At 35.2% G+C, this 56,909-nt stretch overlaps 2 protein-coding genes across 4 annotated transcripts; both read left to right on the top strand.

Moving 5' to 3' along the window:
* The first annotated feature begins 1,854 nt into the window (after nt 1–1,854).
* Nucleotides 1,855–17,020, top strand: LOC125476718 (probable ubiquitin-like-specific protease 2B). Of its 3 annotated transcripts, none has more exons than XM_048583139.1 (16): nt 1,855–2,138; nt 3,458–3,791; nt 3,893–3,980; nt 4,088–4,137; nt 5,746–5,940; nt 6,028–6,103; nt 6,779–6,884; nt 8,116–8,175; nt 8,766–8,897; nt 10,214–10,414; nt 10,505–10,560; nt 10,639–10,732; nt 11,431–11,521; nt 12,311–12,430; nt 13,984–14,409; nt 15,345–17,020. In XM_048583139.1, the coding sequence occupies exons 2-16, from the start codon at nt 3,609–3,611 to the stop codon at nt 16,524–16,526; spliced, it is 3,060 nt and encodes a 1,019-aa protein (XP_048439096.1). In that variant the 5' UTR covers nt 1,855–2,138; nt 3,458–3,608; the 3' UTR covers nt 16,527–17,020. The 3 variants fall into 3 exon arrangements, with proteins under 3 accessions (XP_048439096.1, XP_048439097.1, XP_048439098.1); XM_048583140.1 differs by having other exon boundaries at nt 1,856–2,138; nt 8,119–8,175; XM_048583141.1 differs by lacking the exons at nt 1,855–2,138; nt 3,458–3,791; nt 3,893–3,980; nt 4,088–4,137 and having other exon boundaries at nt 5,811–5,940; nt 6,009–6,103.
* Nucleotides 17,021–44,949: 27,929 nt separating this feature from the next.
* LOC103936588 (MADS-box protein AGL24-like) lies at nt 44,950–47,964 on the top strand. Its single transcript, XM_048583352.1, has 7 exons — nt 44,950–44,963; nt 45,889–45,963; nt 46,630–46,692; nt 46,792–46,891; nt 47,345–47,386; nt 47,554–47,595; nt 47,773–47,964. Exons 1-7 carry the CDS (start codon nt 44,950–44,952, stop codon nt 47,950–47,952), a joined length of 516 nt encoding a protein of 171 aa, XP_048439309.1. The 3' UTR covers nt 47,953–47,964.
* Nucleotides 47,965–56,909: the final 8,945 nt, after the last annotated feature.

The following is a 56,909-nucleotide window of genomic DNA, read 5'->3' as shown; positions in this document are numbered from 1 at the left end:
TGATCGCACGATGTACGATGAGTGGATACGATTCATGGATCCCCAGGACCCTCACCAAAAGGATCATGTTGGGATTAAGTGCGTGTGAATTTTTTTTTATTTTTTTGACAAAGGATAGAAATGTATTAATAATCAAATACGAATGGAAACATTTGCATCTTCTACTAGAACATTAAACAAAAATTTAGGTCCTAATTCATCCCAACCAAAACTCCCGCCATACTTGAGAACGTGTGCCGCCACCATATGGGCTGCATGATTGCATTGTCGAGGGGTAAATATAAACTTCGCTGATTGGAATTACTACATCATATTCCAAATATCAACTAAATAGACCTTCATCAACACATCAGCTTGAATCTCCTTATTTAACATTTGAACCAAACCTTTTGAATCAAACTCCACCACCAATGCCTCCCCGGACGCATGAAATCCCCTTAAAACACACATCTCCAGACCCTGTCTTATGGTTGCCGCCTCAACCGTATTTGACGACAAGAAATACTCCCCACCATTTCCTCCCTTCATCTTTGGAAATCCTGCAAAGTCATGCAAGACCCAACCCACGCCACCTGCCTTTGTTTCCTTCTGCCATGCCGCATCAGTATTTAATTTAAACCTGCCAAATTCAGGTTTCCTCCATCCCTTTGCACTGACCTCAACCTGGGAAACATCCTTCACCGTTTCCTGCCGTCCACTTCTAGCCCCCTCCCCATGCTCCATGTCCATTGCCGCTTGAAACTCGGATACTTGATGTAACCACAACTCAACTGCAATACGAGGCATGATATGATCAATGAAGGTCTTGTTTTTAAAATTGAAGAAGAGAGAGAATGTGCGAGTCGGGAGAGAGGGAGCGGTTTGCTTTTTATTTTTTAAAATTAGAGATGATAAAATCACATGTAAGTAAGGCTTAAACAAAAAGCGGTTTGTTTTATGAAATTACATTATTATTTTTAATTTTTTTGTTGGGATAGAAGACAAAAATGTCTAGGGTCATTAATATGTAATTTAGATTATCAATATAATGGGCATGTTTAGGGGTGGTCCGGGTCGGGATCCCGAACCGAAACTCCCAAGAATTCCAAACCAAAATATTTCGGGATAGATTTTATATCCTGAAACCGAACCAAACACTCAAGATTCCGAATTTCGGGTTGCTCGAATTTTTTGGGGATTTTGGGGTCACTTCGGAATTGAACCTTGAAGCCCAAAGTGTTGGGCTTTTTAAATTTTTTGGATTTTTAAATTTTTTATACACTCAGCCCTACCTGTTTCACTAATTGCATAGCCTACTCCACACAATAAACAATAAGCTCAAGTTTATATCAAAGTTCATACCAAAAATTGTACAAAACCAATTACACAGCCCACCTGTTTCTAAGTTCATATCAAAGTTCATAATCTCATAAATTCATACGAAGCAAAACGTTAAGCTTATGTTCAAGCCACCAATGTTCACAGTCGTCTATCAAACTACTTAATTAAAAGTGTATACAACCAAAATGGAATAAGTTACTTTTGAGATTTATATCTATCTGCTACACAAATCTCAAAAATTAAATTCATTTGACGTGGTGGCATCACCATCACTTGATGGTGATGAGTAAAAAATATTCATTTATTTTAATTTTGGGTAATAATAAGGAGACTACAATTTTAAAATAAATTTTATAAATTAAATGATGTTGATAATGATTAAATTATTAATTAAGTATTCATTGGTGTTCTTATTCTTCATTGATAAGAAATCATTTTTCATAAAAAGTCTTGACCAACCCTGAAAATCCAAAAAGAAAAACGAAAAGAGAAGGAAGTTGTCCCTGATTGGTTAACTACAAATTTAAAGCAACACGCTTCATCGTGGAAAAACCCCCTCGTCTTCAGACTCTGCTTTCTCTCTCCGATTTGACCCAGTTTCACAACCCCGTCTATGCTCACTCGCTGAGTCAATTTGACTCGCCCGAGTTTGCACTCCAAACCCGTTACCTTCGCGATGAAGACTAGCGGCCTCGAAGTCTTCGACTTCAGCGAGGAGGACGAGCACTCGGAATCGGTCCAGGGGAAGTATTTGGGGAAGCTCAAAAACCCTAGCCTCGATGCCAATCGGATTTTCAAGTACGATTTTCTCCAGAATGGTACGTTTGCTTTCCGTAATGTCTAAAATTAGTAAGCTACATTTCTGTGTCTGGTTGCCGAGAATCCGTGGGAAAATAATCTGGTGTGAAATGAATGAAGTTCAATAATTTTGTCTGAATTTTTATGTTAATGCTTCGAATTACAACTATGGAACTTGCTGCTATGATAATCCATCGTTTGGAAATTGTTACTTAGTAAGGTTTGAGCCACGATGGAAATTTGACCTGTTTGGATTCGATCTTTGTCGATAGGCTAATAGTTTTGTAGCATTAAGAAGTGTTTTTTTTGAGTTTCTGGTTAATTATTCTCACAGGTTTATTTGTGCTAAAATGTTGGGATATGTATACAATTTACTATCTCATACTTAAAATCATCTTCATATGAATGTTGAAAATTTTGATAATATGGTGGTTGATTTCTGAGTTAACCGCATTGTTTAATCTGTAAGTTAAGGTTGATCATATCGTAGAAAGGGGTAGAGATTGTTTGGCGAAGTTGGATGTATGTTTGAAAGAACTAGGTAATTACAGATGGATCTCCCTGTAATCCTAGTATCATATATGGTAACGTTTGAGAGTTAGGGCTGGCTTGGCATTGCTGAAATTATTTTAAAAACAGCTTTTTAAAAATCTGGGGCTAAAATTGTGTTTGGTAAATGAAAAAAAAAAAAAAGTGCTTTTTGTCAAAATCAAACAGCAGAAAGGAAAAGCAGCTCTACCCCTGCTTCTGAAAACAGCTTTCTATTGCACAGCACAGCAACCCAAACTAGCTTAGTAATCAGTTTGCATGCAATAGGCTATTTACGGTTGTGTACTTTCATAATGTGGTAAGTAAGTAACATTGTTGTCAGGTCCGTCTGTATGTCAAATCTGCATTCCAGTCCCTTGTTTACAATGGTTTCTCACGTTTTTTGTAAATGCTGATTTATGTGTTGATTCTTCGAGTTTTGCTTGATGTAATAATCAAGCCACTAATCTTCTGACATCTGTCAGTCAACACTCCCCCTCAATCTCAACTGGGGAATCCCAGTTTGAGATTGGAAGAGTGTTTAGAAAATACGGGACTACTGAACCCCTTTTGAACAAAATGTCTGCAACTTGTCATCAGTTGGATTGTAGTGCACATTTGTATCTCCCTAAAGCACCGTTTAACGAACAAAGTGGTTGTCAGTAGCAAGATGTTTACCCTGAGTCTTGTTGATATGCTGTTGTCAGTGTTTATTTTTCTTTTTCTCTGTTAGCTGAAAACTAAAGATGGTTGATCTATATCATCAGTGTCTTTGTTTAAACTATGCTAATTCATCTAAATATTTTTCTAGTTGCCCAGGGAGCCAAACTTCAAACAAAAGATATCAGCAGCATCCCTTGCGTAAATGATGATTCAGTTGACCGTGATCATTGTTGTGATAATGCTATTCACATTCCCCCGTGGGAACAATTGAAGAGAGCCTTGCTACCGAGAAAGAGTATATGGAATTGGATGCTGCACCACAATTCAAATGTTTGAGTCATGAACAACAATCTGATTCCAAATTAGATAGTCATGGATCCAGAAGTTTTGTTTCTGAGCCAGAGAGAAGAGGTTCAAATGCTACGTCATCATCGTCTTGGGAAAGCCAGTTACACTTTGCCCTTGCAGTGCCTCCGTCCAGTGTATGTCAACTGTCATTTATCTGCTGAAGTATATCCTTAAAGGAGAGATTAACAATCAAAATTATGCTTTCTAAATTTTGTTGTTGTGTTCTTTTTTTCAGAATGAGCCAACTGATATGATTTTAGATGCTGATGAAAGCACGAGTGACTCTCCGTCAAGTCCTGCTTCTGAAATTGAAGATGATGACGGTATTTCCTTGTTAATTGGAGGATTGCTAATCCTTAGTTTGTGCCTTCCTTAGGCATTTCTGTCATGCACCAAGGTGTTCTTACTATCATATGTTGTTCACTTTCAGATTCTTTGGATACTTATAAATCGTATCATTGCTCTGGTGATTTGGAAGTGGTAATCTCTTTTCTCTTTTATTAGTGGTCCAATACATGTGTGATTGCTTCTGACATAACTACATATTTGGGGTTGTAAAAACAGAAAAATAGAGAAGTATTTTATTTTTGTTGATGTTTAAAGAAAATAATTGTCAAGAAAGAAAGTGGGGTTGTCTGTGTGATTTTCTAAATAGTGTAATGGGTAGTTTAGGTGGGTATTGGGTACTTTTTATTTTCATGTCACAAATACAAAGAATAATTTTGTGAGGTAACACAGAAGTAAGACTGAAGTATGCACCGTCAAAACATGTTTTGGTGACACTATCTATGCTTTGAATAAGTGTATGCAACAAAATAAATAAGAAAAAACAAAATAGGCCTAATCAGATAAATGGTCCCTGTGGTCATAAGGTATTCGAAAGATAGCCCCTATGGTAAAAAAATTCGGATGTAAACCCTGTGGTCTAAGTCTGTTAGGATTTATACCCAAAATTAAAACTTCCGTCATTCCTCCGTTAGTAGCACGTGAGTCTCATATGTGAGGATAAGATGGTCATGTCATAGTTAGTAGCATGCCAATAGCTTACCTAAAACCTCATGACGTTCCCAATTCTAAAGCACAAACAAAATTCCCAAATCTTGCTGCCACTGGGACTTCAGGTTTTGGGATTTCAACCAATCCCACTTCCATTTTGACAGAACCCATTGCCGCATTCTCAGAGTTTGGTTCTCTGTCAGCGTTGGATTTGGTCTAACCTCTCCGTCTCCCTCCTCCTTATATGGGAGCTCAGTAGAATTCTTAATCTCTTCCATGGAGACTTCTTCGTCAACTTGGCAGCAGGATTTTTTGTTCTTTCTTAGTCCTTACCTTTTATACATTTGGTGCTTCTTGGGTTTTTGGTTTTTGATTATTTTGATTGCAAGCAGTTTGAGCATTATCCTACCAAATGTGCAGAAGCATTAGAAATACTGCAGATTTTAATCAGTCAAATTTTGGGAAAAATCAAATCCTCCGCATAGAACTGCAACAAAGTTCACAAAGTGTTCATTGCAAAAACAGTAGAAAGGAGATTGAAAGAGTTAATTTGTTTGCAAAATTGAATGCTGATTTGTATTTGGGGATTGTGCCATGAGCAAGATGAGAAAGATGAGATTGGGAACCAAGGAGACAGAGGAGAAAGAGCGAGAGAGAGAAGAGGAAAAGATTGAGAGAAGCGGCGACCATTGATGGTACTAGAGTTCACGTTATTGATCAGTAAAAGATGTAGGGGTGTAGTTTATCAGCAATGCTAGGATGCTTTTTTTGTTAGTCGACATGAAAATACAATTCTATCAACATTTAACAGAAACTTTACTTCTAGGCTAAATTTGCTAACGGTGTTGACCACAGGGGTTTAATTCCTAATTTTTTTACCACAGGGGTCATCACGCAAGTATCCTATGACCACGAGGATGATTAATCCAATTTGGCCAAAAAAATATCTTCTTCATGTGCACAATGTTACTTGCCTTCTAAATAAGTGTTATGTACCATTTTTATTTTTGGTGCAGATTTTTTAATACTTTGTTAATCCACTATTAGAAGGTTTTTTTAGCTGTGACTTTTATACTGTTGCATAATTTGCAGGATAATACAAATATGACGGTTGTTCTTTATCCTGATTATGTTATATATCGGGATAGTTATTGTACAGAACCTCGGTTGACCTTTTCTCCCAGTTGCTTCAAAGTCAGTGGTTCAACATCTGAATGCCCTGGAACCTTTAGTTCTGAATGGGAAGTCGATGATCTTATTGATGTAGAGTGTCAGTGGTTTCAAAAAGTGAGTCCTGAAACTCTCCTATTGGATGTCACCATTTACCATTTATACTCTGTATTGAATACGTACAGTTTATTGTACTGCATTCAGGTTGAATTTGTCATGATAAAACTTCGTGTTGTAGCAAAGGATGCCACTGAAGATGATAGTGCACCCAATACTTCTGGTCAGTGCACTTTTACTAACAAGCTTTTTTCTCTTTGTTGGTTTTTGCATTCATTTGGTGGGATTAGTGCTGCAAGTGTATTTTTAGGGGACTTCTCTTTCATGAAATTCTACCAGATTTTTTACGTGTAGATTATTTAACTTGCTGTTCACTTGTTGAAACTAATGTGATCCTTCTGAAAAAGTTTGGTCAATTTTCACTCTGGTTCTATACAAGCTCTCAGATCTCATTCTATGATGTTTAAGCTATGAAGTGAGGACACTGATAAATAGGGTTTAGGGTTACATGTTGTGTATACATTATATAGTCTTATGGCGAGGACACAATGTAAGCATACTATATGTGACTTTAAAAATATTTGTGACTTAAGTGTTATAATTAAGATGGACTAGTACTTTGTAATCCAAGTATTAATGATGCACCTTCAAGTACTGCAGATTAGTTTTAGCAAGTAGTATGTATCATATGGGAAAATGTGCTTCTTTGTAATTCAGAAAAGAAAAGAAAGTTCTTGATTTTTAGTCTTGTTCTTGAACACAGTGTGGTTTAAATTCTGTCCAAACTTGTTAGTGTTGTGTCTTAATAGTTTTATTTTCTTTTTGGGACTTGAAGCTCTTAAGCTGAGTGTGGCTCCTCTCTTTTTTTGACATTATCTGCTATCAAAACTTCTCCTAGGCATTGAAGAGTTGAAGATTGCAATTGTTGAACCCAACTGGTTCAAGCAACAGGAAAGGATAATGTCTTTGAATGCGAAATATATCAATTCATGGGTTTTGCATGAGTAAGTTTGTTTATGTTGCATTGGCTAATACAATAATATAATTCATATTTCTTTATGTTCTAAGCTTTATGCCAAGTAGCTACGTAATTTGATGGCGTATACTCTGATAATACCGGTTCTTTTTTCATCTACTTACGTGGTTAAGACTAATTGTATTTGAATTGAACTTTGGAAATGACAGCATGTTTCTTTTTGGTAACATGTTTCCTTTTTCTCTTTTGTGTAGAAAGGCAATATTTGATAATTTTGTAAAAGGAACAGGATATTCTGCTGATTTTTACTTGAGATAGACGAGGATATTATGTGTTTAGTAGTCTTAGTTTCAGGCTTTCCGTTCTGCACAGATGTTTGATTACTGTACCTTAATACGTTCAATATGCTTTTAATAGTCTTAACTAGATTTAAAGTTCCATATTTTCTCTTTACTCTCAGTTTATACCAACATTGACAAAAGTATAGCCACCAACATACTCAAATTGGAGACAGCTTATCTAAAACAATATCCAAGATATGGTCAATGTAATATGATTTAAGATTTACGCTTTGTCAGTACAATGAAATTCAATTTCATCAAGATCATAAATTTCTATTTTTGTGTTTTCAAAGGGTTAGTGTTAAGATGAAATGAACTAAATGGCAATTTTGGGATTACAATGGAAGATTTAAGGGGATACATACTTCAGTAGCAAAATGGATTGCTGTGAGAGCCATCTGATGTCCACTCTTGAATTTAGAACTTCTAAGTAATAGTGTGAAGTGAACCATCTAGCTTGTGGTTTTATTATAAGAATTTATACTGAAAGAAACTCTGTAAACATTAAATCTTAAGGCTCTTGGTTTATAACTATGTTTTATTACACTAGTGCTGAGTTTGTATGCATTTAATTTATACGGTATCTGTTCAACCATGCTTCTGTACAAGGATGGTGTACTTCTGTGGTGATAAGTGTTGCGTGTCTTGTTAGTGGTTTGCAAATTAGAATGGTTCAACAGTACATTTGTGGTGAAATTTTTATTTGTGCATATTCTCTCTCTCTGTCCACATATATCTAGCTTAGAAATGCAAGGTAAATTGTCTGAATTCAAATTGTATTCTTTCCTTGGTGATTTATTTGCCACAATTGTAAAATATGTACTAGTTCTTCTGTGTATTATGTATTATATTAGTTTATTTTACTTCAGTAATACTGCACAATCTTAAATTCATCTTTTTCTCCCATTTTGATACAAGTAGCGTGCACACGGAAACAGATGAGGAGGATTCACTTGGGCAGAGGCATCATTTTCCGAAGTGAGTTAAAGTGATCCTAGTTCCTTTCTATGTAACTACGGATATACAAACTAGATTGCTTTCTGTATAATTACAAGTTAAATGATGTTTCCTTAACCCTCCTTTTCCTTGCTTTGTTTTCAGATTCTTTGTTTTGTCCTTTGAGTTCTTTAATTGTTTACGGTTCTTATGCTTTCTAGTCTTTCTTTTTCTTTTCTTTTCTCACTTTTATGGTGAGTATTGAATAAAGTATTGAACCCTTTGTTCCTCGGTATCACGTAATGTGGATGTATGCTGTTTTAGCATTAGCTCATACTCGTGGCCCAAAATCCATCATTAGCTAAACCATCATTCAGTTTTGCCTCATACAGCAAACAGATGAAGGATCAATTTAAAGAGACTGAGAATCAATTTATGTGGTCCCTTTTCTTGTTACCACCTGTGGAACTATAAATATTTATGGAGTTGGACTCTGGTGGAAACTGTTTGCGTTTATGTTGCTTAGTAATATACCAAATGGTAGAATTGATTTGGTTTTTACAGTTCAGTTTCTATTTCTTTCTTGATGTTGCTTTCTAATGTATTCTAAACATATTCCAAATGTTATACAGTTTTGATGGGCCTTTTGAAGATGTTGTATATCCAAAAGGGGACTCAGATGCTGTTTCCATCAGCAAGAGAGATGTTGATCTCTTACAGCCAGAGACATTTATTAATGATACAATTATTGACTTCTATATCAAGTAAGCTTGTGTGGATACGGTCACATGCATAATTTATATTCTTTATATTAAAAACTTGCATGTTGGGGTTCTGGATATTAGTTCCATTATGGACGACATCTATTTCTGGAACTTGGTTTTGTTAGTTTTATTAATAAGAGTTTAACGCCAAAATTAAAAAAAAATGTTGGGAGGTAATATCCCTTTCCTTGGTCTCACACGAGATATGAGAACTTTGTGCGTTTGTTAAGGTAAATGGTTTTGTATAGCTATATATGTATATATTTAGTTGCTTAGTTCTTAATATTTCACAAGGAAAATATAACTACTAATAAATTCATGATTTTACTAATAATAAAGCTAATTTAGTATTTATTTGTGTTCAAGTGACTCTTGCATACCTTAATATAAACAAATGCCTATAATCACATACTAATAATCATTTCGTTGTTAGGGGTCAGCAAATAAAGCAAGTTAAGCAACTTGGCCCATTTGTTAACCTTTTTATTTTCAGGTTGAGCTACTTAGTTTTCACTTTTTTGTTAGGAATATAGGTGAAATACAATGAAAAATGGGATGAGCAAAGGTAGAGGAAGGATGGTTGGAAAAAAGTGGAACAACACAGTGAAAATCAAAAACAAAAAACTGAAAACGATTTTAGTATGTTTTCTTTTATAATTATTGCTACTTTGATCTTCATTTCTCTCTCCTCCCTTCCTCCACCCTTCATCATTCCTTAATGCCTCCATATAGATTTCCTGTATGAAGAAAATATGAATCCTAAAACTAAAAAATGACATGGGTATCAACCGAGCCCTTACCTTCAGAAATTTATCTTTACTTTGTAATTCTTTCATCTTGTTAGTCCCACACTGTATCAATCTTCTCTACCATCAATATCCTCACCATCCTCAACAAAACCCTTGGGTTTGTTTTATAGGAACTTTTAAATTGCTAGACTTTTTTACCTGACTATATAAATAAATAATATATTGCAAGTAAATTGATATATAGATCATGGGAATGGTAGATGAAAGCATTGAGAAACTCTTAATTTTGATGTTTCTGCATTTTATGAACTGTTAATGAATTTAAAGACAAGATAATTAGAGTGCATAATGTAATGATTTAAGTTCATTGAAATACTAATACTTTGAAGTTTGAAACAGCATTTCAAAATGTAATAAATTATAATTGCTATTACCAAAAGTCAATGCTAATGCCTGACAAAGCTAATGCTAATTGCTATTGCCTTTATTAGCAATTAGAATTATAATGTGATTGTAGGTTTTGAATTTGTTTTATAATTCACCTGCTAAAATGTACTCTATTGACAGGTATCTGAAGAATCAGATTCAACCTGAGAAACGTCATAGGTACCACTTTTTCAATAGTTTTTTCTTTCGGAAGCTGGCTGACCTGGACAAAGATCCATCCAGTGTTTCTGATGGCAGAGCTGCTTTTCAACGAGTTCGTAAATGGACGAGGAAAGTGGATTTATTTGAAAAGGATTACATCTTCATTCCTATAAACTTCAAGTATGATCCCTTTGACCAAACTTTTTGACTTTTGTAATATGCTCAATTTTCTGGAGTGCTGATACATGGCTTTTGTGTTTTTAATGTCAGTCTACACTGGAGTCTAATAGTCATATGCCATCTTGGTGAAGTGCCTAAACATAATGGTAACTTTTTCTTTGATTGTGCAACGCGCATCTCAACTCTTATTCATCCCGTCATTTATGTACTTTTGCTATGTTCAGGTGGAGACTCGGGAAATTTACTTAAAGTACCTTGTATTTTACACATGGATTCTATCAAAGGAAGTCATACGGGTCTGAAAAATCTAATTCAAAGGTATCTATTAGCTATTAAAATTAATTTGTTTTATTTGTTTGTGCAGATATCTTTTTTCTTCTTTGAAAAACAGGTTTTATTGAAGTTCTTCCTTTTCGGATTTCTCTAACTATTCATGTATTCTCATGCAAAGTTTGACTTCTAAGAAGTGAATAGCCAGTTGGGATTTTGGTTGAAGCTGTAAAAGTGGGTGAGATATTGGAGAATTTGGGTTAGATGCTTCCAATAAACCAAAGGAGGAAAAAGAACAAAATATGAAATTTATGTGACAGGATCTAATTTGGACAAAATATTAGCTATAAGAAAGAGTGTCATTTCAATTGTAACTTCCCTTTGACTGGTAGAATAATGACAATTTTAAATCAATTGAAATGTTTGACCTTGGACACGCACAATATCCTTTTAATACAATTCTAACCACATAATCTCTTGACTCTTGTTATTAATTATATGAAAACTTAATGACATTAGAAATAGTCTGGTTATTGTGATATAGATAACCATGGGATCAATAATACAAGCATTAAGTTAGGTTGAAGTTTCTTATTTTTTTGGGAGGATGGACAATTGTCAAGTCAGTAGATATGGGTTGTCTAGTTTTTTAATGGGATAATATTGGATTTTGTGTGTTTCTGTTTGATGGTTTGATTTTGTGTGTTTCTAAATTGTGACATCAAAATTTGATCTTGAAATGATAGTTATCTGTGGGAAGAGTGGAAAGAAAGGAAAAAGGAGACATCTGAAGAAATCTCAACAAAGTTTCACAACCTGCGGTTTGTCCCACTTGAGGTATTGCTCCAGTTTAGTGAAACAGTTTTAGAGAGGGAAAACAATAAAGAACCTGTATTAGTTGGGTATATTTGAGTTTTATGATCATATTGTTGTGTATGCTTACTACCCTTGTGGTTTCGTAGGCCACATGGAAGAATGATTTATTAGGACACTGAAGTAGAGATAATTTGATGTATCATATATAAATGCTACCAGTTCTTGTTTTATTAAAAAGTGCTACTACCTGTGTAAGTTTTTTGTCCAATGTCCTTGTTTCATTGGCACGGGATGCCAAGTGGCGGTGTACTCGTTCCATGTAAGTTGTTTTCTAAGTGAAGGGCATTACTATCTTGAAACCACCTTTTTACTTCAAAGAAAAATATATAAAGAAATTTGTGGATATTAAGATTGTCTTTTATTTTATGGGGCCGAATTATTTTGATTGCCTGGTATTAAAGTATATGCATTAAACCATTATAGGTTAGGTTCTAGATACAGTATGGTAAATTGATCATTTTTTTAACAATAAAACTTATGAAAATGTTCTTTTCCTTTTGGTCTAATTTTTTATAAATAAATATCAGATGTATGGAATTGCTAAGATGCACGTGTGCATCTTGTGATCATTTTGTCTTTGTGTTCCTGCAATAGATATATGCTCTCTTTGTTCGTGAGATAATTTTTGTCACTTTAAAGTTTTATCATTTGCTTCCTCATTTTTTGGTGTGGTTTTAGATAAAGAAGTTTTGAATAGCTTTTCCTGATGGTAACATCTTAGCTTCTGACACTGGTTCGTGATCTTATTAGCTACCGCAACAGGAAAATTCATTCGATTGTGGCCTGTTTTTACTCCACTATTTGGAGCTCTTTTTGGCAGATGCTCCTGTTCATTTCAGCCCATTCAAAATAACCAAGTTTTCCAACTTTGTAAGTGGTCTACTTGGTCTTTTGTTTTGCTTAATTTAACTAAGTCTTTTAAATTTTATTGTTTACTTTGTTGAAATTCTTGATTTGGCATGTGAATTTTATATATCTGATACTCAACCCTAACGTTTAATATTTAAAATTGTACGACCCACCACCTGTTTGTGTGCGTACTTTGTTTTTTTCCTTATTGAAAGCATAATTACAGCGTTTACAAATTAGGGTGATGCTTGTTGGAAGCCATTCTGAGGGGAAAATCAAATATTGTTCTCTTGTTCGTTTGTATTATTAATTTGTTACGTACAAATGGAGGAGTCCAATCACTAAGCAATTTAAGAGGAAACATAGCACATTCAAAGCCATGGGATGGAAATCTCATGGTTTAAAAGACAAATGACTGAGAGTCTGAGAGCACTTCCTTTCTAGTAACTGCTGGATGAAAGCCCAACTAAGATATCATACTTTAAGCCTTCATTTGCATGTTTTCCTATTAATTGGTGGATGAAAAGTCAAACATATCAACAATTACTAGGTGTATATTTGAATTCTCGAAAGTCCTTAATGCCAAGTGTTTGAATGCTTCTGCATAAATATCTGTGTTAGTATGTTGATTTACAGTTTATGCATCACGTCCGAAGGTTGTAGGATTTTCTTTTTGGGGCTTTTAGATCCAGGTCCAAAAACATAGATGGTTTTTAAGAGTGAGTCCAATTACCTAATTATATGTATTTATTTTTTTAATGCTCATTTTATATTTTCTAAAAATATTAAAAATCAATTAAAATCTTCTAATATTATGAATTTTCAACCCCAAAAAATATAATTAATATCTTATAACAAAAAAAAATATATATATATGTATATATATTGACATAAATCTATCTGCAAATCATTCTACCCTAACTCAAGTAACAAATATATGAATGTATATCATGCCTCTAAGTAAGATATGAAACTTAACTAAAAGGTAGAAAAAACATAATATATCTACAAGCAAGACACATGAATCTTACTTGATTATAAAAAAGAATCTATCATATAGGTAGATAAATATAATTAACCTGTGACATAGGTTGATTATAAAAATAAAAAATAAAATCTATAAATGGGGTTTAAAACGGGATAAAGAACAAGAAAGAACTAAAAAAAAATAAATAATCAAAGAGATAATTAGGAAGAAATTTGATTTTTATAATAAATCTTATCATTTAATAGATAATTATTGATAATAAAATAATAAGATTTAAGGAATTGGACTTATTTTAATAAATTGGACTATTCCTACTATTGGCTCAAAAAATTGGACCTATATCAAGTTTCCCCTTTCTTTTTCTTAAATAGAAGGTCTTTTGGGTTCTGTTGCCTAACAATGAATTGGGACAGAATGAGATATTACATACAAATGTTGGAACTTTAAATGGGGTTTCTGTGCTTAAAACTCGTGCACCCTTTTCCCATTATTTCTTGTTGCCTTTTAAATATGATCCTCCTGTAATTTAATTGCATGCTTTATGTTTCAAGTTTTTGTTATGTATTATCACAATTTCTGTTGCCAGCTTAATGCAAATTGGTTTCTTCCGTCCGAGGCATCTCTGAAGCGTACTCTTATTCAAAGGTTAATTTTTGAGCTCCTTGAAGATCGTTGTCGGGGAGTCTCTTCAGCGGCTTCCAGTGATGAAGACCAGGCTAAGTTTCCAGAATGTAACAATCATGAAACTGGTGTGCAGTCTTTTTCAGGAAGATGTGGTCCTGCTATAGCTTGCCAAGAAAATATGTCAAGTTCTCAAGCAGGCCTGGGGATTGAAATTACTCTGTTATCCTCAACTTCTCTAAGGAGTTCTGAGTGCGTTAAAGATGCAGGCTTTGTTATCCAGGAACTTTTTGAGCCAGGAGCCACCCCAGGCTCACTATTTGGAGAATATCAATCAATTGACCAAAAGTCATCTTTTTGCCGTCTTAATGGAGCTGTACCACTGATGGAGGTAACATTACTCATCTTGTTCTGTTTGGAACAGTATATGTTTTACTATGAGATAGTTCAGATTGAAAAGCATGAGCATGACTAGTGTTGACTTTTGAGGCTGTTTTGAAGTTCTTTTGGGTGTTGCTTTTTAGTGCATGTGTGTGTTTGGGAGAGAGGTATTCGAAAGGCCATGTTATAGGTTTTCTTTTTATCTCTTGCTTAAAAATTACTTTAAAATGATCTTCCTTTATTTATTTATTTTTATTTATTTATGAGAAATTGGAGTATGGTTTGGTATTGCTGTGCTTTGAAAAAAAACTGCTTCTGCTATGCTGTGAGAATAAGCTCATTTTTGCTACTTCACGTTTTCAGCTTTTTTTCACCCAAAACTGTGAAAATAAGCTGTTTTTAAGTGTTTACCAAACACCTGTTATGAGCTTAGCTTTTTTCGATACAGCACTTTTTATAAAATCACCTCAGTACCAAACTAGTACTTAGTCTGACACCCAATTGGAGCTTCAGTCCCCAAACTAAAAATCTGTTAGTATTGGTCCCTAAACATGTTACAAATTGGAGCAATGGTCCTTTTGGGTAAAATATTTTAAAAGGAGTTAAGGGACGGAAGTTCTAATGGAGTTACCCAAAAGGATCATTTGTCCAAGTTGTGACAAGTTCAAAAACCATTACTCACATATTTTCAATTCAAGGATCAATGCTCCAAATATCTATTATTTTAATTTTCTTTTAACCAATAAATGCTTTGAGAATCATTTCTGTCATTATTCAGAAATCCTTGATTTATGTAGACCTGTGATGCAGCCCGGTACACTCTTTTTTTTTGGGTTCTGTTATGGGCAAAGAACTGTATAGTACAAAAGGAAAACATATTATAAAGGGATACATGATTTCATTTAAGACTGCAATACTTGCACTTAACCATTTGTTTCATAACAGGAAGACACCAAAACTGGAGAGCAGTGTGCTTTTTTGCCTACGGGAGAGACTGGTTTTCAGCAAATAACTGGAATTACATCTCAAACTTGTGACATTCCGTATACATCAAGAGCTTATGGCGTTGAGACTTCCTTTGACTCGGCACAAACGGAAAATGAAAACACGGATTTATCCCCTAAACTATCTATGTGTGTCTCTGACCATGCTGAAGATATAGAGGTCATTGATGATTATCCAGTTGGGGAAGGTTTGGGTCTGAGCCAGAAAGAAAAAATGGATGTAAACCATTCTCAATCAGTGGAAAATGTCACATGTTTAACAGATTTCCTTGTTTCTGCTCCAGGCAAGATGCAAGGCGCTTCCATTATAGAAATGGAAGGTTCTCAAGATCATGATAAGGTGTATGACGGGAATGAAAATGGAGATTCTCAAGACCCTGATGGCAACGAAAGTTGTCAAGAACATGATAAGGGGCATGATGGCAACAAAAATGGAGGTTCTGAAGACCATGGTAAGATTGATGGAAAAAGTGGAGGTTCTCAAGACCATGATGTAGTGCAGGATGCCAATGAGAATATGGGTTTTCAAGACCATGATAAGGTGCATGATGGCAATGTAAATGGAGCTTCTCAAGACCATGATAAGGTGCAGGATGGCAGCGAAAGTAGAGGCTCTCATGAGCATGATAAGGAGCAGGATGGCAAAGAAAATGGAGGTTCTCGAGACCATGATAAGGAGCATGATGGCTACGAAAATGGAGGTTCTCAAGACCATGATCTGGTGCAGGATGGCGATGAAAATGGAGGCTCTCAAGACCATGATAAGGTGCAGGATGGCGACGAAAATGGGGGCTCTCAAAACCATGATAAGGTGCAGGATGGCAATGAAACTGGAGGCTCTCAAAACCATGATAAGGTGCAGGATGGCAACAAAAATGGTGCTTCTCAAGACCATGATATGGTGCAGGAAGCAGTTCCAATTCCCTCGTGCCAAGAAAATCCTGACATACAAATGGATCAAGACTCCGATATGGTAGACAACAGGACTGTCTCATGTGATGATGTTCAAATGGCCAATAGTCCGCCGCCTGATGATGTTCTGATGCCCGAATCGCTAGAGCAACGTGCTGCAAAAAGGCTGCGGCTTACACCTCCAGTTGAAGGGGATAACTGTGTCACATGAAGCCTTGTTGAAGACTGAAAGTTGTGAGGCCACCAATGCTCTTTTGGCATTTCACTAGGCGTTTGACTTGATTGATCTGGCCACATGAGGTATGTGGGATGTATTTAGAGAAGAATACTTAGATACTAGGATGCATAATCTAAAATGTTAGTGAATTTAATTCCTCACAAAAAAAGAGATTTGATAAAATCTTAAGGGTAAGAAAAAAAAACATGGAGAAGTCACGGCCTACTTGGAGTTTTGAGGTTATGTGCATACTCTACAGGAGTAGGATTCTTTTCCCTCATTTTCCCTGGCTTCGCTTGAACTAGGGCTGGGCGTGGGTTGGAGTAGTTTGGTTTTGGATGTAAATTGCGTACTAAACCGCACGCTGCGGTTTTGCCTAAATTCCAAACCACAATTGTACCGCAACAGCTTAGAACCAAGGTTGGGGTATGGTTTGCAAATGCTGTAGTTTTTAAACCTGTCAATTTATAAGAAAATTCAACATCAAATTGTAAGTCTCATAATTTTAATTTACGATCTCACAACCTCAAAATACACCGCCTCATAACTCAAATAAGTATCCAATTCCAACCTCATAACTTGATGATGAGTTCAGTAAAATGGTAAATTATAATATAATTATACAAGAAAGTTCCCCAGTTTTATACTTTATATTATTTGTTTTAATTTTTATTATACAAAATTTATTGGGCTCTAATGATCATTTTTTGATATTTAGTTGCAAGAATGAATATTTTTTTTTTTTAAGGAAAACTAATGAAAAGGGTTTGAAAAATTTTAGTTTTAATAAAAAACCGTGTTATAAGTTTTGTTTAATGATTAGTACAAGGTCTATATTAAAGTAGTCCAACTAAAAATGGACTAATTATAATAAATTATGATTTTTTGGTTTTACCCCTAATTTTTTTAGGTTGAGCTTTAGATTTTTGTCGTTAATGGAGTTCATCGTTGTTTTGTTGACCTTCTTTTTCTTTGAAACAAAAATATAGATCCTCATGCTATTTAATTTATATTTTGTATTATTTCGTTGAAACGTGATCATTGTCATTATTCATAAAGTCTTCGAGGGTCTGTTTTTTAATTTTTCTTCGTTAGTGGAGTTCATCGTTTGTTTCTCCAGAAAATAAATTTGAGATTCGCATGTTATTCAATAATAACGACCAGTCATTGTTTCTGGATTGTAAAAGTAAACTGTTTATGGATTTTAAGTAACACTGCTTTTGGAATCTAAGTTGCTGTTTATGGAATCTAAGTCACTATTTCTTGATCCAAATGAAATAGACACACTGTTCATTAAATGTAAGTTAGAAAAGAAATAGTGAAATTTATTGTATTTGGATTCAAAGCAAAATAAGCATCATGTTTCTTAAATATAATCAATTGATGCATGAAAGAAAAGAAACAATCAAAAGTTAACACATAGACTGTTTCTGGAATTTAAGTCACTATTTCTGGATTTTGGTTCTTTTCTTTCCAGATACAGTGTTTGTTTGTGCATAGAAAAAAAAAAACAAACATTGTATCTGAAGTTTTGGTTCTTTTTTTTTTTTTTTCCTATTTACAGATGCCTGATATGTATGTACATCATTGGGACCATAGGTCCTTATTGGATCTGATTGGAATAAAATACTAACACTATAAATTGTTCATGGTGCAGATAAGAGGATGAGGATGAGGACGATGATGAGGAAGATGAGGATAAGGGCACGAAAAAGGTAGACAATAGTTTTGGATGGTTTTTTTTATTAAACTTTGAGCCATTTTGGTTAAATAACATTTTAGGATGATTTTTGGTTAAATATTTGTTGACCCAAGCCCTTTTCATTAAAGCTCTCCTTTTTTTTTAATAACGACGATATATTGATACACGACGATGAAATAGCAACACTTGATAATTTAATTTTAATCAGGCGTAATATGCGACTTGTAGGTGGATGGGAATATACAGCTTGTAGCACTACTGCATCGTCTAATAACTCAACCAATTTTTTGTCTTGAAGTTTACCACATAAAACGGGCAGACTCCACCTTCTCTCACTTCTTTATTCTAGCATTGACATGTGCTATCAGATAGCTTTATATCGGTTAAATTCACGAGTTAGAGATAAGCGGATTCAAACTGTTGACATCCGCCATAGGGTAAACTACCTGCCTCCAATCAAATTCCAAATTGAAGTCCGGTCGATGACACCCGCTGCCCGACCTTTGCCAATCCCATCGTGGCTGGTGTAAGCCCTTCCTTCTTCCCTAATCCAAGCAACGACAATATAAGGTAGAGTACCGCGTAGCTGATCTATTCGAAGCTGCCACTGACATGAGAATGATGCATACTTATTTTCATATCGGAGGAGTAGCGGCCGATCTACCTTATGGCTGCTAAAAGTTAAAGTTTCTCTTGACCTAAAGCTGCCTATGTATTCGTACTTCTTGACCAAATAGAATATGCTTCTTGCCCCAGTGGTTGATAATTTAGGTCTTGTAGATACTCGCACAGCAGCAACAGAGAGCTCATAGGCCTCATTCTTCAAATCAAGAGCGACGTAATTGCACGACATAGCCTTTTAGTATAGAACAGAGACTCTTTGAGCTGACTAGGCATAGAGGAACCACACCAATCCATCCTGAACTTGGTGGTTAAACTCTACTACTGTAACGATACTGAAGGGGAGGTCCTAGCTTTTGAGGTGCTGAACGAAGTGAAGCGGGAGACTACTACACCTCTGTTAGCTTTACCTGACTTTATTATTTGAAACATAGATTTTTTGAATCGAATGACAACCGTAATGGATGTCAGCTCAATCCGAAGGAAATTATGTAGAAGCTTTACAGGATTATTATGAAGCTATGCGATTAGAAATTGATCCTTATGATTGAAGTTATATACTCTATAACATAGGCCTTACCATCGCTCCAACGGCGGATCCATAAAGCTACTATAACTATAAGACATAAGAAGTAGAAACAAGCCTACTTGGAGCATGTTCATCTTCCTCTCATACGTTCATGGACGTTCTAAAAATGGGTATTATCGGGTCGGATGAATTAAATTCAATAATAGACGCCTGTTGGCAGTCCAGCCAAAAGTCAAACCATTTGTATGTACCACCTCTATATTCCCACTTGAGACCAGCTTTATCAAATTGTCTTAGGGCTGGTTTGGTATTGCTGTGCTTTGAAAAAAAGCTGCTTCTGCTGTGCTGTGAGAATAAGCAGCTGTGAAATAAAGCAGCAGAGTGTTTGGTAAACATTTTTGTAAAAGTGCTTTTGAAAAAAAAAAAGCAGTATTAGAGTGTTTGGTAAACTTTTATGTAAAACAGATGTGAAAAAAAGCCAGTTTTTCAAAGCTAGGTTTTGCAGCTTCTTGTTTTTGGCTTTTTTTCATCCAAAACTGTGAAAAAAAGCTGAAGCTGAGTGTTTACCAAACACAAAAACAGCTCCCAGCTTTTTTTGATAGCAGCTTTTTTCAGAATCACCTCAGTACCAAACCAGGTCTTAGTTCATCACCATGCACTACCTTAAAAGTGAATATATCAACATCATCTACAAAATCACACAATCAAATGCAGCATAGGAATTAAAAATGTAGCATAGAAAATTAGAAATTAGAGATGGATTAGTGTGATTTCAATAACATATATACAAGATTAGCATAAACCCCCAATACAACATAACTTAATCAGGCGTAGTTATAGTTTAATCCACATGTGATTATTATAATTGCTCTTTGTAGTGTAGTAGCTCTGATTTTTAAGGGTATTGCTTTGTCTCTACTTCATATGAAAATATACCTTCCAAAAAGCTACATATGGCCACACATAGAACCCTACCTCACTACCCTCGTTAAACCCTTTTAACCCAACAAACAGTTAAACAAATGCACACAGACAAGCACACAGAGACCACAAGTTTATTTTATATCCTGAGATCCTATATACAACCTGAAAAGCGCTCTTAAACAACATATTGCACAATAAAATACTCATAAAAACAAACTCCAAACATACAATAATCCCTAAAACCCACGACCCCAACCAAATCACAATCCACAAGCATAGTTTAAGGTCTAAACTCACCATAATCTGGTTGAGGAGCTCCAAGTTCTCTTGGGATTGTCATTTTAAATTCTTCTCTTATTCACAGATATTCCAATCACCATACTTATAACATAATTGCAAAAAATAAGATAAGCCGAATCTATAATTCGAAAAGCATAATATTAGGGTTAATACATTATGGCGAATTTTTCATGCAATCAAGGCTAATTAGAACATTGAAGTTAAAACCGTGTTTTAAAAGGTTCCTTGATTGATGATGAAGATTGTGAAAGGATTTGTAGAAAAATCGCCTACAACTCCAGTGTTCGTTCTTCATTGTGTTGCATCACGTCCAACATAAACATTGAAACAAGGAGTAATTAAAGTAATAACAAGTAGATCAACTTAATAAAATAAAAATTTAATCATATTAAGAATGATTGAAACATAATACTCCTCTAATTGAAGATGGACAAACTCTCTTTAGCGTAGCATCAAGAGCATGTTGAAAACATGTTATAGGCTATTTTTGGGAGAAAGAGGAAAGGGAAATCGACAGAGAAAAAAATGAAAGAAAAGAAAGGCTTGCAGAATTTTGTATTAATACTCCTCATGCCTTATGATCTTTTAGATCTCATAGAATTCTTATACATAACTTACTAGGATTTATAGAATCACAATCCTAATTAAATAAGAAAAAACAAAATTCTTCTAATTTCTTTTTTTCTTTCTTATGTGGCATTTTAAAAAAGGGTAATGCTGGTAGACTAATTTGTAAACTAAATATGACATGCAAGTTGATGATTGAATTATTACTTAAGTGTTGATTCACGTGCTTATTTCTTATTGGTGACACAACATTTGGTCTGCAAATTTTGGTCTACCTATCTTGCTCTTTTAAAAATGATTCTTAACCCCTTGAGAATTGTTACTTTACTTTTATTGTAGTCCTTTTATTTTCATATTTTTTTTTTTGGAAAAAAGACATATACATGAGCATAAATGTGGATTTCAGGCTTGTCAAGTCATCATTTAACGAATTGATAAACAATAATTTGACATTGCATTGAATTTGACTTTGCGTATGAAATTGCAATGTTTATTAGATGAGATGAGTTTGTAATGTCACTCAAGCTTGGGGTTACTGTAATTAACAAAAAAAAAAAAAAGGGCTAAGCAAGAGCACCTGAGGAGCCATTGTTATTGGAAATTGTTATTAGAGTCCAAAATTCTCATTTTATACTCTAAACTTGTTATATTTAAAAAGAAAAATACACTTGTTTTCATTATTTTTTGTGTATCTTAGATTTGTGTTTTTGAGACTTAGCGATCACTTTTATTTAACAATTTGAAAAATTTGTGCAACACTTTCAGCTTATGCTTAAATAGACTTGGCAATTTCTTATACGACCCATTAACACGACACGAAAACAACCGGTTTCGGGTCAACACGATAACTAATCGGACTGTTATTGGATCACACGATAGGAACCCATTAATAACGGGTCCTTAATAGGTTTACATGAGAGTGACACGCGGGTAACCTGTTTTGACACGATAAGAAAAAAATTATTTTAATGATTTTAATTTTTTAAACTACTAAAAAAACTTACTATAAAATACAGTAGATATAGTGATACGAATATATTGTTTATTAATTATTGTATTACTATTTTATATGAATTTCAAAAATTTAAGTTTTATTTATTTATTTATTTTTATAGTATACTATAGGCAAAGAGTGAGATTAAAAAAATTATAAAACACATTAAAAATGTTAGATCCCACATTACCCAGGGGAGTGATCCTTATATGTATATTCCCATCCCTACCTAGCACGAGGCTTTTTGGGAGCTCACTGGTTTTGGAGTTCATCGAAACTCCGAAGTTAAGCGGGTAGCACGTGAGAGCACTCCCATGATGGGTGACCCACTGGGAAGTTCTCGTGTGAGTTCCTAGAAATAAAACTGTAAGGGCGTGGTCGGGGCCCAAAGTGAACAATATCGTGCTACAGTGGTGGAACGAGCCCGGGATGTGGTGGACCTCGGGCCGGTATGTGACAACATCGCCCAAGGGATGTGGTGGGGGCCTGGGTCTGGATGTGACAATTTGGTATCAAAGCCTAACCCTGGCCATGGTGTGCTGACGAGGATGTCGGGCCCCTAAGGTGGGCTGGATTGTGAGATCCCACATTGCCCAGGGAAGTGATCCTTATATGTATATTCTCATCCCTACCTAGCATGAGACTTTTTGGGAGCTCACTGGCTTTGGGTTTCATGGGAACATTGAAGTTAAGCGAGTAGTGCGTGAGAGCACTCCTATGATGAGTGACCTACTGGGAAGTTCTCGTGTGAGTTCCCAAAAACAAAACCGTGAGGGCGTGGTCAGGGCCCAAAGCAGACAATATCGTGTTGCGGTGGTGGAGTGGGTCGGGGATGTGGTGGAACTCGGGCCGGGATGTGACAAAAAAAAAACAAGTAATTTAAAAATACAAAACACATTAAAAAAATTATAATAATTAATTTATAAGTGCGAAAATTATGTAAAAAGTATGCAAATGCTCGAAATCGCATCCTCTACGCTTTGAGATGTGAACATTGTCGTTTGAATTTTTAAAACCTTACAAATCCTCATGAATAGTATTTTTAAGGGAGTTCAAACTAAATAAAATTCATAAACATTACGTATAAGTATGAAAAATGTGAAAGTAAATATAAATGTTCGTGATTGCATCCTTTACGCTTAGACGATAAGTACATGGAAATTTAGAATTTTTAAAGCCCTCCAAATCTCATGAATATTGTTTTTATTTGAGTGCAAAATTAATAATAATTATTGTAGAAGTGTGAAAAATGTAAAAGAAATATACAATTAGTTGTAATGACAAGCTTTACAACTTTCGTAAAGGGGTCAACTTTGAAATCTGACACCATAGTCTATAAACCTTAGATTTAAATTTAACCGTCCATTGTCGTTTACACTTATTCTACTCACCGAATTTTATTTTTTAGGTTTTATTTTTTGAAAAGTGATCTTATAGCTGATGTAGAAAAATGAACGGTTCGATAGTTGACATGACATTCTGATATTTACGGTTAACTAAAATGTGAGTTGATGTTATATAGAGACTAAAATGTGAGTTTATTTTCTAGAGACTTTATAAACTTCGAGCTATATTTTCACTAATGGTAAAACTCTGAACATAAATCAACGATCCAAACCGTTCATCTTCCTACATCCTCTAAGAGATCATGTTTTCAAAAAAAAAAAATCCAAAAAAAAAAAAAAATTTAGGAGAAGAATAGAGCGTAAATATAAACGATAATCAACGGTTAAATTTAGATCTATAGTTTACGGATTATGGAAAACCTTAGTGAAGACATGGTCAATATAACCCTTGAAGACAATATATTAAGCCAAAGTTCCAATACCATTTCCGTTGGTGATTGATGAAAATTGAAGGGTTTTATTGTAAAAAACGTGCAATCTCAACCTTAAAACGCAACTCTCTTTATTTTGCATATCTTTGAACATTTGTATTTTGTAGTATACAATAATGTTTTTTCATTAGACTCTTATTCTGGGGTATGTAAACTTAAAAGACAAATGATTTTTTTTTTTAATTATTTTTTTTATAAATGTTTTGAAGTAATATTTATGTGACAATATGGTATGTATATACTAATATAGTATAATGTTTTACATTTTTTTGGGTCAAATTATGTTTTTCATTTCATTATTTATTGATTTAAGGTATATTTTTTTTAATAGGTAACGGGTCGGGTCATATTACTCGTTTATTTTAATGGGTGTTACATGGCACGACCTGTTAAGCTATCAAGTATGACACAAAAGTGACACAAACACGAGAAACATGACGCGAATGCCAGGTCTACTCAAGTGGGAGGATGTTAAAATGAATACTCTAGAAGTATTTTGGCCAAATATTTGAGTTCAAATTAGTTTATAAAAGTTTTAAGTAAAGAAGATTACATAGAGATTTGAACGAAGAAACTACATATATTATGGGATAGGATCAAGGAACAAAGTTTTGATGAACATTTTTGCCTTTTTTTTTATCCTTTAGATTACATAGTGTCCAAGGTCTTCATTTAATCATTAAGTGACATAGATGCTTACGTGAATTTTAATTAACATTAAAAAAAACATAAAGAATAAAAATTAAAAAATAATTAAAATCTAAAATGAGGAATAAACCTTGCGTACAAAGGCCTGCACTGATTTGTGCAAAATATCAAGAAGTCTTTTGAGTCTTCAGTCTCATCTTTGTGTAAAAAAACCCAAAAACCTCTTTTGACTCTATCTCAAATCCACACTAAGATTTAATTGTATGAAAACATTACGAGGGAGGAAGTGAGAGTTGTTGATTTAGCATCTTTGGTAAAAAAAACCAAAAACCTCTTTTGATTCCTATCTCAAATCCACATGAGGTTGTATGAAAAAAATATGAGGGAGGAAGTGAGCGTTATTGATTTAGGTTTAGTTTTGTAAACTGAGGGAGTGTAGTTAATTTGAATTTTAAAGAATTTTAACTGACTTTTTTAAGTGAGATTTTAAATGATTTTAATAGACTCTACAATCTGATATGATTGTGGCAGATTTATGTGGATTTCTATTTATAGATTTCTATGAATTTGTATGAACTTTTTTTCATGGATTTCTTAGGATTTAATTCTCCTACAACATAAAATGATATATTTTTTTTCCCAGTGAACAATTTGAAAGGAAAATAAACATATACATACATACATATAAGAGAAAATTGTAGCAATGGTCCCTCAACTTTAATTCAATTGGAGCAATGGTCCTTCACCTTTAGTTCCTTGACCATTGGTCCAAATTCGTCAAAATGTGCAGCTATGACCACTTTCGTTAACACCGTCAATAGTTCTGTTAAATTCAATCACGTGCGTCGCACATGAGACTAATTGTAGGGGCAATTAGGAAAACAAAATATTTCTTGTGGGTTGAATTCTATCGAACGCAGAACCCATCCCCAATTGAAACTTCCTCCCATCCCCAATTAAAACTTCCTCCATGCCCATCCTCTCCTCAAATTCCCACCATGTATTGCAATAATCAGTCTTTAAAGTAGCTCCACCGGAGCTGAGAGCCCTGTGGAGAGTGGATTAAACAGTGTCTAGTTGCTTGAGCAAGAAGGTCTAGCCCAAGCTGGCTATTGAGCCGTGCGAGCCCAAGGAAGAGGCCTAGCGATAGGAGCTGGCCTGAGAGCACGTTAGCCACTTTTTATTTTTTATTTTTTTTCCATCAGGAGAGTGGGCTTCAAGTGCGCTTTGGCGCGCGTCGTCCAATAGGATTTCAGAAGCTGGGGTCGGCGACGCACTCTGAAAATGTTACCGTTGGGAGGCCACGTGGCTTCTCTTCATCCGTTGGATTTCAATGGCAACAATTTGTGGATTGTTGGATTTCCAATGGTACCAAAAATTTAAAAACCTTATTTAATTTCAACCGTTGGATTTGAGATCAACAGTCCACGTTATTCGCCTTTATATATTTAAAAAAAGAAGAAAAAACAGTTTATAATTTTGAAATATTACCGTTGTGCCACGTGGCACAATTTGGAGTGTTGGAATTCAAATTTTTTTAATCCAACGGCAGAGATTAATTATGTGAATAAAAATTAAAAAAAAATGTAAAAAATTAATAAAAATCCGAAAAATTAAAAAAAAAAATTGATTTGATTTGATTTTTCTATAAATACCTTCTCATTATCTTCTACCTTATTTCAATCTTTCAACCATATGCCAATCTTTCTCTCAAATACTTTCAACCACAACCGTAATTTCATATTTTCTCAAAGTTTCAACCACAATTTCATATTTTCTCAACTACTTTTAACCACGTTCCTATCTTTCTCTCAAAGTTTCAATCCGATTTTTTTTCCAACAAAATGACTACTAATGCAGGTACGAATTGGATGCTTATTGAAGATGTTGCATTGTGTACTAGCTGCGTTGAAGTTACTCATGATCCGATTACGGGTAATGAGATGCAGCTACGAGAAATGTAGAGTCTTATTCATACCAATTATCTTGAGAAAATGGGTGGGAAAAGAACCAAAGAATCGAAGTCCAGTTGTTGGAAAATACTTAGCCAATCGTTTGGTATGTGGAGAGACCCTTTGGCACAAGCTAGTAGTAATCTTAGAAGTGGGGAAAATTTAGCGGATCAGGTAACAATATATTATTTATCGTTTGGTATGTGGAGAGATGCTTTGGTACAAGCTAGTAGTACTCTGCGGTGTAGATAGATTCGATTGCTTCGCAAAACCTCATCAGGGACTCAAGAATTGTTGATTTCCTCATCCTCGCTATCTTATCCACTTGGTCTGCAGATGCTCCATATGCAAGTATCCGCAAGGCAGCAGGAATTTTTTGCTCAGGAAGGAGACCCATAACACCTAAAGCATCATTCTTTTGCACAAAGTAAGAATCATGGTTGCAAACAGAAATCATGATTTTGTTGAACAAATGTCGTTCTATTATAAAACGACGTCTAAAGTACGTATCAATGAATGCACTGTTATAGACAACATAATCGTCCAAGAGATCTGTACCTCGTTGTTGCCTGCTTCTATCAAAGTTTGCGGAACGGCTTGGCCTGCAGATCTGAGCCACAACTTCGATGACTTGACAGGAATGTGAGGCTCTTGCCATTCTTGCTTCGTCATCTCTCCTTCTACACTCCTCATCATCTTCCATCTTATTTTGGGCCGCTTGGAGATTGAACATTCCTTCTGATTGGTTAAACAATTCTTGCTCCTACTAATCGATTTCCCACATCATCCTTGAAGATGAAGACATTGTAAGAAGGAACGAGAAACTATGAATAATGATACAAATTTTTATTTTGGTGAAGAAGGAAGCAGAAACTATGAATAATGATAGAGATCTTGCGAAAATTGGTGTGAGATTTCTGAGGATGAATGGTGGATTATATGGAGGATTCAGAAAAGATTAGGTTGTAGATAATGCCACGTGACATGTCATCATTCGTTAAAAATATGATCGAAATCTATCCTCAAAGATTGTAAATAGATTGTGACACGAGGCGCGACGTGATTGCTTAAAAATCTTATCGGAAATCTATCCTTAATGATTCTGAAAAGGTAATGACACGTGGCACGACGACATTGGATAAAAATCTTATCGAAATCCATCACCAATAATTGTCTTTTCGGATAATGACACGTGACGCAACGAGAACGATTAAAAATCTTATCCGAAATTACAAACAAAATTATTTGGTATTATTTTATAAATAAAAAAAAATACTAATATTTTATTGCCTATTGCCAGGGTTATTCAGTGTAGGGGTGAAGATGCAAAAGACAGTAATTGTTCATTAAGGCAGTTACTATTCACTTGGTGGATTAAATAGTGAATAGCCTTGCATGGGGGCCTTAGCAACGGTGGAGTTGCTCTTAGTGAAGGAAGACAATAGCGGAAAGTAACCAATTTGGTGCAAAATATCGACGAATTTGAAGCAGGTATGACGATGTGGTATGGAAAAGCTTTACTGCACTGGTATAGAGGAGAATGCATGGAGAAGCAGGCAATTCAGTTAACCTTAAGAGCAAAATGGATGATTTGGAAGCAACTGCCGATGAGGAGAAGACATATGGTAACATCAACTAATTGAGGCCTTCTTGGTCCATGAACATAAAAAAAACAAGCACCAATATCGTCTATTTCAAAGCCTTCATGGTCTTCCCATCTTTCCAGAAGCTTGTGTCCCAGAATGTTGACCCACAAATCCATGTAAATCTGGTCTTGCTTGGTTCCCCATCCCTTTGTATCAACTTCAACCCACGAGAAACGATGTTTCCTTAATTACCCCTACAATCAGTTTCATGTGCCACGCACGTGACTGTATTTAACGGAATTATTGATGATGTTAACAAAAAAGACCATAGCTGCACATTTTGACGAGTTGAGAGACCAATGGTCATGGAAATAAAGTTGAGGGACCATTGCTCCAATTGGATTAAAGTTGAGTGACCATTACTACAATTTCTTCTACATATAAATATATATAAATACCAAATAGTGGGAGACTGATCATTTCCAATACCAGAAGATATACAATAAAACTCTCATCAAGTCCCCTACGTCCTTTTCATCAAACTTGTAACAGATGCAACACGCTCTTGCAAAATGCATCTTCTCGAATTAAGGTAGCTTTGCAAGCTAAGTTTTTGCAGAATTTAGTATTGGCTAGGTCACTCCCACTTCTATGGTTAGAAACACTATTATCCGGAACATGTAGTCGAGATGGATTCTTAGTTTTCCTATGCCTTCTAGTAGTTCTTTGGCCGGTGGCATTAGATGACTGGTTTAAGGTCTGTTCCATTCTCACTTTCCCCTGGTTCCTTTTCAGACGCAACTTTTAGAAGGTGCTCTATTATTTTCATGACTGTAACACTTCAGAGGCACCATGTGACCATTTTGATACCTCATTGACAAGCTTTTTCTCTTTTTATCCTTGCTTAACTTGCTGCTGTTTGATTGATCAAGTGCAAGTCCTAAAGCCAAGAAGAAAGCAACGTATATCAAAGTAGAATCGTTGAACAGAAGATAAAAGCTTGAAAAGAAATGCTAGGAGAGATAGGATTCTTCAGATTTGTATGGATTATCTGAGAAGTCTTTTAAAATTCTAATTGACCACATCTGGATTTAGATATATTCTTTGAAATTCTATGAAATTCTACTTTGACTACATCATGATTTCAAAATATTTTAAAATTCTAATTGACTACACATTGATTCTAAAGTCTATTAAAATCCTTTCAAATCTTAATTGATTACACCATCTTCATGAAAGAGTGAGGAACAAATACTTAAGCATGCTGATACTTGATTTATTATTATATCAAAATTTTGTACCGATCAACTAAAGAATGGCGTCGAGTTTGATAGCGTGAGTGAAAGGAATGCAAGGTGTTGCGGTTGGATGAAGCAATTTGAATTGTCTGTGTTCTGCACTTGTATCCAAGACGGCCACCATTTTTGTTTCTTCCTTATGTTTTCAGGGGTTATTATTTATTTATTTTTTTATTATTCCCTCAGATTTTATTATTTTTTTAATTTTATTATTTTATTAATTCTTAATTATAAATTTATAATCAACCTCATTTAATAATTAAAATGCTCCACATAACTCTTAATCTTATAAGATCTAAAAGCTACAGAGAGATGTAAAAATGTCAATCAAACGTTTATCCTTTTATCCTATCCCATATATTATAGTCCATTTACACTGTGGTTAACAATACTTGTGGACACAATATAGTCTATGTTTGCAGCATCAACGATATCAACAATAACAATGTCGATGATGTATTTGATTTGATTGCATTATCGACAACATGTCGGCATATAAACAATTGCAGTTAAACTATATCTATATATATATATATATATGTATGTATGTATGTATATATGTATGTATGTAATATGTATGTATGTATTAGGTTAAAGTGAAATCACGCTGACACCTAAAACTTTACAGGGGCCAAAAATTCAGCCTTAAGGGTCATGTGTCATGACAAAATGGTCAAATAAGAGATTAGCTGTCGTTACTCAGAAGCATCTGTGCATCCTATCTTAATGTCAGGAGATGAGAGTCTACTTGAAGATTGACTAGAAGAAGACGAACCTAAATCATTTTCGGATTGACTATGGTCTATGTCTTTTGAGTTCTAAGACTTGGATTAAGTGGGTTTTCTCTTTTTCAGGGATTTTCAACTGGTTGATTGTTTTCTTGACTATACATTTATTTGCATAATGACCAAATTTGCAGAATGGTTTATGGGGCTGTGATTATTATCTCATATGCCAATAAGAGATTAGGAGTTTTTAGGTTTCAACTTGCATTTTACACAATTCAAATTTCCATATGAAAAGTAAATGAAATTGCACCGATACTTTCAAGTAACCTCCTATTTTCATGGCTACAGAATATCAATCCGAAGTTCAATGTAAAGTGACCGAGAATATCACCTATCTATGGATTTGATAAAGTATAGAGTTGAGGGTAAAAAGATAAGTCTCTTTCCCCTCTCAGCCTCTCTTGTCTCTCCCTTTTTGGGTCTGCCCTACGGTGCAATCAAAATGATTTCGAATAGACATCAACCAATTTGGCGAGATGTAAGAGGTCGGGGTGGAGATATTTTTTGGGTATTGCTAACCACACCTATTTTACCTTTCACACATTATTTTTAATTTTTCGTTGTTGGATCAAATGATTTGCAGAAGAAAAATGATAAAAAATTAACAAGTGTGTAGAAGGTGAAAATGCGTGTGTGAAGCGCTATCCTATTTTTTTTTTTTGTCATTAATTTTTCACGCAAAAAGTGTTTATTAGACGAATAATTCACTTTTTAAACTGGGTAAATTGTCGTTTGACCCCCTGAACTCTTACTCTAGTTGAAATTGACCATCTAAACTATTTTTTTTGCTAAACTAACCCCCTGAACTATTTGAAATAAGCCAATTAACCCCTTGTCATTAGATTTCGTCCATTATTCTGTCAAATTCAAGGCAAATTAGTCTTTTACCATCAATTCTTACATGTCACTTATAACCACCAATAAAATTAAGCTTTTTAGCTAAAATGGTCCATGAGATTTGTATAACACATAACTTTGGTCCTTGAGATTGAAAATCAATAGAAATGGTCCCTGAGATTGTCAACCATCCATTATTTTGATCATTTCATTAAGTAGTCCCACAGCTCATACCGGAAACTGAGATTTTTAGCCGGAAGTTTAGACAATTTTCAAAGCTTCGTAACTCAATCGTTTCTTAACCAAATTTGACCCATAATATATCAAAATGAAGATAGGAAAGTGTTGAACAAGATTATGCCTATTTGGAAGCCCAATGGTTGTTGGAGATGGCTGGAAAGTAGCCTAAAAGGTGACTGGCCTGAGGAAAAACTGGAAAACTTGTTGGAAACTGGGTAAATTTTAAACGTTCATAACTTCTTCAATACTCAACAAAATTGAGTGAATCAAAAACTAAAATCATACTTCTCGACGAGAAGAAGAGAATGGTACTTTCTTGATGGCTAACTCGCTGTGATTTGGCCGGAAAATAGCCTGAAAGGTGAATGGTCTATGAGAAAACTGGAAAACTCACCGGAAACTGGGTAAACTTTAAACGTTCTTAAGTTCCTCAATACTGAACGAAAATGAGTGATTCAAAAATGAAAATCATACTTATTGACGAGACGAAGAGAGTGGTATATTTTTCCATGGCTAACCCATCGTGATTTGGTCGAAAAATAGCCTGAAAGGGGACTGGTCCGTGGGAAAACTGGAAAACTCGCCGAAATTTGCGTAAAGTTTAAACGTTCATAACTTCTTCAATACTCAACAAAATCGAGTGATTCAAAACCAAAAATCATACTTCTCAACAAGATGAAGAGAATCGTAGCTTTCTTGAGTGTTAACTCATCATTGTTTTGGCCGGAAAATTGCCCGAAAGTGGCTATCTTGGTCTCATCGAGTTAGCCAATTTTGAGCCGTTTTTCCGGAAAAACCACGGTGACCATCGAGAAAGGTACCATTCTCTTCATCTCGTTGAGAAGTATGATTTTCGGTTTTGAATCACTCGATTTCGTTGAGTATTGAAGAAGTTATAAACTTTTAAAGTTTACCAGTTTCTGGTGAGTTTCCCAATTTTCCTGTGGACCAGTCACCTTTCAAGCTATTTTTCGGCCATCTTTGGAAACCATTGGGCTTCCAAATGGTATAATATTGTTCTACGCTTTCCTATCTTCATTTTGATATATTATGGGTCGAATTTGGTTAAGAAACGATTGAGTTACGAAGCTTTGAAAATTGTCCAAACTTTCGGCAAAAAGTATGAGGTACGAGACCACTTAACCTAGTTTTTTAGCGGAAGGACCAAAATAATGGATGATGGACAATCTCAGGGACCATTTCTTTTGATTTTCAATCTCAAGGACCAAAGTTATGTGTTATGCAAATCTCAGGGACCATTTTGGCTAAAAAGTCATAAAATTATGACATGTGGACATATAATAATGTGTAATGACCATATAAAATTGTCCTTATGTAACGTTTCATTTCTTTATGTTTCTCACTATGCTATAAGTTTTTGAATTATTCCGTGTCAACGTGTCATTATTTTATTGGTGGTTATAACTGACAAGTAAGAATTAATGATGAAAAGACTAATTTGCCCTTGAATTTGACGGAATAATAAATGGAAATCTAACGACAAGGGGTTAATTGGCTAATTTTAAATAGTTCAGGGGGTTAATTTATCAAAAAAAAAAAGTTTAGGGGGGCCAATTTCAACTAGGGTAATAGTTTAGGGGTCAAACTGCATTTTACCCTTTTAAACTATGACAACTGTCTATTTAAAGGATGATTCCACTCACACGGTGTATTGGTTGCAAGAAAGTTTTTCCCTAAAGGTGAATATTGTTGCAATCATTTGATAAGATGTAAATTATGTATTTTGCTTTATTTTTTAAAATACATACTACATAATCCATAATATGAAATGGAAGAGTGAGTTAAGCCACACAATGAGCTAGCCATAATAATCTGTTTTAAATTTGCCTTTAGTCATAATCAAACCTAAGACCTCTCACTTACAAGTGAAGAGGAATCTTACTGGACAGTAATACTAAATGGTGATATTTCATATTTTTTTTTATTACAAGCGAAATTCCTATTCTGAGCTAGAAAAATAAACTACATGGAGTATTGGTTGCAAGAAAATTTTTCCCTAAAGGTGAATATTGTTGCAATCATTTGATCAGATGTAAATTATGTATTTTGCTTTATTTTTTTAAACACATACGATATAATCCATAATATGAGGTGGTAAAGTGAGTTAAGCCACACAATAAGCTAGCCATAATAATTTGTTTTAAATTTGCTTTTAGTCAGAATCAAACCTAAGACCTCTCACTTACAAGTAAAGAGGAATCTTATTGGACAGTAATACTAAGTGATGGTATTTCAATTTTTTTATTTATTACAAGCAATATTCCTATTCTGAGCTAGAAAAAGAAGAAGGGGGAAGGGATGGGGAAGGTTTGAATCCGAGATGTAGTGGGTTGATGCCGAGAGCTCTAATCACCAAGACAATTCATCACTTGCTACTATATTTCGTTTTTAGAATTTTAGTTTAGGTCAATAATATAATTCATATTTTGAGGCGAATGATCATTTCATTTTCTAGAATTAGGTAAACTGAAACAACTTTAGCTTTTGGTAAAGTCAATAGAATCAATTGTTTCTCTCCAATTAAGGTCGATACCCAATCCTAAAAAGAAAAAATGTTTTTTTTGTTCAAAATATTTTGTAACCTAAAAGAAATTGTCCCATTTATTTTTTATGGGTTTATGTTACCAAATGTGCATATACGCTTTACGAAATGTACCTACTCGAGATATTGTAGTGTACTATGTACACACTTTTTGATTGTCAATTTGTGAGTATTGTAGGTTAGGTCTTGCAGCTCAAAATTAGGATGATGCTAAAATTAGATTTGTGTTACTTATTTCATTTGGGTGTCCTATTGGGGTTTGAATTTGACTTTTTGGTTGGATTCCTTACTTGGTGAAGAGATTTTGTTAATTATCTATTGAGTAATGTTAGCTAGACTAAATTTATAGACTAAGTTTGCAAACTAAATAACGTGTCACAAATGAGAAATAAACACGTTAATCAACGCTTAATAATCAAATCCTCAACTTCCATGTTATTTAGTTTATAAAATTTAGTCTCTCTAGCATTATCCTTACCTATTTAATTAGGATTTGGATTTACTTCCAATTAGGATTCTCATTGTAACCTAAGTCCTATGCACCATAAATAGGATCTTAGCGTTAGTTTATTTTGGGTACCAACACCATTAGTATAGAGAGTTTGCTCTCTTGGTTTTGGGTGGAGGTCACCGTTTGGAGTCATAAGTGTGTGGCAAATTCATAGCTCATTAGTTTGGCAATTTGTTGAAATCAATTTCTGAGTTTGTGAGTTAGAGAGCAATTTGGGAATTTCCTCCATTTGTTCGAGTTCTCTACTCGTTTGGTTTAGTGTTTGTAATTTGTGAGATTTGGGTTGTGTAGGGGTGGGTACTTGAAATCGAAAACCGAAACAGAAACACGAATTAAATCGAACCACACTGATTTGGGTTGCGCAGGGGTGGGATTTGGGTTGCGATTTTGAAACCGATCTACAGAGTAGAAAACAGTTTGGTTTCGGTTTTGGCTTTTGAAAACCGCATTGAAACCGAAACCGCACCTTAAATTTAAATGTTATGTTTTAATGGTTGTTTGTTAGTGTCCATACATTTAATATGGACTCAACCACACTAAAATGTCATCCCTTTCGATCCTTATTCTATTTGACAATTATCACTTATCAATATAGCCGTTCAAAGAGGAAGAGTTATCCTGCATTTCTTTAGGAAACTGAAGAGTAGATTAACAAAATCCTCCCCAGCTTCTGCATAACAAACCAAGTTCTTAGATTTGATAACCATAAACGTAACAGTCGAGAGTGCAAATTAACACTTCCATTAGGATTAACATGTAATTTTATTGTGCAAATTATACATATTTTTTTGGTATTACACCATGTTAGCAATTAACATATAAAGGTGCAAAAATAGGTGACATATAGGCTTTTATGAAGCTAATCAGCCTCTGTTGTAAAATACAAATCTCCTTCGTGGCCAAGTGAAAACATGCAGACGATCTTGTTTTATTAATTCTCAGATAAATTAACACTTGCATAAGATAGGTGTAATATGTATTATGTGGAAAATGAGAACGTCTTACATGCGGATATGTGTAAATTTAAATTGCATGTAATTTTTCTTTTTTTCAAAAACCAAATTGAATCGAACCAAACGGTTTAGTTTTATTTCGGTTTTGGCTTCAAACCGCACAGAAGCACACAGCAAAAAGTTTCAGTTTTGTTTGTGGTTTCACTCAAAGCCACACCGAACCAAACCGTGCCCACCCCTAGGATTGTGAGAGTTAAACACTCTCTTATAATCTCCATTTGTTTAGTGAAATTGCTTGCCGTGCTTCACCCACGCACGTAGGCTTTTATGCCAAACCACATAAATCTCTTATGTTATTTTGAGATTGTTTGATTTAGTTTTTGCCTATGACGTTGATACTTGGTTTTGTTAGAATTCCCTTTCGTTTGTGCATAAAAGTACAACATTGTATAGACGTCTATTTTTATAGCTAAACTCTCCATTTTACAGCTCACAAAATTGGAGTAGGATTCTCTTCTCTCTTTTTTCCTTCCCTTCCCTCCCCTTCTATTTGAATGGTCACAGTTAAGCCACGTCAACATTTTATATTAATTTTTTTTATAGAAAGAGAAAGACAAAATAAAGAATGTGAGAGGAGGGGATGGAAAGAGGAGGGGAGAGAATCCTAGTCCCACAAAACTAATATCAAAACAATAAAAGTGGAGACTAAGCATGAGTGTTAGATTTGAGCTCTCCATATCAACAAACAACTCATCTTTATTCAATAAGAAAATACTCTAACCAACTATGAGATAGCGAGAATCTCCAACAATACTAGCTCAGTTTTTGTTATTAATTAAATAAATGACTCAAATATTAATGGGAACTTTAACGAAAAGTTTCCGTTACGGTTCATTTTAATGAAAAATCGTATTTTTACATTAAAAAATCAATCCTAGTACTATTCACTTTACCTTTATTTTGTCCTTATCGTTAAAACTCAAAGTTTTTAAGCCATTTTCATTAGTTTTTCTAATATTAATTTGGCTAGCCACCATTTCTAACAATACTAGCTATTTTAGCTTAAGTTAAATATTTTAATATTATTTTTTTCTAAATTTAACAACCCAAGTAGTCCTTTTTCTTGAACTCACAAACAAACAACGCAATTTATAGTTTTTATTGTTTAGCAAAAATTTAACTTTCTCTTTCCTCCTAAGTTTATGCAACGTAAGGATTATGGGTTATACGCTCAAACCTGGGCTCGTACCATGTGAGGGAATAATAAAAAAGGTGAACCAAAATCAGCCAAGTGATGACTTTGAACTTTGGCCCTAAAGAACGATTACTTTTATCTCGAACTAGCGTACTAAGTCAAGTACATTTTAGCGCAATCTCGTGCCTAAATTTGTAGCTCTTTCGCATTGAATTAACTTAGCAAATTTAGTTAGGTGTTATTCGATCTCGGGTTCGACACATATAGGGTCTTTCAAAAGAATTTCAAAGGTGTTGCCGACCCCACGTGCAAGCTACCAAAGTCTTTAATGAACTTTTTGTTTAAGGTTCACGGGGGACAGGCAAGCAATTCAGATTAGGAAGGAAGCCCTTTCTTGGTTACACGTTGCGATTATGAAAATCCTCAAACTCGAATTGGGGCAAGGTGAATGAACACATAGATTCAAAGTCATGCTGAACTTCTTATACGACACTTAGATTAATCTTCTGCAAGCGTTAACAATCATTATTGCTCAGCCAACAAGGCTATTACAACATGTCAGATTGACATTAAAAGTTGGAGGTCATTCGGGACTAGATTAATCACATTCCAATCCTTAATATGATCAATGCATCAAAGCAAGTTTCGCGGCAAGAGATTTTTCATGGGTCTTAGACCTGGTGTCATAGTAAGGTGGTGCTTCGATTAGTGCAGTGAAAATCTTTATAAACACTAAGTTTAGGGGATAACGTTTTTTTTCTACAATGTTATCAACGTGGCCTAAGGCCACTTAACCCCACAAACTTATTCATGTTTGACTCCGTTACTCATTAACTTCAAGTTGGTTTACCACAAGAATCTTTTCGGATTAAGTTATCTTCCACGAAAAGGAAGTAAATGATGAAAACTTCTAAGTATTTTAAACTAACATGATTGAAGACTTGAGTGAAATAAACTTAACAAAATATCTCCTACAACATCTATGTTCTTCCATGAATAAAGCAAAATAGGAGCATTTTGTCTTGCATCTAGCTTTTCAACTATGCATTTGAAACTCCGACCAGGGGTTTACAATATGGTTTGGAACTCCGAAAGATTAGATCTTTGGGCAAGCAAGCATGACTAGCCCGACTTAGATAGATTCGAATCAAATAAGCAATCCCAAGGTCATTATGGTATGTAGCCGAAAGGGTCATTCTGGAATGATTCACTTATGGTTCATTGGTAACTATCCACCTTTGAGCGGAAAACACTCCCACAAGCATAGTTAGGTGCATTTATGGGACCATGAATTTTGTGCCCTCGACATGTGGCATCTTAGGTGGCAAGAAAGATTGGGATTTCCATAGCCTATAACTCTCAGACTATCGGACTAGTCAGACATGTTAGTCGGATCGGACTTAGCCTTAGTCTGTTACTTCTATTGCACATCTCCCAAGTGAGAAACTCCTAATTCAAGTCAAATTACGATATCTTGGGGATTAGGCAACGTAATCATAATCCTAATAGGATTGGATATCTTACCTAGATTCTCTTCTAGATAGTCTCCCGATTCAGTTGGAATTACTTTCTCAAAATCTCTATAAATATCCTCCTGAATATTTATCTCTCTAAGTCTCTCATGGTGGACATACAACATACATTTTCTACGCCTGACATAGACTCACATATTCTCTCATACACATCGTTCGTCTATGCATAGTCATAGAAAAGTATCTCCTACATGGCTCACCTAGGCTATTCGTCAAGGATGTATTTCGATGAGCACACATCAGACATACTCATTTCTTAGAACTACACTAGTGATTTGATTCTCATTTTCTGGAGATATACAAGCAGTCTGATCATGGATTCCAACAGCCCCTGATCAATCTCATTCTTCCCTCGGTAGAGTTCATGGGCAATTATGACTAAATTACGTCTTTATATGGATGTGTGCAATTTTGGCCCCAACACAGGCCAGTGAGTGATTTTGTTTCACTTTACAGCCAAGGAAATCCTATTGTCTAAGATATTTTTGCTTCACAATTTGTACCCACCAATTGTTAGGCTTGTCAGGACTTTACAGCCATTTGCATCATTGGGAGAACAAACATTACTTTAGGCAACAGAGTTCACCTTACTATCCCTACTCTAGAAGAACTTCCTACATTCTTTGTTCAATTTACCATTTGATATACCATGGCACTTAAATAGACATGACATGGTTAGGCATTGGGCTTGCATCTGTTGTAGCCTGATTGTTATGCTAGAAAATGGTGGGCTCTTTGGCACGGCTGTTCGATACAGTCATGTCAAAATGAGTTGGTATTTTCAGTAGAGTTCTGTCGAACTAGATTGTTATTTTCGATACAGTCCTGCTAAACTAGGCTGGTACTTTCTATAGAGTTCTATCACATTGCGCTAGTATTCTTGGCACAATCACGCCGAAGTAGGGCAGTATTTTCGGTAGGATCCTACAGAACAAGGCATTGCTGTTTGGTACAGTCCTGCCAAACTGGACCGTGGTGTTCTGCTGGATTCATGTTGTGCTATTTGTTGAGCTGTTGGACTATTACATTCTTCATTTCTTTCCTTGAAGTACAATCTAACCAATGTAGATCATCCAAATCATCACTCTCCCTCGAGATTAGAGTGGGATAAAGAAGAAGCATAAACCATTTGAACTTGAAAAACGTAACATCCATTGTAACATACGTACATTGAGTGGTGAGGTGAGAACACATGAATCCTTGCTGCTGACTTCCAAGACCCAAAAAAACACATAAAAGTGTACATAGATCAAGTTCTCTGTGATGAAGTTTTTGGATGTGAACATAAACCACACAACCAAACATCTGAGATGACAAAGTATGATTAGAAACCATTGGAGCATGTTGAGTAAGCTTTTGAAGTGGTGTTCAAAAATTCTAGACCTGCGAGGCCATACAGTTCATAACATAAATTGCATATATAACTGATGCATGCCAAAAGCGTTTGGGAGTAGATGCACCAAAGCAAACAACATGTTGTCTCCAAGATATGCCGATTCTTCTTTTCTGTCACCCCATTTTGTTGTGGGGTATGATGACAAGTAGTTTTATGAACAATCTCATGATCTTGTAAGAATCGGGATAACTCAGAATTTATGTAGTCTCTACCATTGTCAGAACCCAAAATTTTAATATTACAGGAATATTGAGTTTTAACCATCTGGTGAAACATACAAAGCACATCGCTAACATCACTTTTATTTTTTAATACATACGGGTGCAATCATCACGAAAGTAACAAGCCACTTGATTCCAAAAAGTAGTACATAGGGGAAGGCCCCAAACATTAGAGTGTATTAGCGCAAACGGAAATCATTTTTATTCATACTTGAAGAGAACGAAGTACGATGACTTTTAGCTAAAACACGTACTTCACACTTCAATTCGAAGTCTTTAATACCATTAAACAAACTAGGTAACATATGCTTCGAATAACCAAAAGATGCATGCCGCAAACGATGATGCAATAACCATAAATTCTGTATGTTACCATCACACAATGCATGAACCAAATTAGCTCTTTCAAGAATCACACCATCCACATAATATAGTCCCTCTCTCTTAGTGCCACGCCCAATGATCTCTTTTGTTTGAATATCCTGAAGCAAGCAAAATAAAGGATAAATTAATACAATGCAATCCAATTGTTTAGTGACTTGTGGTACATAGACAATTAATATTAGGACAATTACAGATGCAATAAACAATGGTGTTAGGAAAGACAGGGTGTAAGGCACACGGTTCCCACTCCAACAACATGAGCAGTAGCATCATTGGCAATTGCTACACACTTTCTATGACGACGTGTCATAGATTAATAGTGTGTTTACTAACCCGTAATCGGAATGAGAATAAGAAATTCGATTCCGATTATGAATTATACCTGTGTTTACTAAAATTGGGAGGAATCAAAAGTACGTGGGGCTCACACAAAAAATGGAATCCAATTCCTGAAATTAGAGAATTTGGATTGCCAACATATACAAAGTATTTGGATTCCGGATTGCCCAAGCAATCGGAATGATAATTTTTGTCCCTTTATGCCCTCACTTACTTTCATTATTTCCAAGATTATCTTTTTAACCCTAGACTTATTTTTCTTTTCACCCAGCTCATTTCTACCTTCTCTTAGCCGCATGCCTCTGTCTTCTCTCAATCGCAGCTCTTGTTACAATTACTGATAGGTAAATCCCTACTTCTTCTGCATTTTTATCTCTGTGCTTATAGAGCTTGATGAATATCAGCGTTTCGCTGCTCGTTTCTAGCGCGTTTCTTTCTTCTCCGTGATGGATTTTCTTTCCAGGATTTCGTTCAATTTTTTTCCCGATTTTCTTCTCTTTTTTTTTTTTTTGGTGTGCGACAAACTTGGACTTTGGAGGAGAAAAGCGAAAAAAAAATGAATTGAAATTAATGATAATGTTGTCGGTGCATGTTCTCGGACGGCCTGAGTTGACTTCACTTCACTTCACTTGTTTGAAGAGAGAGATTTTACTTTGAATTTCAATAAAAGTTGGAAACTTTGTCATTGGTTTTTGGATTTGTGAATTGGGTCTGATTTGTTTTGATGTTTTTTGTTTTGTATCTTGTATTGGGGGGAGTGATTGGTTGTTGTGAAAATGTGGGAAAAGAGTGGATTGAAGTAGATTGACATCTGTTGTCCTGTTGCATATTCTACATTTATTAATTTACTTGAATTATTTGGTTGTTGGGAACTTGTTGGGCTGAATGTTGATTTACAATTATTTACTTGCAAAATGGATCTTTTTTTTTTTTTTTTTGTCATGGTTTGGTGCATAAAGAATCACAGATGCAAACTTTTTTTTTATTTGTCGTTTGGATTTGTTTGACCATATGCTTAGATCAGGACAATTGGGATTTGTGTGTTTGATGATCTTCTGAATTTGGTTTATGCAATTTATTTATCCTATTAGATCAGTGATTAGTATATACTATATCAAATTTTATTAAAAAAAGTATATAAAATATTTGATTTGAGACAAGGGTATTTTAGTAATCATATTGGTTTATATTCCGATTCTGCTGAAGTAGTAAACAGCTTTATGGAATTGTATTCCGATTCTAGATAGTTTTAGTAAATAACTTCAACAGGAATCTGATTCTGATTCCATCTCCTTTTAGTTCCTCCTCAATCCAATTCCTCTTCAATTCAATTTCTTTCAATTTGATTACAGATTAATAAACGCGCTATAAAACAAGTGTTTATCATAGTGCATATGATTCGTTGCATCGAATTGTAAAATCCAATATGTATTCGCTATTGTACTAACACCCAAGATAGTAGGGTACGACAACAACAAAGGTTACGGTGATGGGAAAGGGATACAGCCGCAAGAGAGGATGCACATGCCTTGTTCCATAAGTAAACGAATCACAAAAGATTAGAATTAATTATACAACGTAATTCTACAGAATATAGGATTACCAAAATATTTACAATAAAAACTAACGTCAACAAAAACCCTCACACCCCAGCACATTTTGAGATGCCAAAAGTGGATCAGATTTGGTGCCTAATGGTTTAGCAAAACCATGTGTAGTTTAGACGTGGAGTATCCGTACTCCATTGGCTGTGCCAACTGCGTGCAAAGCTATGTTTTGCCCAGCCACTTTTTTTTTTTTTTCTCAAGCACCTACTGTTCCCTTCCGCCTAACAAGAAACCCAAAACCAAAGCGCCCTTTTTCGTCGGCCCTAACTTTGGGTGGGGTCGACCGCAACCCCTTCAATCTGCCTTTTGAGCTCGTCTTAGTTTTCTGAGTGTTTGTCCCAATTGTTCTGTGAGTGTCTCGATTTGAGTGGTATGACCATTTTTGTGGTTTTTTTTTCTTGTATATGTTCTTCCTCCACTTGTTTCTTTCATCCTTGCCACACCCACTCCATCTCCTTGTTCTCTGAACCCACCACGTGTTTTCCCTCTTTCCCTTCTTTAACCCGTTAGATATCATGCCCTAGATTTTTCAGTTTATTATTCGTCTTTGCCTTGGCATGATGTTTGTGCACATCCCACCCTTATATGTGGACTTCATATCTACGCTGGTCGTTTAGGTGGATTGAAGGTCATTTTGACCCTTTTTCTGATCAATTGAGAATAACGTAGATTGGCTCGAGTACGAAACTCTCAACACATCTCTACAGATTTCTTGTTGATGCTTGTTATTGGCCTCTGCCTTGGTTGTTGATGGCGACGGCAGCAGTTTGGTATAGGAGTAAGGGTTTGTTCTTTTGTTTTGGGCCTACATCCTTGGATTGGACCCTTTATTTTGTTACTTGTCGGTTCATATTTTATATTTGTGCTTAACCTTGTATTTGGAGTTTTTATGTGCCTTATTTCTGATAATGAATTATGAATTATCGTTTTCCATAAAAATAAAATAAAATAAAAAGCTATGTGTTGATCCCTTGTGTTTGCACTATCCATCACCTGTATTGAGCCACATGTTAACCATCTGTGCCCTCTCCCACGAGTGCTTAAGTACAATCATCTCCAACAAACAGGTTAGACTCACTTCCACTGGAGTTACTCGCCCTTTCTCTCACCTCTCCCATTCCTCTTGTAAGAGTCTCCTAAATATAAGAGATTTTCATGTAAGTAATTTACATGTCAGATGATTAAATACAACCCGAAATTGATGTAGCCCATCTAAGGTTAACCACTCAAATCTCTTCGCCTTGTGCTGCCTGCTAAAGCTCACCTCAGCTCGGTCTACTACCATTCTTTTCTTTAACTTTGACCCAAGGTTCTGTGTTAACCTCACCAAAACACCCGTCTAGAAACATTATCTACATGACTGAAGGAACAAATTGAAAATCCTTTTGTAAATTGAGAAACAAAAAACTACTTTGGGGGCTTTCCAATAATGGGTAATATTTCGTTCCCTTTTTACCCATTGAAAGTAAGCCATTTGCAGTGTCTTTTTCATCAATAAGATATACGAAGTTCCAACATCCAAGCAAGTAGTTTCCAAAAAAAACAAAGTAAGAAAGATGTGGTGATTGACGCCTGGATGCATGCAATCTTCTTAAGAAGAATTTCACACCTACTATTCTGCTTGTAGCTCTATAGGCATCCATCTCTCATGACACAACAATCAATATCAAGCACACAGTGTGTCAAAACATTCTACATGTGTACTCTCACGACACTTGAAAGAACTGTGGCAATTAACAAGACGAGCTTTGTGGATAAACTCAATAATTTGTTAGGGGAGTGAATTCTTTGTTCTATATAGGCTTCAAGCCACCCCTTTAAACCAATGTATCTTTTGCGTGAAGTTTTTATGTAAGGATGCAACTCATGCATCATGATATCAGATGCGTCCTCGGCAAACCACACAACTTTTCATTGATAGCATGTCATTGGTCATAAAATACATTGACATGATTTGAACAATCCAACTTCTTAAAACTCAATTGACTTAACCGACATTTTTCATTCAAATATATATTACCTTATGAAACAAATATAAATATAAAATTTTAACACGAATGCTTTGTGCTGCATCCCTTTTAACGAATGTGAAAGAAGATTTCTCATTCGACAATCTTGTGTAGCAAGAGTTGAACATGATACATCAATGAAGTATATCCATGGTTAAGTGGATATTCTGTAATACCCAAGTAATTGCGTGTTAAGATATATATGCTATATAATGGATAGTTCATTAACACTAGTTTGCAGGGGAGTTAAGCAAATGTGATGTCCGTACCTAATGAAATATTTTCTGAACAGGTGTAGGGTTTTAACATTGTTCAACGTTTATAAGAGTTGATGTCAGACGTTCAACGTTTACTTAGAATAGGGGAGTTAGAACTCTGTAAGACTGCAAGGTTGTTTTGGTCGTTTAGCAATGGTGATTCTTTAGTCTTTTCTTAACAATTTGCGAGCATAAAAACATATTTTTAAAACTTTGGCCATTTTTATAATTTAATTATTTTGTATATGTATAGAATATGTGAATTTTATGTGTATTATTAAAAATATGTGCAAGTAATGCATATTAAATGTGTAAAGTATGTTATACGTGAGGTGTTTCAAGAAATTCGTGAGACTTGTGATTAGGAGAAGACTGAAATGTCTTTGTGAATCTTCTCGGTCCACGAAAAAAATGAATAATCGTAGCTTGTCATCAATTATTCTCATTAAAAAAAAAAAAAGACTAATTATGATGTGTACATAAAACAAAAATATTTTACAACATACATATATATAATACACGTATTAAGCGCATTTTGCTAACTATAAGCATTGACAAAATCAATCTAGTCAAAGCCACCCAAAAAGTGGCCATGACAAATATAATAACTAAAGCATATTTGCAATGATGTCCGAGTTGATGTGAGAGGAACTTTTGGACTTTTTAGGCCAACTTTTGTGAGAATTATCGGAATCTTTGAATTGTATTTGTTTATAGTAAATCATGCGATTAGTTTTCGTCATGTATTGTTTATGTTTAATTTTAAATAAAAATATTTAAAATAATTTTTGACCGCATAATATACGATGAATAGACATAATTTGATAATCCTCAAGATCCTTACAAAGAAAATTAAAAAAAAATCCTCACAAAGAGAATTCGGAGAGAATTATCAGTTAACTTGATAGTTCCCAATGTTGGTTTTGCCTTCTTGATGATCTCATAATATTCCGACGTGACATCTTGATCTGGGTAACCAGACCAAACAATAAGGCATCCACAAAGCTTTGCCCTAATGTTTTCCGCCTTTTGGCTGGTTGGTTTGCAACAGACTAGAACCTAATACCTCGACAGTGATAGTAGTTGTTGTGGCTGGTTAATCTGGATGTATTAATTGGTATTTCTGAATTTTGTTCTCTGATTGGTAAATTAGATCTGCATTTCACTGTGGATGATTTTTTTTGGGGGGGATTTTATTTTAGAAGTTATTCTGTTTGCATGTATGTTTAAAGGTGGTTGATTTCAGTCTCAGTTTTTAAAGTTACATTTAAAAAGAAATTAAACCAGAAAAGAATAGAGTAAATGACAATCTCGTACAAAACGAAATACAGCATGCAAGTACTAATTTATTGGGCTCATTGCAAAAGTATTCGCAAACCAGAAGTATGGAAATTGGGTTACATTGCCCTTCTATTTTATTTTTATTTTATTTTTTTTATCTATGCTTAGTCACATGTATTAATTTAACTTTCTGCGTCTTTTTTTTTGTTGGATTAAATTTTCTGTCTAAAAATTTATAAATAATAATGAAAATGCTAATTATATTTATCCTTTTATGTTGTGAAGTACCAAGGATGTGATTGCAAGGTACAACTCACATACTGGTAGGGAAAACTCGGATCAACCCGTGCAGGTAATTAAGTTCAATATTGGTTTTCTTTTTCCCATCCGTTGCTCTTTAATTTCCATTTTAATGGTATGACAAGTAATTGTGTCAAGTGAATGTAACATATTCTGTGATCTGCACTAGGAGCTTCAGAATGTATTTTTACACCATCTTAAAGGTTTAATTACTTTAACATTAATAAAAATAAATAGATGTTAAGACTTCTAATATATGCATGCAGCAGGGTTGGCCTCTGGGGCTTAATATATGCAAGTGCTTGGGGTTGAGTAATGACTCCAAGTTATAATTTTAACTTTTATTGAACGTTCTACGCTGTATTATTAGTTGGTATTAATTAGAATCATTGAGGTTTCTCTCGGAAAGAAGTTTCATATTTCGGCTGAAGAATCAATCATCCCAAAATATGTTTGTTTAATAGTGACCTGGAGATTGCTACATGTTGTAAATCCATGCATGCTCTAGTATGTTTCAGTAATCCATCTTTTGCCCTTGTTTCGCTCTTTCCTCCACTTTGAAGAAAATATATGAAGGAAATATCCAATTTTTTTCCTTTCGGTTTTGTTCTAAGTTTTTGTTTCTTTCTTATTTATTTTTGGTCTGATGTTTATAAGCTTTTACATGTGACAAATTAGATTTATCTAAATGACAGTTCGGTATAAATATGTTTCTCATTTAATTAGTTGGAGAAAAAAAAACAAGATCAGGCTGAGTAAGGAACTCAAGGATAAGAGCCGCAAGCTGAGGTAATTATAATTTAATGATTTGCTAGTAAGATATATGGTGGTTATTTAAGCTGATATGATCGTTTACGACAGTGCTGAAATTGGTTTGGCATTCAACAGGCAGATGAAGGGCGAGGACCTTGAAGACTTGGATCTCGATGAACTGCAGAAGTTAGAAAAATTGGTGAAAGTAAGCCTTGGCCGTGTGATTCAAGCCAAGGTCTGTGCTAGCTAGCTAGCTAATTTATTCTGTTACAAGTGAATACAGGTGCCCATGGCTTCTAAAAACTAGGTACCCCTCAGATAGAAGAGCACATTGTGAGGCTTAATGTGTATTATTTTGCAATTGGGAAGATCTATTGTTTAATTAGTCTGCGTTCAAATATCGTTCTACAATGAATTTAAGACAGGTCTTAATTCGGTTTAAATAGAAAATTTATTATTAGCACTCCATAAAAGTAACACCGCACTTCCTCTAATTTTTTTTTTTTTTTCCACTATGCATGAGTGAACTACCGGCCTGGCTTAATCAAATAAATAGATTGACACATTGTGCTCGTAGACACCGTACTTAACACCATGTTTAATCAAAAGGTCAAGAAGTTACCAATTTGGCTATTCTTTTGGATTACATGTCTATACAGCAACATCTAATTTTTTCCATTCATTTCAGAAAAACAAGATTATGAGTGAGATTATGGCACTTGAGAAAAATGTTTGTAGTTAAATAGATGATTGTTGTCTGTGTCTATATATGAAATAACCACAAATATAAACAATAGTCAAGAATTTCCAAAACAGAAAATAATAAACATTAAATTTAATTATCATTAATGAATTTTTGATTTATTGTCCTCTTCCTTGCACTGACTATACATGCAGGGAGCTGAGCTGATAGATGCTAATAACGAGCAAAGGCAGAGGGTAAGCAACTACCACCATCAACGAGTATATTTCTTCTATTTTTTTTTTAATTTAATGCAAAACAAATAACTCTAAATTAGTAAGTCACATCTCGGGTTTTTTTTTTTTTAATTTTTATTATTATTTTTTTTATCGTATCTCTTGTTTTTTTATCTTTGTTGTGTTTGCATATGGCAGATGGTGATGTTATCCGGAGGACATATCGGACCTGCGGCCATCATGGAGTTGGAAAACCTGAATAATATTGGAGAAGAAGGCGTGACATCTGAATCAGCCACAAATGCCACCACCTGCTCCACAAATGCTCTTTCTCTTGAAGATGACTGCTCCGACATCTTGTCTCTCAAACTGGGGTAAGGCGCTTTAACTTGCTAGTAGGGGTGGGCACGGTGCGGTTCGGTGCGGTTCCACCCCTAAACTGAAACCGGAACCGAAATATATTAACGGTTCGATTCGGTGCGGTTCCACTTAAATTTATTACTAGAACCTTACGGTTCGGTCTACACCGGTTCCGATCCGGTTCTTGCCGGTTTACGGTTCCTAATAATAAATTATTTGAACCACATCTAGTTTGATCCACATTAATATCCAAGCAGAAATTAGTCTATATCCCAAAAATCACAACCGTCATATTACAGCTACCGAGTTATCTGCGTGATAGCTAATAGCTATCGAGTTCCACAGCAGAAATTAGTCTATATCCAAGCAGAAATTAGCTCAAACACTGACTGATACCAGCAAACAGAGTCACAGCTCCAGTTTTGAACTAACCCTGCATGTTATCTGCGTGATAGCTATCGAGTTCCTTGTCGAGTTCATCAACCGACTTCTCCACAGGCTTCTTCCTCCCTTCTCCACCACGACCACGCCCGCGTCCACGACCACTGCCGTTGCCACTCCCACGTGGTTTGCCACGACCATTTCTGTTCCCTCCACGACTGCTCCTACTACAAAATCCAAAATCATTGTAACTGTAATCACTAATCACGGCTTGAAATAGCAGTCAGGGGATAATTGAAAAAAGTCTGGTTAAAATGGGATTTCAAAGTAGACTTCAAACAACTCATAAATGATCGGAATAGTTTGTACAATGAAATTTCTGTACTGTCTGATCAGGGAAAGATGCATTCTGATAATATGACAAATAAGTAGAAATGCAGTTTGACAAAACTATAATTAGGTCACTGATAAACAACTAAATCAGTTCATAGTACCTAAAATATGTCTACTGAGTTCATCCAAACAGAGAAACAAGAATTCGACCATCTAAACTCAATTGATCATACAGATTTGCTCTTATGTGGTTAAGTGACATACATTTCTAAGCTAAGGCAGGCTACTGCAGTCATTATTGAGTTGCAACTTTCAACTCATAAGTTTCCCAAAGTTAATTAACAAAACAGCAATTGAGCACGCCATCAACAGCCCCAAAAAAATGCAACATTTGAAGCGAGAAGAACAGCAGAGCAGCATATCCAACAATAGTTAAACCAGTATAGTTTACGAAAGATAGAATCAGAGTAGAAACAGAGATTGCAACTTGCTGCCACACACAAAAGGGAAAGATTAAGGAGAAAAGGTGATAAGAAAGTTACATACATACCATCACTAGTAAAAGGTGATAAGTTAGGATTGAATAGTTTATGAATCCGCAATGCTATTGCTAGATGTGCCACCATTCCTTTTTTCTACAACATATAAAAATTAAGAACTCATTAGCAAATAAGAAAGTAAGCATGCAATAAAACAAGAGAAAAAACAAAAACAAAGTAATGAAAAATAAATATTCATACCTGTTTCAAGTGCTTCATAAAACTCTATATCTTCCAAGATTGTCGCATCGTCTAAAATTGAGATGTTATCTGACATCAACCAATTTTGAGTACAAATTAACCTCTCTACCATTAGAGGAGTCAATGAAGAACGATATGAGTTCACAATCCTTCCTCCCGTGCTAAAGGCAGATTCTGAAGCTACCGTTGAGACCGGAATTGCAAGAACTTCCTTTGCAATTAGTGCCAACACTGGGTATTTAACACCATTCAATTTCCACCAATTTAAAATATCAAAATCTTGACCTACTTCCACTTTTTCATTGCGATCTAACAAGTACCTATCAAACTCATGGTTTGAGAGCACGGCATTACTTGCTTCAACTTCTTTTATCCAACTTTCATCCATTTCAGCTCGTTTTTTCCCCCTTCCATGTTGAGTTGGATTAGCCCCACCAATAGTAGCTATAGTACTAGTAGTATTAGAACAACTACTAGCACTAGAACCACTTGGTTGGTTGGAAGAAGGAACATATTCATCATATAGTTTGAAGATTAGGCTTTTTATCTCATCCTTTTTAGCCATGGCTTCATCAATACTACACCCACGACGCTTCAAAATATGTGGCACATAACCCAGTTTATATCTTGGATCAAGCACAAGTCCGACAAATAGAAAAGGATTCACTTTAACAAGATCACCCCAATACTTATCAAATTTTACCTTCATGCTTCGTGCCATTTCATGCAATATCAAGCTTGTGTAGGTTTGAGTCAATAACATATCTTCTTCAATGAACAAATCAACTATCTCTTCATCAATTGCAAGCAAATCAGAAAAAGTACTATGACAAGCCGGATGCAAAGTAACACTCATCTTCAATGTCATTTGATAGAACACTTTCAAAAAATTGACAAAAATAGCAGCATTACTCCAATCTTCCATATTTGGTGGCCCATACCTCTTTTTACCATTGGAAGGTTCACCCACCCGTTCTTCTTCTTCCGGCAAATCTTCACCAAACCATGACAAGTATGCAATCTCATCATCTCCCATTCTCACAAAAGCTTTTTCAAATTTCAAAGCATTCGTTAACATCAAATAGGTGGAATTCCACCTAGTTGGCACATCTAAAAAAACAAGACCCTTGCATTCAATTTTTTCCTTCTTAACACAACTCCTAAAAGCTTCCACCCTTTGTGGAGAAGATGTTACATACACCAACGCATTCCTAATAGCTAAGATGGATTTATCTAACGTCCTCAAACCATCTTGAACTATTAAGTTAACAATATGAGCACAACACCTAACATGCATGTGCTTTCCATTGAGTATCATTCGTGAATTTTGCCAATGACACATCTTTGTCTTCAAATACTCTACTGCCACCTTGTTTGAAGAAGCGTTATCGACCGTGATGGTTAGAACATTCTCCAAACCCCATTCTAGCAAACAAACCTCAAGAAGTTTTCCAATGGAGTTCCCTTTGTGATTAGCTATGACACAAAAGTTTAGTATTCTTTTGTGCAACTTCCAATTACTATCTATGAAATGTGCCGTTATTACCATGTAGTTTACCTTTTGAATACTTGTCCAGGTGTCGGTTGTGAGGCTAACTCTATGTAAGGCTAACTCTGTTTTCAATTTTGCTTTCATTTCATCAAACATGAGGACAAAGTGTCTCGCAAGTGTCCTACGAGATGGTGGATAAAAATGAGGGCAAACAACACTATAGAAAAACCTAAACCCTCTCCCTTCAACATGTGTAAACGGCAACTCATCTAAAACAACCATTTGTACCAACGCCTTTATGCAATCCTCTTTCGTATTCCCCCTAGCCATAAGAGTACCAACACCATTATCAAAAGACAAAGTCTTTTGCCTTTTATCTAGATTTTTTCCTGGGTAACTTTTACATCTTCCTCCCTCAATATGTTTTCTAATGGTTGAAGTACCATTTCCAGAAGGGTTAGCTGCAAAGGTAGTAGAACAGTACTTACACCTAGCTCTCCTTCTAATTATTGTCTCTTTGGTCCCATCCGGCTTCACAATGTTATCTATGTCATCGTATTCCACAAAATGCTCCCACACTGTTGACCTACGCCTACTATAGCCAAGAGGAGGCAATGGAGGAATAGCATTCAGTTCAGTTGGTGATTGTGCTTGAGTTGGTGGTTGTGGTGGAGTTAGTGGTTGGGATTGGGTTTCAGTTGGTGGTGATGGTGTTGGACCCGGTAATGACGAAGGCGATGATGAAGAAACAGATGCAACAGAAGAACAAAAACCATGTGATGTTGATTGGTTCGTCATCCCTAAAATAGACAAAAATAAAAATGCTACTGTTAAACTTAAACTTAAGCAATGCAGATGCTACTGTTGGACTTGGAAATTGTTTCGATGCTAAAATAGACCTTTTTGTATCACCCTTATAATACAGGGGGAAATATTGTGGACTAATTGGAACAATATAAAAGGCTTGCCCTCCTATCAAAAATACATTACTACAAACTTTGAATCAGCAGCAAAGAAGGCTTCATGTTAAATAAGTAAAACACTGAATCAGCAGCAGAGAAGGCTTCCTATCAAAAATACTTACTACTAAATAAGTAAAACACTAGCCTTAAATCTTCTCACAGTACAAACTACTATAGTAAGAACAGAAAAAAGAACCATCTGGGATGATCATAGACATGTGAAGGAGAGGGAAAAGCAAAGGTAAGACAGACAGGGTACTATGATCACAATAATGGTGATTCCAGAAAATGGTACTAAAAATTAAAACACTGTTGCAATTAAATGCCTCTTCGCAAAAATCATAAATTGAAGTGTCAGGCATTGTAATTAAGTTCATCTAAATATTAAATCCAAACATGAATCTCAACACAGGTTTCTTCACAAAAGTTTTGGAGTTGAAACGTGAGACGATGACAGCAAGGAAGAACCCTGCACCAACTTCACTCTTTTACTGAGTACACTTAGGAACACTCACCATTTCATGAGAAAATAAATTAACAACAGTTTAAATGCCTCTGCCCCTACGCAACAACAGTTTAATATTGAGAGGACAAATTTCATGAGAATATTAACTTGCATAAATGTTTGATAAGTTTTCTTACAACAAAACAATTCGAAAAACCCAGAAAAATTACCTTTAGCTTTGCTGATTGCGCTGCTGTGGAACCTGAAATTCGAACAACAATGTTTGTGGAACCTGAAATTCAAGTTAATCAAGAATTCAATTTAATGAGCTATTCCAAAACCCAAAATTCAAAAATTGAAACTTTGAACAATGGCTGAAAGTTGAAACAATAACAAAAAAAGGGAGTACCCGAGGGCGAGGAGAGAGGTCGAAGCGTGAAGCCGTGAAGACTGTGAAGCGGTGAAGGCGTGAAGGTGTGAAGGTGTCTCTGTGTGAGCGGCGTGCGTGCAGCGTGAAGCCGTGAAGGGCCTGAAGGCGTGAAGGAGGTGTCTCCGTGTGTGTGTGTAAGTGAAAATGAACCTAATTGGGATAGGATCCTCTGTTTTGCAATTTAGTGAAACCAATTTTTTCAACTTATTATACCATGACATGTGTGTGTATATAAAATTTATTTATTTTTTATTAATAAACGGTTCGGTTCGGTTCTAACGGTTCTTGTTCCTTCGAAACCGGAACCGGAACCGGTTTGAACGGTTCGGTTCGGTTTTTCACTCAAAGTTGACTTTTCCGGTCAACACGGTTTTTTTCGGTTTTTTTTCTTACGGTTCGATGCGGTTTTGCGGTTTGGCGGTTTTTATGCCCACCCCTACTTGCTAGCTAATATATATGCTATTTGCTTTTGGCTCTGCTTCCGACTTTTGGCTTCTGCTTTTGAGTTTTGGCTTTTTCTTTTTTCTTATTTGATGGTACGACTGCGAAGAATAAAGTTAGTAAAATACTAGGGAGGGATATTTTGTTGTCCCAATGCGAAGGTTTTGCTTACTTGTCATGTGTTGTTCTCTCAAGCTAATTCACTTCAGCATGATCAGGTCGATTTTTTACACATTACCAATTTTAAGAATAATTTTCTTTTCTTTTAAGAAAAAAAACCATTTAGGGAAGGTCTTAATAAAATCTCTGATTGAGCATGGTTCATATCCTTTGTGGCTTAAGCTTGTGTTCAATGATACTAATGGATTGCCATGCCTTCTTTGACGTTGAATTTTGGTGTAGGGGCCTTTTGTTTTGTTCTAGCCCGTGATTACTTCAGAAGCGAAAATTAATGTTTAAAAAAAGAGTAGTGCTACACTTACCATTTATTTGTTCTATATCTCTAATAGAGGTAAGATCCACCAACGTATGTGAGTTCCAGTTCCATCTCTATTACATAGATGTAGAAATGATGGAATTCGGATCCTCTTTGTGAGGATCCTTGAGATCTGTGAATCGTGTCCATTCATCGTAAATCGTGAGATCAGAAATCATTTTAAATATTTTTATTCAAAATTAAACACAAACAGTATCTGATAAAAACTGATCACAAACAGTATCTGATAAAAACTGATCACATGAGGTACAACTAGATGGTAAGAATATTATTTTTGTTAGAAAAATCGACTAGTTTGTATCAATACCAAAAAATAAATAAATAAATAAATAGAAAACAAACTAATTGCAAAACTGATGATTTAATTCCTATTTTTTCTATATTATATTTTTACATGAATAAATGTTTTCTACCATGCACTTCAGTAACAAAGCCCTTACCAATTTAAAAATAGTTTCAATATAAAAATTTATCCTCCCTAATATTGCTCTTTCAGCAATATAAATATATGGTAATAAGTCATTTAATATGAGAATAGGGATTGCTTTTGGTTCGGTAATCGAACAGAAACACATGTATCGACTACCGAACCGAAGTTTTTGGAATGGCTATTTTCAAAACAGATAACAAGACCAACGAAGTTGATTACCGATTTTCGATAAACCAATTTCGTCGTTTCGGTTTGGTCGGTGGCGACAGAACCGATGGCCTTTGAAGGCAATGGGCATATTGGTGGCGTGGTACATGTCGACAAGCAAATCATGGGGCTGTGGTGGCTTGGAGGTCGTGGTGCGAGAGAGATGGAGATGGAGGCCGGGGCGGTGGCTTGGACTCGACCTGCAAGTGGGTTGTTTGATGAGAATTACAAGGTAGATGAGAATGCAATGGGATGTTTACATATTAAGATGGGAGGAGGGAATAATTGTTGGTGACTGAAATGCAGTGGTGGTAGTGGCTAAATTGCGTGGTGGTGGGGATAAGGAGGAATTTTGGTGGTGGTGGCTGGGGTCGAGAGAGAAGAGTGAAGACCTAAAGAGAGAGAGGTGATTTTAAACGGGGGGTTAAGATTCAATCTCAACGAAATCCAACGGTTAATATTTAGTCGTTAATAAATAATTAAGAAAGACATTTTTGGTTCGATTTTACCCAACAAACCAACCCTTCATGGAAGCCAAATACCATATCGAAATTTACTTTAAGTTTCAGTTTCGGTTACAGAAGGGTTTAGGATTATTGGGTCCGACATAGGTCTGGTTCAAATTTTTAGGGTTGAGGATTATTGGGTCCTATATAAGAGAGACTGAGGTTTTTTGGTGTGTAAGTACATAGATTAGCTCCAAGGCCGGCCTTGGCCTAGTGGGAGTAGGGTGACCATCCAGGGCCTATAAGAATCGGGACACCAAATATGTTAAGGTATTTAGATGAGTTTATGTTATATTCTTTTAAATAGTAAATAGTTTGATTCATCGTTAAAGTGTGTTTTTAGCAACAGTATTTGCTGCATTTGGTATATATGGGTTTTTGCGTTCAATCCTTTATAATGTCTCTCCTTTCTTTATTTTTTAAATTATTTATCACATATGATCATTTTTCCTTTTTTGTTTTAACAGGCACCAAATTATTTCTCAATTATTTTGTCCATATGTATATATTAAAACGAAAAACAAATATTAGCAAATGAACAGTCTTTCTCTTTTTTAAGAAAATCAGTACATGAACAGTACCTCCTTTCTAAAAAAATTTGAATTAAAATTTTCTTTCTTCATCTCAATTAGTAATTCAATGCCAAATTTTTTTAATGAATCATCAAATTGACTTCCAAACTCAAAACTTTGTCATCTTGATTTTTGCAACCGTGTTGCGGCCAAAAAGTGTGAGTGTTTTGTATTTGAATTAAGCTTTGATTTTATAAATTGAAAAGAGACGATAGAGTACATTGCTCCTCTTAGATTTGATTGCTCAACAAATAAGATTGAGCAAGATGACCGTCACCACCCCACTTAGGCGTACAACATAACTCACGTACACAACAAGTGTACAACTTATGATATACAGTTGCCATAACAGTTGTCATTCCTATGAACTAGTTTTAATCTTAGCCATTCATTACAAACATATGAACAAATAAACTCATAAATTCAATATTTAAGCAAAGTGTAATATGCACAAATGCTTACATCTTTTGTACAATTGTAGGGTTTTGAGTGTCAGAAAATATTCATCTCTCAATCTATAGTTGTCCAATTTATTTTATTTTGACTTTTAATATTAGCATCGTTATGTATTTAGTTGTGCGCTCTAAATCGCATATGTATCCTCCCTGATTAGCACAAGTGCTCATCTGGGCTTTGCTGTGTTTTCCTTTTTCTTGTGCCTCATGTTTCTTTGGCCCGTTTGGCTCCTTTCCTCACCAAAAGAAAATTTTGGAGAAAACCCAAGAGAAATAGTAGAGGATTAGCACAGATTATGTGGTATTTATCATTGAAAGTTGAAACTAAAATTGTTTATATTTCTAAAAATATTGTTGTCTGAATGGTCCAGCCTACTGGGTTAGCATGATGGTCTAAAAGGTCATCATATTGCAAAAGATTACCTGCACGTATTTGTTTTATCTAATGTACATCATCTGCATGATTTCATGTCAACTAGTGGTCTAACAGATTTTTTACAGTGATGATCACCGTTATTCAATAAAAAAATATGGGATAAAATCCACTCCACACTCGAATTCGCAATACTATGACATCATACGGCATAAAATCACTTGCATTACGACATCGCAAATTCTTGATGTTCCGTAAGTATAATTGTACTGCTAGTATATATGCTTTTATTCAACATCTTCAAAGAAATTGCTAATCAGTTTTGTATTCTGTATTTTTAGGCTTCCTTAGTTTCCCTGATTAAGAAGTGGAGACAGATGGAAAGTTGCACTTCCTTATAATTACTAAATAAAGTCGAGTTATTGTAAGATACGAGTGATCCGTGTGTCTTTAAACTCGAAAACAAACTGGAATACATTTATGGTGAAGTGTGACAGTGTGTTATATGTAAAACTGTATTTATATTCCTAGCAGCCTGACATTGCTTTAGAATAACTTGTAGGGTGCATCTGTTTGCACTTACTAGCATTCATTGGATTGGATTGGACTAAGTTGCAGTTTAGTCCCGTGTTTGTTCCACGCAGGACAAGCTTTAATGAGACTCGCCCCAACTAAACAAGCCTAAGGGCTTCACTAAAGGGACTTAGCGAGG

This window comes from the organism of the source record quoted next, unplaced genomic scaffold (genome assembly GCF_019419815.1).
Source record: "Pyrus x bretschneideri cultivar Hongxiangsu unplaced genomic scaffold, Pyrus_bretschneideri_v1 Contig2, whole genome shotgun sequence".
Taxonomy (NCBI): domain Eukaryota; kingdom Viridiplantae; phylum Streptophyta; class Magnoliopsida; order Rosales; family Rosaceae; genus Pyrus; species Pyrus x bretschneideri.
This window is presented reverse-complemented; position numbering and strand designations above follow the sequence as displayed.

Bases quoted from the DNA above. Each gene is read 5' to 3' on its own strand.
- LOC103936588 (XM_048583352.1), top strand. The intron at 45,964-46,629 runs GTTCAATATTGG...TCATTTAATTAG, and splicing joins CAACCCGTGCAGGTAATTAA to TTGGAGAAAAAAAAACAAGA. The intron at 46,892-47,344 runs GTCTGTGCTAGC...CATTCATTTCAG, and splicing joins GCCGTGTGATTCAAGCCAAG to AAAAACAAGATTATGAGTGA.
- LOC125476718 (XM_048583139.1), top strand. From the start codon at position 3,609: ATGGAATTGGATGCTGCACCACAATTCAAATGTTTGAGTCATGAACAA. The intron at 3,792-3,892 runs GTATGTCAACTG...TCTTTTTTTCAG, and splicing joins TTGCAGTGCCTCCGTCCAGT to AATGAGCCAACTGATATGAT. The intron at 6,104-6,778 runs GTCAGTGCACTT...AACTTCTCCTAG, and splicing joins TAGTGCACCCAATACTTCTG to GCATTGAAGAGTTGAAGATT.